This window comes from Meriones unguiculatus, chromosome 3 (assembly GCF_030254825.1).
Source record: "Meriones unguiculatus strain TT.TT164.6M chromosome 3, Bangor_MerUng_6.1, whole genome shotgun sequence".
Lineage (NCBI taxonomy): Eukaryota > Metazoa > Chordata > Mammalia > Rodentia > Muridae > Meriones > Meriones unguiculatus.
Genome location: NC_083351.1, coordinates 134,028,045 through 134,099,540, shown reverse-complemented (window position 1 = coordinate 134,099,540; position 71,496 = coordinate 134,028,045). Strand labels below are relative to the sequence as shown.

General features: G+C 47.2%; 1 protein-coding gene and 1 long non-coding RNA gene across 2 annotated transcripts in view; one reads left to right on the top strand and one right to left on the bottom strand.

The window, feature by feature from the left end:
- LOC132653142 (uncharacterized) overlaps positions 1-2,283 on the top strand; it is an 11,528-nt gene extending 9,245 nt beyond the window's left edge. Inside the window, exon 3 of the long non-coding RNA XR_009590877.1 lies at positions 1-2,283. This exon is cut by the window's left edge and continues 2,854 nt beyond it. This is a non-coding gene — a long non-coding RNA (uncharacterized LOC132653142).
- A 15,956-nt stretch (positions 2,284-18,239) lies between these two features.
- On the bottom strand, positions 18,240-71,239 carry Slc28a3 (solute carrier family 28 member 3). Its single transcript, XM_060380564.1, has 18 exons — positions 71,067-71,239; positions 50,545-50,631; positions 46,514-46,599; positions 44,560-44,651; positions 42,973-43,162; positions 40,867-41,011; positions 38,950-39,063; positions 38,193-38,270; positions 37,392-37,472; positions 36,097-36,177; positions 33,785-33,910; positions 31,827-31,957; positions 30,126-30,294; positions 28,742-28,939; positions 24,448-24,529; positions 23,853-23,951; positions 23,507-23,618; positions 18,240-20,299 (listed from the first exon to the last, which is right to left on the bottom strand). Exons 1-18 carry the CDS (start codon positions 71,175-71,177, stop codon positions 20,173-20,175), a joined length of 2,109 nt encoding a protein of 702 aa, XP_060236547.1. The 5' UTR covers positions 71,178-71,239; the 3' UTR covers positions 18,240-20,172.
- Positions 71,240-71,496: the final 257 nt, after the last annotated feature.

Sequence of the window (71,496 nt, the reverse complement as noted above, 5' to 3'; positions counted from 1 at the left end):
AATACTATAAAGCCCAATACATCATTTTTACTTACCACAACAAAGTTGCAATTATGTCAGTATTAAGACTCACTTGTATGTTTCAGCTGGACATGGTGGTGTAACCTTTAATCCCAGCATTCAGCAGGCAGACACAAGCAGATCTCTGTGAGTTAGAGGCCCAATTTTAGGGTCCAACTTATTCATTGGGAAAATGCAGCAGGGTCACCTAGCAAGGCCTTGTCTTTAAAAAAACCAAACCAAACCAAAACCCAAACAAACAAACAAAATCCCATTTAAAACCAACCAAACGAAAAGGATCATATGCGTATTTTATTTGACAGCTGAAGTATTAGTTGAACTAACTGCACAGTTAACACACGTAGACGTGGGCTCTCTGTGGGAGCACACCACAGTCCATGTTAGCGGCTGCAGCGCAGAGTCTTCCCCGTGCCTGAAGGGTTGGTCCCAGCTGACACGTGAGAAAACTCAGCTTACAGGGCTGGCTCCACAGAGGGGACTTTGGTAACTCACATCACCAGTGTTTCCGTCTACACAGCAGGCCGGAGAGGGGTCTAAAAAGGAATTAACAAAAACCCCGTCAGCTGGGCACACCGGTGAGGAAGTTTTTCCCCATTAAATTATTTGAAGTGGGAAGGCCCATTTTTAACCTGGATCTTTGAGGGAAGGCCCACCTTGACCCTGGGCGATGTCTTCTGCAGCAGCCCAGTGGAGAAGGAAGCCTGCTCTCTGCCTGCTTGTTCTCCCTCTCCCTAGCAAGTCCATCCCTTCACTGGCCTCAGAGCCTACTTCTTCAGGATTCTGCTCATACTGGAAACCAGCTGAGACATCCAGCCTTGTGGCCTGAACAACTACTGGAGTCTTGGGGTTTCTGTTGGCAGACAGCTGTTTTGGGATTTTTTTGTTGGACTAGCTGGACAACAGCCTGTTACCCATTTTAATAAATCCCATAAAAACACATATATATAGATATATGTATGCACATTTTCCTTTCATAAGTTCTGTCCCTCTAGAGAACCCTAACACAGTTGCTTCTATCTGCACTTTGTCACAGCAATCAGAAAGGTCACCATCGTGTGACTCAGCTGGGAAGGGAGAAGGCACCCGCCAGAATGGAGCTCTGTAGGCGCCATGCCCTCGAAGTCCCCAAACTAGAGCGTGTGAACACAGAGGGAACACCGGATGCCCTTGAAGCTCCTCAGCTTTGAGCCAAGCAAACATCCTGAATTTATTATTATTATTATTATTATTATTATTATTGAAGTTGGCGTGTGTGAAGTTTCCATGTTGTGGCCTAGCAACAAGAAGAACCAAGATGGAGATGACTGATGGTCCCAGCAGAAGATGGAGCTGGAAGGTGGAGCGCAGGAAGGTGGCCTTTGAAGAGATGAAGCAGAGGCTGAAGCAGGGGCAGAAGAAGCTCCCGGAGGAGCACCATCAGGAATACCTGAAGATGCTGGCAGAACCGGGAGGCGCTGGAGGAGGCAGATGAGTTGGAGTGGCTGGTGGCCATCCCCATCACCGATACCGTGACTGCCATCAGGGACCTGGGCCTCTCAGGTCTTCCCCTGCCTGAGCAAGGGGACTGTGATGGGTCCCAGGAGGAGGCATCGTCCTTGGAGAAGCCGACAAAAGAAGCCCAGGAAGTCCAGAGATCCCAACAGGGCAGGAGATGGAAGGTGCCCATGTGAGCCTCACGCAGTGCCAGCCAACAGAGAAGGCCAACAGTGGGTGTCTGCCTGTGTGCATCTCCAGAGCCACCCTGAGGCTGGAGACCTCATCCACACAGGAGACCCCCTCTGCACACATACACAGAGGAGACACACACACACACAGAGCACACTGTCTCTCTAAGTTTGGACTCCTTTGTTGGGGTGATGTTTTGTGCATTGTGTAAAGATTATCCCGGTATATTCAAATGTTGATTTCTGTGCAGATCTGATTACAGGCCTGGACTTTGGCTTTGCCATTTAAAAAAGAAAAGAAAATCGGTGTATGCTCAGTGTATGTACTATTGGGTTTCATAAAGATATTTTCATGTAAGCATATACTTTGCTTTGACCTGTCCTCCCTCATCATCCTCTCCTTCCCCTTTCCCCACCCACTTCTGTTTGATCCCTTCATTGCCCTAGACAATTCCAGGTTTATTTTCATGTCATCTATACATATAACTTAACTTTACGTACCTATATAAAATTTAGTATCTTAGAAAAAGTGGAATATTTTCTTTCTGTATCTAGCTTAATTAATATGGTTATATCCAGTTGTATTCAATTTAGCTGCCTTCCTCATGACTGAATAAAATGCTCTCTCTCTCTCTCTCTCTGTGTGTGTGTGTGTGTGTGTGTGTCATTTACTTTATTTATTTCTGTTACTAGACACCTGGCTTGGTTCTATGATGTAGCTCTTGTAAATAGTGCTGGAATGAGCAAGGGTGTACAGGGATCTTTGATTCACGGATCCAGAGTCCTTCAGGTAAACACCCAGGAGCGGTACATCTGAATCACACAGAGGTCTTTTTTAGTTTTTTTTTTTCCCAGGGGGGTGGGCATCTATACTGATTTTCATAGTGGGTGGACTAATTTACAACCACAAACAGCCTATAAGGGTTCCCTTTTTGGACAGGCCGGGTCAGCTTCAGGTTTGGTGTTCAAGCCGCCCTTTTCACTCTTGATCTGCAGCAGGCATTTTGTTACAGTATCAGGTCTCCAGAGGAAATTCTGTTCCTCAGATTTAGAGAGGGCCTCTGTACTGTAGGGCTAGAAAAGGCAAGTTGAGAGGAGCGTTAGTCATGTAAGGGCAAAAATGTACCGTGGAGCAGTTCTGTGCGCCTCTACCAATCTGTGTGGTGTTCAGCACTGGACACCCGGGTAGAAACTTCAAAGACAACTGGTTTGCTGAACAGAACCACCTGCCCACTTATTAATCACAGACTAATTCTAAACGAGTAGAGCAATTAGACCAGGCTGGCTTGATCACTCAGTGAGAGAGGGAAGTTCTGAGGGATAGGAAGGCTAGCACACAGTCCAAGCGAGTATTTAACGCTTACAAAAATAAGCATTAATAGGACATGAAGACGGGTCCCCGAGGACTTTTATTTCTGTGGACAGAGGGTGTCAAAGGAAACTTCTCTTCGGAACTGACCTTTTCAGGTGAGTTTAGCCAGGTGCAAACGCTATCACGACACATGTGAATGGAGCATCTCTAGGCCTCTCTGGTTCCAAAGGAAAGCACCCCTGCTCTTCTTGGAAGAAGCCTTTTCCTGAAGTCCTGAGGCTCAGTGCAGGTGGAAAGGGAATGATGCCTCAGAAACAGCATCAGGGCTGCTGCGTCGGAAGCCGGTGAACAAAAGAAGGTGATCTGCAGAGAAAGCGGCACCAGTTACTCCCAGCTCTCCTGGTCAGAGTCTGCTGAGGAGGGCTGAGGGCGTGGCGTGCACACCCGTCAGCTGTACGGCCTATTTGTGGACCGTTCAGTTGCTGTCAGGTGGAGCAGGGCTGGCCTCATGATGCGCTCTCTCTCCCTTTTCCCATTTGAGTTTTCAATGTAATGTTCATTGGTAGAAAGTTTACCTGGTCGGTAATTAATTCTTTTTAATTTCTTTATGGTGTTGGCGGTGGACCTCAGGGTATTGCATGCTCTAGGCAAACACTATGGCTTGGCTGTGTCTCTTGCACCGAAGCTGTGGAATGCCGTGTGGCTAAGGGCTGTGTGCCTACCAGCTGTGCGGTAAAGTCCCTTCTGTCACTCCATGTTTCCCGAGTGGCCCCGGGAGACTTTGAATCTCCCCTTTACTTGGTAGGGGTGGTGGGAGGCTTTCAGAGGATGGACAGCGTCGCGTTTTCTTCTGCGCCTTTTCTATTCTGAAAAAGCAAACAGCCTAATGTGTGCTGTCACGGCTGATGGGGTCACAGGGTCATACTTGCTGTCTCATCACCTGCATGGAGTCCTCGTCACAGTGACCCACACCCCAGGGTGAGGACGGATTGAGTAGATGGATGGGGCGATGAGATTAAATGTTGGGGTGACATTCCTACCTTGTGACTGCAACTCAAGTAGGTGCTGAGATCAGGCTCCTCCGGGGAGGATCGAGTCAGTTCCTGTTCCTGAAGGATTTGTGTGTGTTAAGCCTGGCGTCACCACGGTGGCTAGGGAGCATTAAAAGAGAAGCCGGAACTCCGGGTCATCTCCCGTGAGGAGCTTTGCAGGATAAAGATATACAAAAGGTTTTACTAGCCCAGACTCCCTGTGTCCTTGACTCATAAGCTTACACTGGGTTCTGTCACATGGCTGTGGGGTGTTAAAGGCCCTTAGATGCTGTACCACTCTGCCTGACCCTGAAAGGAGGCAAGCCTTGCCTTTATTCTTCCCCATGTGCTGTTGTGCCCATGGCTGCTGGGCTCAGACTTGGCCAGGCTGCTCTTTCTTACTTATGCTGTAGGTCTTGAGTCAGGACATGGGCACAGAGATTCAGAATCTAGAAAATAACTTGTCAATTTGAAGCTATTTTCTATCTGTGTAGGCCAGGCTGCCACTCCTAAGACAGTAGGCAGTTTGAGCCTAATGGGAGCAGCTAACTGTTTGGTGTCTCCTGTTGTGGCATGATAGAAATCGTAATACATTTTTTTTCCCCTGATGTGTTGTAGTGAATAAATATTATAATTTAATCCTTTGGGTAGACTTTCCAGATTGCAGATAATATGATAATGGGAGAATAAGCTCAATGGCAGAGCCTAGGGGAGCTGGCAGGTGAAGAAATGCCAAGGGTGGGTCTTCAGCGGGGCTGCTGGCATGGTCTCGTTTAAGCCCTGTTTGTATGATGAAGAACGGCAGGTTGCATTTGTGTACTTGTGTACACTCATAATTACGCACATGTATATATGCATATATAGTATGCATGTTGTGTGTGATATGTGTGTGTATAACATGTGTGTAATAATCAGGGGGAAGAAGTGGCTATTTCCCTGAGGATGGGCACGTGCAATGAGTTGGAGGAAGGTGACTCGAAAGGGGCTGAAGGGAGGAGATAGAAGTGATGTGATTATGTTTTCATTAACGTGGATGAAGAATAAAGTGGGAATAACGTCAAGGAAGGAACAGCGTTACAGAACACATCGTCCTGGGCTGCGTACTGGGCTCAGCCACACTCGAAACTGAGGAATGAGGACAAACGGTCACTTTACAAAGTACAGGATCTGTCACCGGGGACAGGCCCGAAACCCTGAAGCCAGGTGAGCCCTGAGCTCACTCATGCAGGACCCGTGAACGTATCTTAGTTTACACCTCAGGAGGATCCCAGCAGAGACTGTAGTTGTTCAGCCGTGAAGCCCCACTTTTCTCAGTTTGAGCCCAGACGAGCAATTTCGTGTGTGTCGTAACGGAGACGAATGGGCAGTGTCGTCCTGTGATGGCGGGGAGGAGGAGTGAGGAAGGGCTGCTGGGAGGGAGGCCCGGTTTTCCGTCCAGATATGCTGAAGTCTCCAGGAAGAACAGAACGATCTTGATAACACTGCTGCTAGTGGTACACTCTTTGGGCCAAGATTAAGGAATTAGGGATAAATAGACAGTACGCTTGCTTTTTTGGGTATGCCCAAACATCAAACAGCATGTGTGCCTCAGAGTGTAATTGCCAGAAAGTTCTGTGTTGTAACTAGTGACTCCAGTATGGCACATGTACACTCTCTCTCTCTCTCTCTCTCTCTGAAGGAGGAGCATGAGCGTCTGCTCCCTGTCTGGCTGGTTGGCCTCACACACTCTGAGATTCAGTACTGTTGATATTGGCGGATGGTCATGGTGGCGTCAGGGTGAGCTTCGTTTCACCACCACGCCAAGAAGTTCAGCGTGTTAGGCTGAAGCACGGAGTTTGAGCGTCAAGGAAGGCCGGATGCCTCTGTTTCACAGGATCTGAGCTGAGAAGTGGCTTCTTCCTCAGAGAGAGATTCACCCAGTGTGGGTGCTGGGACTTGAACTCAGGTCCTCTGGAAAGGCAGATTGTGCCCCTAACTTCTGAATCAGCTCTCTAGCCCCCTTCGACCGCCCCCTCCTGCCCCGTGAGAGAGTACGCTCCAGGCACCCCTGCCGTTGGCTGGGGGCACACGGGCATCTTCCCACTGGCTGTGTGAGTGCTCTATGAGCACTGAGAACTGCCTCACACAGCCGAGGCCTCCCTTCCCAAGGCTCACATGGAGGCTGCGGGCTCTCTCAGAGCTGGTTGTGCAGACCAGCGGCCTTATTTTACAGTCACGCTTGGGGCAGGGTCCGGAGGCCTGTCATTTCCCTGGGCTGTGAGCTGAGGGTCTTTTCCGAGAAGCTCAAAGCCAGCTTGCCAGGGGCCTTTATTCGGTCCTGTGGGTTTTTCTTGTGCTGTAGCCACGATGCTCCTCACGCAGGGTTGTCCCCACACCACTTTGCAGAGGCGGCTGGCTTGTTTGGCGCTGGTATTTTCTTTCCCTACCCCTGGTTTTCCGGTGACTTCAGGTAAAGAATGGTGACTTTCTGGCATGTTAAACAAAAGACTGAAATTCCCAGGAGACAAGAAAGCGCAAGCCCGCAGTTCTGAACTAACTTGCTATGTCTATCTGCAAGTCTATCTGCTCCCTTGCAACAATTTTTCCTTCAGAAAACAAACAAACAAACAAACAAAAACAACAAAAAAAGGACATTGAATGGATTGGGCTACTATCCAACTACAAAATAGCACAGGTTTCTAGAAGACTATGTAGAAAGCTAGGGTATTGCTTCCATTCTATCACGTTTAAACTATGTACCGCTGCAGAGAAGAGGGATGTGGCTGGTAAGAATTGGAATGTGTTTGGAGATATTTCCCTTTCTTTGAGGAAACCTGATAGGACAGACCTAGGGATTGCAGAGAGCAGTTTGCAACACTCCAAGTTTCTTGGTCCCTTCAGACGTTTGTTAAGTCACCGGGAGACCATAGCTGTATGTGAAGGCTGGTGGTTAGTCTGAGGTCTGCTGTCTAGGGGATGAGCCAGGCACATAGACGAAAGCACGGCTTTTACAGGACTGTGGGTGTTAGCTCGCTTTGGGGCTGCTGTTGGCTGGACGTTATTTCTTTGTCATTTGGGGTGTCAGGTGTCAGTCAGGTCTAAGACGGGAATAAAGGGACGCTCTCCAGTGAAGTCAGAGTGCACGGCCCTCGCTGGGGACAGTCTGCCACCTTGTGGCTGGCTGTGGGCACTGCACACTGTCACTGCAGGCTGATTCTTGTTTGGGGCAGGCTCAGAGCCGGTCGCTGCCTCTTCCTGGCTCTCCAGCTTGAACCTGACCTTTCGGAAGACCACCGAACTCCTATCAGCCGTGAGTCATGTTGTACCACGGTTCTCAGCCTGTGGCAGCTGATCCAGACTTGCAGACATGAAGTAAGTTGCATGAGGCCACTTAGGTGACAGTGGAACTGGGGTGTGACCCTCGGCAAGCTGACTCCTAGGAACCCTTTTACCCCAGTGAATGAAATGATGCAAGAACACGTGCTCCAAGCTCACAGGAGGCAGCATCAGACTCAAGATAATGATATGAGAGCAATTTCATGAGGGCATTTGCCCCCACATAATTAAAATTAAAATCAATATTTCACAAATTGCCGCTGGGGCGCCGTGGCGCACATTTTTAATCCCAACACGCAGGAAGGCAGAAGCAGGTGGATTGCTGTGAGTTCGAGGCCAGCCTGGTCTACAAAGCGAGTCCAGGCCAGCCAAGGCTCCACAGAGAAACCCTGTCTCGAAACAAAACAAAACAAAACAAAATTGAAGAAAAAATTGAAAAACTTGGAGCTGCCACATCTTTCCTCAACCTGCAAAGGATGGCTTGGGGATAGCATTTTGACAAACACTGGGATTGCAGGTGCTATTTGGCCAAAGTCCAATATTTCAAAGTGGAGTAAGCTTGGGGAAGGTGTATTTTAAAAGGCAGTTTCTCTTTTCTAGGTTGCAGAGGAGTTCAGCACCCGCCTTCCTTCCTCACCAATCTCTGTGTCCCCAGGCCCCCAGCCTGATGCACACAGGTGATCATGAGCATCAGTGTAAGTTGATGAGATGCTTTAGCATTGCAGCGGATATGGCCTCCTGACGTGCCAGGAACCAATGCCCATAGAGAAAAGCCCACTCACCATGGCAACTGGTGCAAACTAGTCCCTGTCTATAGGTTTCCAGGCAAGGGACTCTATGCAGAGTCTACCTGTATCCTAGCAACAGGGGGATGCTGCTGTTGACTTTGGTTTTCCAAATGCCCTATTCCAGGGTTTTTCCTCCCCACCCCCTAACTGCTTTCCTTCTGTTGTTTCTCAGGTGCGAGTCTGTTGATTCAGAACCTGAAAGAAACACGGTGTGGAGAGAGAAACCAGCACGTTAGCAATGTTGGCGGCAGGTGTGTGTAAGTCGGGCCAGCAGGAAGTGGGAAGCACAAGTCTTAGGGAAGGCAGTGAACTGTCTTCACAGAGGCGGCTTGGGAAATGGGTCAGCGGTGAATTACAAGTTCCTCACACTATGAAACGTCAGGATTTAGGGAAAGCCAACCACGCCTTGCCTTTGAGTATAGAAGATGAAGAGTCGTTGTTCCTGATCCTGAAATTCACTGAATGAGCTCTTCTGTGAACCTAACAGAACCTTCAGAAGAATTCACTTAGCCCATGCGGCCAACTCTGTGAGACAGACCGAGAGATGACAGACAGATAGATAGATGGTAGATAGGGAGAGGACAGACAAGTAGATAGATTGATAGAGAAGCATCAAATGCTGATTAGAATAGACTGATCAGTGAAATAGAACAGAAAAGCCCACAACATGTAGAACTTGGAGTGTAAAGTAGCATGACTAATAGAAGTATGGCTGAGGGATAAACTTGAATGTCCTGGATGAACTTCAGATGGTTCACAGACACATACAAAGAGAGGTATAGCCTCACCTAAGGAGGGAAATGTAAATTAAAGCCACACTGCAACACCTTTTTTTAATCTTTATTTTTTCTTCACAATTTATTCATTATAGATCCCAATTGAAGCCCCATCCCTCAACTCTCTCAGTCTCACCCTCCCTCCCTTTTCCCTCCCCCCCTTCCCTTAGTCCACTGAAAGGGGGAGTTCTCCACTATTGCCATCTGCGCATAGCTTGGTAAGTCTCATCAGGACTGCCTGGATCCTCTTCCTCCGTGGCCTGACAAGGCCGCATCATCAGGGGCGAATTGACTAGAGAGCAGTCAACTGAGTTCATGACAGAGGCAGGCCCTGCTCCCCTCCCTCAGAGACCCACACGGAGACTGAGCTGCCTCCGCTCTTGGCGTTTGTGACTGGGTGCAGCTGAGCCCTGCTGATGGCTAGTGGGGATGTTTCTGTTCAGTTAGATCTCCATACAGGGTGTCATCTTTTGAGACGACCAGCCATCACGCCCGGAATTTAAATAACTCCGTTCCCACAGTGTCTCCAAGAGGTGTGCTCACGCGTGAGAAGATGATAGAGAGAGGGTGCATCCGGGTTCTCTAGACAGCCACATGAAGGGGTCTTCATGTAAATCCCAGGTAAGACTGTGTGAGCGTGAGGAGCTCATGCCATCAGATCTCACAGCCTCATGGACGGAGAGGCGCCTGAGCCCAGATGTCCAGAGACAGGAAAGAGGCAACAGTGAGGCTTCCGGCATGACAGACTTTGGAGAGCCTGTGGCACCCCAGGTCACCTGACCGGGGGAACAAGCTGTTCTCCTCCCTCTTAGACCTGCTGGCTGAGATGAGGTGGCAAGGCCATCGCTTGCAGGATCGCCGGTCACCGTGGACGATGATGGGCTCTCTGCGTGACTCGGAGAGTCTATCCCGCCTCCACTCTCGACATTTGTGGTGGGATGCGGCTGAGCCCTGGAGATCCGCTTACACGTGACATGGGCAGAGGCTGTTGGCTGCCGCCCTTGGTGCTCATTTTGTGGAAATGAAAAATGGATGAATTATAAATAAATCACTAAAAAGACACATGCTACGCTCCATATAATGAAGAAGGTCATTTTTCATTATTAAAGGGTAATGACCATTGTCTTTCATTTGGCAAGAACGCAGGATGTATTGTTGGGGATGGAGCAGGGCTGAGAGCACGGGGCGTAGCTGGCTGCTGTGGTGGACCAGCGGCTCACCCGCCACACGTGGCCAGCCACCGGGGTGGCACACATTGTTCTGTGCCTGCTGCTTGAGGATGAAGTGGCTAGCCTTGCCTTGGCTGGAGACATAGATACCAGATTACCAAGGACCTGTACACACACACACACACACACACACACACACACACACACACAGCACCCACCCCGCTGTTGCCATCATGGTGGTGGGATCTCCGTGAGCTATGACTTCTTCATGCTGTACCGGGTGAAGAGTCCAACCATTTGAATGTCCGTGTTTCACTCATTGAAGTCATGCTGGCCTTACAGAGGCTGAAGACAGAGGAGCCCGGCTTAGTTCCGATTCTAGAAAATGCCTGGTAGTCAGATGATGGTAACCTGGTTTGTCTTTCCTCCCAGTGGGCTTTTACAGTGAGTTAGTGGAGGAAATCCTTGGTAACGGAGAGCTCAGAGGGTAAAAGGAGCTTGCTGGGGAAGTCTGACAACCTGTTTTTTTTTGCTGAAAGACTCCACATAGTTGTACTCTCACCCCTGTATACAGGCAGTGTTACAACTGTGCACACACCACACACACACACACGTATTAGGTGAAGCTGATTTGTTTTTTGTTTGTTTGTTTGTTTGTTTTTTGTGACAAGGTTTCTCTGTGTAGCCCTGGCTGTCCTAGAACTCAGGCTGACCTTGAACTCACTTATATCCACCTACCTCTGCCTCCCGAGCTGGGATTAAAGGTATGTGCTACCGTGCCTGGTAAGAGAAAGTTACAATGGAGAGAAATCCTTTACAAACCCAGGTTCCATGTAGCATCTCAACCAATTCTTTTTATCTCCGTCAGAGCTTGGTGCCTACCCTTCACATTGAGCAGAAGGATTTGCACAAACCCACAACCCGAGGGGAGTGGCCTTCTGGCACATTCCTGTGTTATTGGTAAGAAGAGGTGTTTTCAAAAAATTCATTTCCAGCTGGTTATGGTGGCACATGCCTTGGATCTAGCATTCCCAAGGCAGAGGCAGGTGGATCACTGTGAGTTCCCAGTCAGCCAGGACTACATGGTGAGACCCTGTCTAAAAAACACTTTAGGGGCTGGAGAGATGGCTCAGGAGTTAAGAGTACTGGCTGCCCTTCCAGAGGTCTAGCATCCACTTTCCAGAGCCCGTCTGTAAGTATAGTCCCTGGGGGCTGATGCTGCCTTCTGACCTCTGTGGGTCCTGCTGAACCATGGTAATGCACACACTGCCCAGACACACGCCAGGAAAAGCACACAAAAGTGTAAGAACACGAGAAAAACTGATTCTGTCTTCCTGTGATCTAGAGGTCCAAAAAGGACCAGAGCAATCTCCCCTCGGTGCCAGTTTTAAAGAGAATTCTGGTTGGGTACTTTCTGGGCACCTCTGCAGCATTTGCGTAAACGAAAACCCGAGTCTAGCTGCACCCTCCCCGAGCCCATCACCTTCTGCACTTCTCTCTAGTTTCAGGACTCCATAGTCTGTTGCTATGGAAACGCTACTCAAGCCACACAGCAACAAAGGACCTCTCCTGGGTCCGAAAGAACAGACTGTTTTCTCCTGTTTGGTTGGATCTCCATGGAAACACGCACCTCCAGGCCGATGCTCTCCATGGCAGACTGATGAATGGATGGAAGGAGAGCGAGCAGCTCTCTACTGTTTGAGATGCTCTTGTCAGGTGGGCTCAGGGCTCTCTCTTTCTCTTCCCCCCTCTGTCTCTCTCCTCCTTTCTCTCTCACTCTTGCTGTCTCTCTCTCCCTTCTCTTCGAGGGGAGTTTCACTGTAGCCCAGGCTGGCTCCCCTGTCATGATCCTTCTGTCTCAGCCTTTCAGTGGGGTCACAGGCTTGTAGGTTGTGTTTGACCGAATGATGAGACATGCATGTTAGAATTTGTTTTCCAGATAAGTAGGAATTGTGTGTGTGTGTGTGTGTGTTTGAGACAGGGTTTCTCTGTGTAGTCTTGGCTGTCCTGGACTCGAGCTGTAGACCAGGCTTGCCTTGAACTCACAGAGATCCACCTGCCTCTGTCTCCCAGAGTGCTGGGATTACAGGTGTGTGCCACCAACCACACCCAGCGAAATTATATACATATATAACAATATATGTAAATATAAAAATATATAACTATATATAAATATATATAACTATATATAAATATATAACTATATATATATAGCAACTGAATAACCCAATTTTCAGCTGGTGGCACTCAGTGACTGACAGGCAGCTGGAGGCCCCATTGAAAGCAGTTTGAGGAAGGGATTTATTTCAGCTTACAGATCACAGTCCATCACAAAGGGAAGCAGGAGCAAAGAGCTCAAGGCAGGCATCTGGCGGCGGAGCCTTTGCAGAGGCTATGGAGGAGTGCTGCTCTCTGGCTTGCTCCCCATGGCTTATTCAGGTTGCTTTTTGCCCACCACTTAGGGGTGGCTTTGCCCACAGTGGGATAGAAAATGTCCCACAAGGCCTGCCCACAGGCCAATCCAAAGGAGCCTTTTCTCAGTAGAGGTGCCTTTTCCCAGGTGATTCTAGTTTGTGATGGAAACTAACCAGCTCACTAGCCTTCTTGCTTTTTGAATTCGGGAATCCTTTAAATCTCCATCGAGGAAACAGATAAGAGGTCCCCAAGTTTGAGCTAACACCAGCCATTGCTTTGTTGCCTCCTGCGGTTATTCTGCTGCCTGTGAAAGGTTGCAGGACCAACCTCCCCCTTATATTTACATGCCATAGCTCATTAGCAAAGGCAGTCAGGGCAGGAACTCAAACAGGGCAGGATCCTGGAGGCAAGAGCAAGATGCAGAGGACAGAGAGGGGTGCTGCTCACTGGCTTGCTCCTCATGACTTGCTCAACCTTCTCTCTTATAGAACCAGGACCGGCAGCCTAGGGGATGACACCTCCCACAATGGGCTGGGTCCTCCCCCACTGGTCATCAATTAAGAAAATGTCACCTTGCCTTGGCCACAGCTGGAGCTCACGGAAGCGTTTTTCTCAGTTGAGGTCCCCTCCTCTCAGATAACTGTAGTCTGTGTCAAGCTGACTTAAAACCAGCTAGCACAAACACTGTCCTTCCATTTTTGCAAAACTCATACTAGTTGAAAAGGGTCGACTTGATGTGAATTGATTTACTTTCCAGAGCAGAAACACGGCACAGGCTATAATGAGCAGGGTGACAGGGACTCACTGCAGATGGCACACAGACACACGGCTTGTGTGATGTCACGGACAATATAACATTTATATTCTTTAAAGCGGGTACTTAAACAGAATGGATGAATGTATTCATTTGCTGCAGACTAGAACAAAATTAGTGACAATCTATACAGTGTCCTGGAGAGACAGACAGTTCCATGGTTAAACTCACTTGCTGTTTTTCCCAAGGACCTGGCTTCAGTTCACAGCACCCACGTCTGCCTGTTCCAGGAGATCCAATGCCTTCTGGCTGCTGTGGGCATCCGACACCCGTGTGGCACATACACATACATGCAGGCAAACACTCACACAACACGTAAAATCAAACTACACAGAGGAGGCCTTTCTCAGGGCCCGTGGTTCATCAAACCACAAAGCTCCCTAGACCTAGGCAACCCTCCTTAGTTCCTGTGCCCTGCCTCCCTGGCAGTGTCTTCCTGGTGAGCTCTGTCTTCGGTGGCTTCAATGCCTCCTTCATACTTGTGTCCTTAGGCCTAATGGAATCACCTGGGACTTGGAAATCAGCCCCACTGGGCAAGGCACATCATTGCTATTTAGAGGGGCCTAGCAGCCTGATTACACTACAGAATTATAAGAGCAATTAAGTGGGAATATTTGCAAAATGAATGAATAGTAGTACTATGCATAGTTGCAGGGACCTATCACTCAGCTATATAGATATGTTGATTTTATCAGTGGGGGGAAAAAATAAATTTATCTGCATCTCAGGATTCTAGTCTATTCTTGGCTGAGATGCTAAGATATCCCCAGGGCCAGAGGGTTTATTTATAAAATTAGGCGATACACTTGGAACCCTAACACCATGTGTGAAAAGGAGTTTTCAGATTAGTGAAAAATAAACCAATACAAAGACAGATTTAGAGAAGCCTTTTGAAAAATACTTTTAAAAATGATACCCTTAAATTACATTTTAACTAATTCTCTGAAAATATTATGCACTCACCTAATTAATTTTTGTTATATCTCCTCTCTGTGAGCCCTTTAATTCTGGGGTTCATTGCTATGGAGGCTGTGCCCTCACCAAGGGCCTCTCACCAGCCAGCCTCCTATCCGTGATGTTCCCTGAGCCTTGGAAAAGGGCATGGTATGAATTTCCCACTTACGGCTGAGCCCTTCACAGACACTTATTTCCTGCACCTTGATTAGTTGTGAGTTTCTGCATTAACCACTATCTGAGGCACAAAGAAACTTCTCTGATGAGGTCTGAGAAATACACTAGTCCATGGACAGAGAAATGTGTACTTTTTGATACTATGTTCATTTAGAAAAATAATGGTGGTAGGTTCACTCTTGGGGCCTATGAACGCCAGAGTCATGGTCTCTTAGCCAATTTACAGTATCAAACAAACATTTCTTCCTGAGGAGCAGACTTTAAAATCTAATCAGGGTGCAGCTGGTGGCCCCCATAAGTCTTTGCTGTAGCTTTCGGGGTTCAGTGAGTTAAACTGCTGATGGCTTTTCTTACCCAGCAGCCCACACGGAGGAGGAAGCTACCCAGTCAGCACCACGACCTGTGACCAGAGAAACAAAGTTCCGGTGGGCAACCAAAGACGATTGGGGGGGGGTTCCCCACGACATACCTAACCAGTAACTCCAGGGCAGGAGTCCCACACCAGATGCTGGACTTTTTATTTGCTATCCTATGGCTTTTGGGAACTTTTAGTTTTCAGAAACAACATCAAGGTGGCCTAACTGAGTCCTCAGACATGTGAGAACACAGCATGGCCAACAGGCCAGTAAAGAATGAACTCCGGGAACAGCAGCCACTGGCTTCTGCCCCCACTGTGGCAAGAGGAAATGAAACGGCACCAAAAATCTTTATCAGAGGTTCTACAAGGAGGCAGCAGCTGGCAAACCCAGTGCCCATGTGTTTGTGATGCTTTGTGCGTGTGCATGTGTGTGTGTGTAAGTGTGTGTGTAACAACATCAGCTGATGTTCCTGTTATTAATCTTCTCGCCCCTTGCCAGTGGCTTGGAATAATGTCCCACCCCCAGCTCAAGATGGACAATCTTAAGAAGCCAGCTTGAGAATTAAGTGAGGGCGTGGCAGGAAGGAGAGTGTATCCTGCCAAGGCAAGTGAAAATTAAGGCCACATATTTCTCCAGAAACTCACCTGACACCAGAAGCATAAACACACTATATTAGAAAAATGCCCAGCAGCTCTGCTTTGCCCATGGGGGCAGCCACTAATGCAGGGATCAACTACACTCTAACGTAAATCTGAAAACTATTAATTTCTGTTACCTGGAAACCAAACATGTTTAGGAGAACCTGGATGTGCTTATTTATGTTTTAGCTTTAAATTTTAAGGGACTGATTAAGCATTATGGTAAAACGTTAGATCTTACTTGCTGGAGATATGCACACGGGCTCTTAAAGACTTTGTTTGCTCAGGAAATATACGGTATCTCCTTGAAACTACTGGGGGAATCTTAAATTATACATGACTTGCACTGTTCCCCCTCTTTCTTAGATTCTCTCACTGTAATTTAGACTGGTCTGGAACTGTGTAGTTCCGGCTGGTCTTGAAATTGGGGCAATCCTCCTGCCTCAGTGCCCCGAATGCTGGGAAGAGAAATCATGAACCACCACAGCTGGATGGTATTTCTGTGAGTCAGCGTAGCTATGGGAACAGAAAAAGCACTGGCTTGCGAAGAAAGCGTACACAGGCCATTCAAAGCAGCAACACTGAATTGTGGTGCTGGGAATGACCAGCCTGGGGGTAGAGGGCGCCCATACATGTTTTCATAAAGAAAATGCACTGAGGTCAGAAACAGAGGGCAAATACTCACACGTGTAACTTCTCCAAAGAACAAATGTGACTTCTTAGAACATGGCGTGGTCATAACCAATTCCGGCACGGAGGAGGAAGGCGGGTATCAGCTCTCACCTTCAGCTGAGGCAAGCGTGAACTCTCCACCCCAGCCCCCCCCCCCCCCCCAGCTGGCCATGGTTGTTAGCTGCTGGGAGAGGAAGGCTCAGTTTTAGTAAGTCTTCGCCCCTGCTAAGATGGCCATGCCCCAGTGGAAAACTACATCTAGGAACATCAGGCAGTACAACTTGATCATGGTGGGTTTAACAAATAACCGCAAGGTTGGGAGGGAAGGACGGGAAGTGGATGTGGGAAGAGTTGGGGAAAGGGAGGTGAATATAATCAAAATGTTAAAATTCTCAAGCAATATACATATGTATGCATGTATGTATTTTTAAAAAATGTGTCTTGAGAGCCAGGTATGGTGGCCACACTGTTAGTCCTAGCACTCAGGGGGAAGAGGCTGGCAGAGCCCTGAATCTGAGGCTAGCCTGGGCTACGTAGTCAGTTCCAGGGCAGGTAGGGCTGCATAGTGACACAGTGGCCCCTTTATAACCACAGTGGTTATGTCCCCGTGGCCTGGGGACAGTGGAAAGGAGGCAAGCAGAGAGAAAACAAAATGTCTGTGGAAAACTGCCTAACACAGTCAACCTTTAAGGAAGAAAGGTTTATTTTGGATCAGTTTCGGAGGTTTGTGCCCATGGCAGCCTGGGCTTACAGGACTGTACAATGTCATGTGTTGTTTATGGCAGGAGCAGGTAGTACAAGTGGCCTGTCCTACTTCCTGGTGGCTTGGGAAGCATAGAAAGAGGAAGAGGAGAGTTTGGGGTCCCAGTGTCCCCCTCAAATGCACACCACTAGTGAGCTCACTTTTTTCCCAGCGGGCTCCACCTCCTAAAAGATCTGTGACCTTCCAAGGCTGCAGAGCAAGCCTACGACACACAGAGCTGTGGGAAATACTCAAGGTCCAAAGCATGGGGACCGTCTAGTGTCTTCCCCTCCTCGGCGTTATGTCACATCATTTGTACAGGGCCAAACACATGTGTGTGCATCCAGACATTTAAAAAAAAAAGGAGAAAAAAGAGGAAAAGCTAAAGCTAGAACTATAAACAAAAAGGTGGAGGAATTCCCAAAGTATCCCACCAGCTGTAAAGAGCGTGCTTGTTTGTGGAAGGGAGCACGAAAATGCTTACTCTTTTTGTGATCACCAATCCCTTACACAATTCTGTGTTATACAAGAAGAAAGCCTCGTGGACTAGCCAATTACCAATGAACTCTTCTCCACTGGTGGGAGAACTCAGGTGAGGAGAGAGAGGGGAGAAAGATGTTTAGTCATGTTTGTATAAAATTATTATGTACGTTAGGTATTTTTATTCCAGTTTTTAACAATCAGTTTTCATTGGAGAGATGGCTCAGAGCTTAAGAGCACTGGCTGTTTTTTCAAAGGTCTTGAGCTCAATTTCCAGCAACCACATGGTGGCTCACAGCCATCTATAATGAGTTCTGGTGCCCTCTTCTGGTCTGCAGGCATACATGCAGGCAGAATACTATATAAATAATCAATAAATAATTTTTTTTAAAAAAGAAATGTCTGTTGTTACAAACTAAAGAGGAAAACCTGTCGACAAACACAGTAGAAACTTTCTTGATTTCCTTGAAGCAATCTGACAGGCTCAGGAGAGGTAAACACTCAAAGGACCATAATGCCCCAAGACAAACTTAAAAACATAGCTTGCCAGACAGGCATGCTCCAAGCAGCAAAGAGGCTTTCTCAGTGACTCTCAGGAAGAAAATATACTAGAAAAAAATCGCTTAGTTAAAAAGCACCAGGGAGAAGATAAAAAAGAACCAAAATATGAATAATTGGTACTTCCGATGCCAGGGCAAATCATAGGCCGAAATGAAACCTTAAGGCCCACAAGGGCATGCAAATGGAAATTCCTAAAGTCTAAAGACAAAACTTAGAAATACCTTGATCTATTCACAGTGATAAAAAGTTCTTCGGACATGTAACACCCCCTTCCCAACTTCCATACCAAACATAAAGCCAAATAACAAATAATCCCAGTTTATACAGATTATTTTTTAATTGGTCTTTGGTTCAGGGGCCATGAGGTTTTCCTCACACAGAGTGGTCTCTGCATGTGATACTGACTTCATCAAAGCATGTTTTGCTGGCATCTCCAGAACACAGACGCCTAGTGAGCCTGTGTGGTGCTGGTGTCTTGCTGATTGATGGGAGAGCCGATGAAAGGCAGTCCCATCTCAGGCAGCATTGATTTCTCTTCGTGGCTGGTGCTCACATGGCTTCTTGACCGAGGACTAATGTTTTACAATCTTATCATCAGGAATACAGCAGCAACGTGGCGTACCAACGGGCCTACAAATACAGTCTACTCAGTGACAGAGCTGTCACTGCCACAGTCCCATGGATGTCAGGCAGCTTGGTGTTGTATTATTTATCCTGCTGTGACAAGACAGTTCACTCCTGGACACAGAACTGGGCCGGTCACAGGACTTACTCTGCTTCGTGGTATAGAGTAGAAATGAAGAGTGTTACTATCCTGTACAAGTTTTGTTGTTGTTGCTTGGAGACACAGTCTTTTTATGTCCACTGTGCTGGTTTTGAGTTCATATTCTTCCTGTCTCAGCTCCCAAGAGATTACAGGAGGATGCACCTCTGTCTGGCTCCTAGCGGGACTTATAAGGGCTGACATGTTTCTCCATGGCTCCCTAAGGCCAGTGAGCCCCACACAGGGGCTGTTCTTTAGCCTGGGTACTGGAGGTGGACACAGCATAGATTAAGCCCAAATACAGCAATGCGGAGACTCAACTAATAAATGTTCTGAGGATATGTGAATGTTGAGTGCTCAGTCCCAAACCAGACATTTTTATCAACGTCCTCGAGGCACAAGGAATATCGCCCAGGAGAGGAGGAAAGAGTGTGAGAGCAGGAGCTGAAGAAGAGGGCTGTGAAATGCTGTTTCCGGACAGGACGTGACGCTGCACTCATGAACTCACTGCAGATACGGTTATTTGCACAGAAACCAAGCCAACACCAGTCAATGTTACAGCAGGCAGCATTAGATTCAGAGAGTTACAAAACACGGAGCGGAGCAGACATGAGTGTGGATGGGGACGAGCTGAGGGATGTCAGGAGGAGTTGGGGGTACGTATGATCAAGACACATTAGATGTATGTGTAAAATTGCCGAAGAACATATATTAGCTTTAAAAAGATGTGGGCTGACTGCTTTTATACCTCTGAAGAAATGAGACTAAAAGTCTTGAAATTAAGCATTTCAAACATATTAGAAAAAGAGATTTTTTAAGATCTGGAAGTTTGGGGGAGTTCCCGCAACACAGGTTTACACAAGCTGACTGCTTACACGCCTTTACAGTTTGTGGATGTAAATACTGGTTTTCCTGTGGCCTGTGTGCCTTTAGGAAGGACTCTCGGTTTGTGCAGAACTTCTGCAGCGAAGTCAGCGAGTGGGTCATTGCGCGTTAGCTCTCCATCACATGAGATTCAAGCCTTTCGGATAACCTGGACTGAAGGCAGAATGGCCTTACCTGAACCGTGTTGACATTGCATTGATCTGGCATCCTTAGAGCACCAAAAGGGGTACAGCTGAGTCAGACCCCAATAGTTGGGAGCTAACACACACACACACACACACACACACACACACACACACACACACATGGTATATGGTATACATATATATATATGGTATATGATATATATGCAAAAACATTTTTTTCTCATGAAATGCCTTGAAAACAGAAAGCCATTGCTGGGACTGAGGTTTGGGACGCGGTTGTAGGAGTTCTCCACAGAGAAAAGGTGAGCTAAGAAGAGAAGAAAAGAAGGCGACACTAGCTCAGAAGGATTTACTCGAGACTTTCTTCCTCCTTTGCCATTAAATCTTAGTCCATGACAGAGTTATCAATCTATGGCAATAGCTTTCTATCCCCTCCAGAGCAGAAAACGCAGCATCTGTGCATAGAATACCACTGGATACGTGGATTAGATCATGGCATATTAGGGATCCAATCACAGTTCAGTGCTGATGGTTTCAGCAGGTTGCAGCATGTCTTCAAAGCATAGAGGCTGAAGTTTCCTCCTGGGATGACCTCATTTGGTCCCTTGGCAACAGTGCTGGTGGAAGTGCAATGAAATCATTAGTTGGGCCTTAGATGGGAACAGACAAGCATACATTGAAAATGATACCAGGCAGAAAGCTGATTTCCTATTCCCAGTATACACAGGGTAGGTTTAAGACAGAGACGCCTAAGGGTTAGCTTTGGTTCTCAAATTCTGGGTGGTCTCATGGACTCCTATTTTTTCCAGAATAGCATTGACAGGATAGAACTAATTCTTACCAAAACTAAAGAAAACATCCCCAAACAATAATGACAGAACCCACTTGTACATGGGCTGAAGAGATGACTAAGCAGTTAAGAGCACTGACTGCTCTTCTGGAGAACCCAGGTTCAATTCCCAGGACCCACACAGCAGCTCACACTTGCCTGTAACGCCAACCCTGGTGCCCGCCTCTGGACCCATGGGCACTACATGCACTCGGGGCACAGACATACAGGCAGCCACTCATACATGTCAAACAGAACCAAGATATTGAAGAGATCGGCAAATTGCTTGTGGAGGGAGGGCACTGGTTCCGGGGACAAAAGCTGTAGCGGGCGGAGGTGGCTGGCCTGGGTCACTGCCACCATTACCCTTCACCATGCTGTCAGGACCACCCTGCTTCTTTTGAAAATGAGGCAGTAAGAGGAAAAACAGTAGGCAACTAGCTAGAAAACAGCAATCTTGAAGTCATAAGGCTGGATCCCATCCCACAGTCAGTGGCCTGCTTCCTTTGCCACTGTTGACTCGCTAATTTTGCAAGGGAAGATTAGTGATGGGTGAAGGAAGGGTGACAGGCCACAACTGCATTGCCTTAAGCTTTAAAATGCAGTGTGCAAGGTGAGCTGCAGATTTGACAGCCTGGGGCAGCTGGGCTCTGCTGCTGTCCACCAGTGAAAGGCCGTTCCTGGGGAAGCATGGCTATGGCTACAGATTAAACTCCGGTCTTTAGTTCTCCATCTGCTCTGTTACAAGTCCTCTGTGGTCTTAGCTGAGAGCTGAGGTGCCTCTCTGCCCCTGGGTAGAGACTGGACATTGTAAACTGCCCTGAAGATCTTGACATCTCTATCCACTAGAGGCTTTCTGTAAAGAGTCAAATGTTGCTCTCCCCTTTAAGAACTAATCTAAAGAAACTCAAGGACACAACAAGGACATTTGCTCAACCATGTTTGTAGCAGCTTTTTCATAAGAGCCAGAACCTGGAAACAACCCAGATGTCCATCAACGGAGGAATGGATACAGAAATTGTGGTACTTTTACACAATGGAATACTACTCAGCAATTAAAAACAAGGAAATCATGAAATTTGCAGGCAAAGGATGGGAACTAGAAAATATCATCCTGAGTGATGTATCCAAGGAGCAGAAAGATACACATGGTATATCCTCACTTATATAGACCTATAAGATAGGATAAACATACTAAAATCTGTACACCTAAAGAAGATAAACAAGAAAGAGGACCTAGAATAAGATAATCAATCCTCACTTAGAAAGACAAATGTAATGGACAGGGGAAATAGGAGAAAACAAGTAACAGGACAGAAGCCTACCACAGAGGGCCTCTGAAAGACTCTACCTAGCAGTGTATCAAAGCAGATGCTGAGACTCATAACAAATCCTTAGGCAGAGTGCAGGGAATCATATGAAAGAAGGGGGAGTTAGTATGACCTAGAGGACAGGAGCTCCACAAGGACAAAATATATCAGGGCACAGGGGCCCTCTATGAGACTGTTTCTCCAACCAAGGACCATATAAGGATATAACCTGAACCCCTGCTTGGATGTAGCCCATGGTCGCTCAGTAACCAAGTGGGTTCCCTAGTAAGGGGAACAGGAACTATTTCTGACATGAACTCAATGACTGGCTCCTTTACCTTCCCATCTCCCCCCCCCCCCCGAGGGAGGAGCAGCCTTGCTAGACCACAGATAAGGACTTGGCAGCCAGTCCTGAAGACACCTGATAAGCTAGGGTTAGATGGAAGGCGAGGAGAACCTCCTCTAGCAGTGGACTTGGAAAGGAGCATGGAGGAAATTAGGAAGGAAGAATGGGATTAGGAGGGAATGAGGGAGGGGGCTACGGCTGGGATACAAAGTAAATAACCTGTGATTAATATAAAAAAATAAACATTAATAAAAAAGTATAAAAACAAAACAAAACAAAAAAAGAACTAATCTAAACAGGCTTGCCAATCACCTGGACAGGAAACCGCTCCCCAGGAAAGGACTTTAAACAATAGCACAAATACAAAGCTCATCTAAAGATGAAGTTTGGCCGCTGTCCACCCTCACCCCTCGAGGGAGCTAACACTCTTATGTAATAAATACTGTACTGTGTATCTCATCCAAATCCTTTCAAGTGAGGTCACTAGGCCTGGGGACCGAGGAGAGGCCAGAGAGAGATTCTAGCAGCAGTAATTAAGGACACTGGCTTTGTGGACAGGCTAGAGTTCCTGTCTTGATCATGCTGGGACTAATATTGCTTGAATAGACACAGCCTCCTTAAGGCTTCATTGTGTCGATGTGAAGGAAAACTAGGATTGTGCCCAGCTTACATGGTGATTGCAAGGTTTAAGTGAGCTCATTCACACCAAGTGTGTAATGCACAGGGGTTATACCAGGCACTTTTTGGCTGTCTAGGGAAGTGTTTCAGCTTCTAGTTTTCTAGTCCTATCTGTGAAGATAAGATGCAAAGTTGCTGGAAACATAGTGAGTTTTCTCACATGACAACTAAACAGTGAAGGAGGTTATGAAGATAAATAGATGTGATCTTTATGCTGGGATTGTAGTATGGCTGCTTGCTCTCAATGTCACATGACCACACTATCTGCCTGTGGCCTCACCATCATGGAACAGAGTGAGGCTTGACCCAGTAGTCATGGCAATATGTGAGGTAATATCTCCGTAGCAAGAGCTCACACCTTCCACTCGCATGTGACCTAGGGAAGGACTAGACGGAAGGTTAATTTGGAGGTGGGACTCCATGACCCAGCAAGTCATCAGCTGTGCTGCATGAGGCTTTTCACTGATGCAACCATTTTGGGGCTACCCACACTCCTACAAGGAAGCCTACCAGTCTCCCTGGCTCACCAAGCAGGGTGTTGAGGAGCTGTTGACGCTCTGTCTGGGGTGAACAGATATTTGCTCACATCTCCCCCAGGTACAGAACACAGCAGTCAGATGCGATCATGACTGAGAGGGCACCGAGGGATAATGAAAGGTACCTTTGCAACAGATTTTGGCAGCAAGACACCACTTGGGTTGTGTTGCTGAGTCCGCTGGTGCTCTCTAGAATGTGATGGCAGTTGATATCCACAGGCGTGCTAGAGAGAATGCCTGGAAAGGAACAGATTGCCATTTATTGTCATAATTTAACCAAATCCCAGAACTTTCCTTCTGTTCTCAGCTTCCCCACCCCATCCCACACACTCCCCTTTACAGGGTGCCTCGCCCAGCTCTGCCTCTCAGCTTCCTGCTGCAGCATATGCCGCGTCTATGCAGCCTAGAAGCCTGCCTCCCCGGGAGCTTCCACGCTGTGAGCACCCAGGACAGGAAGGACGGATGGCATACCCGCGATGCAGGCCGTCATGAAGCAGGCAATGGTCCCGGCGATCAGGGCTCTCAGCGCTCCAGAGGCAATGTCACGCTTTCTTGACGGAGCAATGGATGCTGGGAGAGAAAGACACATTGGAGGGTAGGTTGGCTAGAAACCCAAATCTACAGCTTCTGATAATTCTTTTGTGACCGGACTCCCAAGTCAATTGAAAAGAAACAAGTCAAAAGATTATCCAAAGGGCCCATGGAGCACTGGGAAAGAATATAGCAAAGCCAGTGGTTACTGGAGAGAAGCATCAATCAGATGATAGCTAAGCTGCTGTCACCAAGGTGACAGCATCTTCTACAGTGATCTTCCATGGGCCCCAGCAGTCCCTTCAGATGACTGCTGTGAATCTACACAAATGACTGATATTATCATTGGCTTGGGAGAAGTGTCTGTATGTTTGGACATATTTGTCTTGAATTCTTGAGTGTGCAAAGGAAAACTGTACTCCAGAGCAGGGATAAAACATAGACCCTAGAAGAACCATCTTTCTTTGACATATTCCAAAGCAAGGTAGGCTTGCAAAGGTCACGTGTGTCATTGAAGAACATTCTTTCCACTTACTAAGTCCGCCGATCACTATTCCTAGGGAACCAAAATTGGCAAAACCACAGAGGGCATAGGTCGCAATGGTCTCGGAACGAATCTGCAAGCAAGCAAAAACAGTGATATGTAGATGGTCTGACCGAGCTCCATAAACCTGACGTCCCTGCCGTAGATCGTCAGATAACCTTTGATGGCTTATCTTGTGCTCTTGACTTTTGAGGGAGAGTGAAAAGAGGGGTGTGGATTTAAGGAACACTTGAAAACAGACTAGGAATGAGTGGCCTTGACATCGAGAGAAATGCTACTTCCTGCTCATTGATCACCTCTGATATTACATGTGACTTGGTTACCTGCTCTCTCATACCAGGCACAGCTGATGGAGATAAGAAGCCAGTCTCAGAGAACAGTTACATTATGTTTATCTGACAAAGGGCTTACTCAGAACATATAAAGAGCTGCTGTAATTCAACAATAAGACTCCTGCCCTAGTTTTAGATACATTGCTACCAAAGATATGCAAATGGGCAATAAGCATATGGAAAGATACTCAACATTAGTCACACACGGGAAGCGCCAGCCACTGTACAGAAAGCCAACATAAATCTTTCTTTAGGTTGATTAATTTTAGGCATTTTTGCCAGTTACCCACAACAACAACAACAACAAAAAACCTGACTATAGTACTTTGGGGATGTGGAGCATGTGGGAGGCTTATGCGTGGCCCTGGCGAATGTTTCACCATACAGGCTCCTGGTGAACAAGCAGACATCACTGGGGCAACACGAGCTGCCTCCCTGACCCTTGAAAAGAAACAGATCGTGTGATGTATCTAAAGAGCCCACAGAGCACTGGCAGCAAGGAAGGGCCCATCAGCGAGATGCTGTGTCACTCAGCTGGCACTGCCTGCTTCCACACCCACAGGAGGAATTCAAACACAGGCCGAGGCAGGCTGCTCACCAGTGTTTGTGCAGTTCACTCCCAGGAGCCTCATGTCAGAACACTCAGGTACCCTCAGCCAAGGAACTGACAGACAGATTGAGGATCTCTTTGAACCAGAACATCGCTCTTCCATAAAGGAAGGGCAGCATTTATGACAACATGGGGGCCAATGCAGCCTATTTATTCAACCACACAAAAGCGATACTGTGCTTTGGATCTCGAACGCCCCTCAAGTTAATGGCCTGGCCCTCTTGGCTTGTAAGGGCTCCGACCTTGGTGGACAGTCCCTCTACGCATTCATGGCTTGATGGGTTTCAGAGGCAGGGGCGTGTGGTAACACTGAGCTTTCCCTTTTCATTCCTCCGCTCCTACACTGCACGGCCTGACCACTGGCCTGAAAGCAACCACGGCAGAAACCTCCTCAGCGGGTCCGGGCAAACCTTTTGGTTTATCTTGTGTATTTTGCCACAATAATGAAAGCTGGTTAATACAACTACAGTGAGAAAGAAAAAAGATCATTAGTTGCTTGTAGGTCTTTAGGGCGTGCTGTCTTTTAAGGGCCATGGGGGAAGTTAATTATGTCAATAAACAGGATGCTCTGGTCTGTCACATGTGCTTCCTTACACTCTGGCCACCCTGTGTGCCTTTCTTCTTCAGCTCTGACTCTTGAGAACATAGGGTACCCTGGAAATGTGAGAGGGAGCGTCCTCTCGGGGGGGCAACAGGGAAGACAGACAGTGAGAGGAGCACTTGGCCAGCTGGTTCTGTTCCTCCTCCAGATGGGCTGCGTGGCCTGGTAACTGTCCCCCGGGTTCAGCCCGAGTACAGAAGTTCCTGCAGGTTCATTCGGCCACTGTGGCAAAAGTACGACTGAGGTCAGGCTGAAGACTGCTCTGAGTTACTCTGCCCCCAAATGTAAATGATTCTGCAGTGGAACTTAGGAAGATAAATGGCCTCCTTGCGCGTAAGCCAAGATGTTCAGAATTTTGGAGTTACTTGCTTTTCCCACTTTGATTCAGCAATAGCGGGGGCTGCTGAGCTGAGCTGTTTCCAGTGTGCCTGCCTTCAGCTGGGCCCACTCCCAAATGAAATCATCTCTACAGTGGGGGCTCCGCCTGCCCAGCGAGATTTTCAGAGAACCAATTGGTACTGCCAGAACGGGCAGCTTGCTTCCATCATTAACAAAAGCATTTCCTGGCAACGGGGGAAGTGGAAAACACGTTGGTTAATTTAGCCTATTGTTTACTTTGGGCAGGGAAACAAACTGGTTTAGGTGGCATCCAAACAATGAAGAGAGTTGGCTGAGCCTCATGGTTAGGTCCCCTGAAAAAGGAGCAGTGAGGACAGAAAACCCACGAAGCTCATTTCTATCAGGCTGTGGCCCGAGACCACAGACTCATTCACGTGAGGACTCTCCTGGGGAGGTCTTCACTTATAAAATCCATGTTTGGTCTTTGGGAGGCCAGGAAGGAAGCAGTGATCTCTACAGCCGTCATCTCATTACTGGGCAATCTGTTTTTAATGGGGAGGACGTCAGCTCCAGGGAGCTCTTTCAGAGATGGACAGGGGTGGTTAGTTTCTTTATGAGACAATACTGGTCTTGAGAAGGAAATGAACTGGAGATTCAGCTGCAAGTGTGTTTTCACCCTCCCTACGTCCCTCGCTCCATCGGAGCCTAAGGAGACACGAGTGCCTCTCTGCATGCTTACAGGGTGGCTGCCCCGACGTTCTCCCAATTGTGCCTCATTAGCTTTGGGGGACGATGAGGTCCAGAGCGACCAGTGGTCACTCTCTCAGGACTCATGGGGCTAGAACAGGCCCTTACGACCAGCTGTCAGCTCCAAGAAGATAGGGCCTGCTGCATTTGGTCCCTGAAAATCCTCCAAAGCCCTTGGTACCGGCGGTGGGAGGTGACAGAATCTTCAGGAGGTGTGATGGCTGGACATCCTTACCTGGGAAGAGGGACCCTCAACTGAAGACCTGCTTACAGCAGTAGGCTACAGCCTAAATGATGTAGGAAGGCTCTGCCTACTGTGGGTGGCACCCATCCTAGGCGGATGGGCCTGGGCTGTGTAAAAAGATAGTTGAGTGTGAGCCTAGAAGTGTTGCTCCTTGGGCTGAATCTCAGGGTTCCTTCCCTTGGCCTCTCTCCTGCAAGCGTAAGTGAAATAAACCTTTTCTTGCCCAAGCTGCTTTTGGTCATGGTGTTTTTATCACAGCAACGGGAAAGCAAACTAGGACAGGAAGTCAGGCCACGTGAAGGAAGTTAGGTCACTGGACTGTACTGCAGGCTGCTTTTTTGAGACAAAGCTGCAGCCTTCTCTGTATTTAGCTTCTATTTCGCTTCTAAGGTGAAATTAGGTTCAAAACTTTAAACTTTTCAACTCTGCTTCCTGGAAGAGGTTGTTCACAGCTGGCACTAGCAGCCCCAGCCAGACAGTTGAGCTGAGCTTATATTTTACATGATTCAATAATGCTGTAACTCATGCTTCATTACCTCTTCACTTGGCTACACTCTGGTTGCGCCCTTCTTATCTACACCTGGCTACACTTTGGATGTTCTCTAGAAGACCCTAAGCCCTGCCTCACTTACCTCACTTAGGACCAATCAGCGTAAAGATTAGCTGATAGCACTTTGTCTAGTTAGCCAAAATGTGTTACTGCCCCCCCCATGTCTTTTGCGTTTGGTTCTTTCTATAAAATCCGTGCTGTGAGAACTTGTACCCATCACAGTTAGTCCTTACTGTGGCCCCAATTGATGAGCTTGGAAAAGGTGGTCCAATAAAGTACCCATATCTAAGCGAGACCTCAGTGGTTTGTGTGGCTATGCTTACACTAGAACAGGACCACACCTTGAAGGGGATGTTGGGTCCCTGTCCTCTCCTCTTCCCGTCTTTGCTTTTCAAAAGCTGCTTTGTGATGAACAGTCCTCCTCTGTTTATGTTTCTGCATTGATGAACTGCATTGTCCAAGAAAAGCAAGAAAGCCAGTAGCTCATGAGCTGAAACCTCTGAAATTATGAGCCAGGACGAACCTTCCTTATCTTAAGCTGCTGATCAGCAGAGGGCCTGTCATGCCCTCCAGGCTGTTGCCTTAGGACCTGCCACTCGAGCACAGAAGGTATCCAATACTCTTTGAACCCTGATGTCAGTCCTAGTCCGTGTGACCCTACAGTCCGCAAGTTCCCCCCACTCCCTCCCCACTCTTTCTCTACACAAATATCACATGGTCGAGATAATGTGACTGAGAATTAAGCTGTGTTCATTATGAGCTCTACAAGATCAAGCTTTGGGATTGTTCTGTTCTGCCTTCACTCACATTCCCGGCAGAGGAACAAGCCACAGCGTGTTTGTGTGATAGGAGTTATACATACCGACATATACTGCTGCACACCATTTACAAATCTGGGTCCAGCCGCTTTCCGCAAGTTGATCAGTTTCGAAAGGTGGTCATAAGCCACAAATTCATTGAAGAATGTCTTGTAACCTATGAGTTTGGCGACCATAAAGCTGTCTTGCCAGTCGACTCCCATCATGAAGGCAAAGGGCATGAAGAGGTAGGAACAAAGTAGCTGCAATGGACAGAGGTGTGGACACTAATTAAACAGTGATCTGCCTCAAATTCTGCCACCACCACCCTGCTCAGGGACAGGGTTGTTCCTGCTCTTCTGGGCACAGGGAGCCCCAACATTCAGCTGCCCATCAGGCACAAATGGCTGGTCCTCCACAAACTGGTGTTAGGGCTTGACTCCCCGGTGGTGTCATTAATGATTACAAGGCCCTTAAAATCAACAAGTGTCTCTTGGGATGTTGCATTAGTTCTCTGCAGAATGGACTAATTTGAGAAACTATTATTTGTAAAGACTGTCAACTCTCTGGTGCCCCCCTTCTTTTTTTTTTTTAATTCTTTAAAAAATGTATTTCTTTTTATTTTTACATACATTGGTGTTTGACTGCATGTATATATATGTGAGGGTGTCGAATCCCCTGGAACAGGAATTACACACAGTTGTGAGATGCCATGTAGGGGCTGGGATTTGAACCCGGGTCCTCTGGAAGAGGAGTCAATGCTCTTAAACCACTGAGCCATCTCTCTAGCCTTTACCTTTACCTTCTACCTTTCATTTTGAATGTGCCCTTTCTCTTCTCTGTCATGCATGGGTCTATGTGTGACTCTCACCAAATATAATCCCCTGACTAGATTTTCAACCTTCAGAATGGCAACTTAAATAAACCTTTTTAAAATCTGTCTGTCTGTCTATCTTGTTTTTCAAAACGGGGTTTCTCTATGTAGTCCTCGAACTCACTCTGTAGACCAGGCTGGCCTCGAACTCACAGAGATCCACCTGCCTCTGTTTCCCTAGTGCTGGGACTAAAGGTGTGTGTCATAAGCTTCCCAATCCAGTGTTCTGTTATAGCACAGAAAGCAGAAATTGTGTCATTTGATTCTCAGGAGGAGGTCAGGAGAGAATGGCTGCTTTGGGGAAAGAGGGTAGCAGAGAACAGGACAGCGGAAGGGTGGGGGTGAGTGAGATGTTTCTATGGCGCACAATGCATTTGATTAGGGAAGGCTGCTACACTTTCATGATTTGCTGTCTGGGACTAGATCCTCACTCTGTAGCCTGTGCTGGCCTTGACCTCGTGGCTATCTAGCTCAGCCTCCTAAGTGAGAGGATTAAAGACATGAGCCACCACAGCTGGCTTCTAAACTTACTGTGAAACAAAGGTCGTCAGAAATAAAACATGGCAGAACCATACCTCAAAACTCAGCTGTGGGTAGTCGAACATGCTTCCAAACCAGGACAGGGCTGAGTTCACAAAGGACAGCAAGGCCAGGAAGGCGATCAGATTCGCAGCGATGTTTGCTACCAGTGGGATGGATGAGGATGCTCCCTGTGTCGCAGCCTCCAGGAGATTCCTTGAATCACTTCATCAGAAAATGGGAATTCTAGAGTTACCAAGGAATATCTGTCTCCGGACCTACAGCAATGGCCTAATCATAGGTGCCGGGTAAGAGGCCAACCCTTAGGCAAAGTACTCAGACTCTTATAGCCTCAGACAATGATGGGCTTGTGCTTGTTGGCTCTCAGTGGCATAGATGAGGGACGCTGCTGTGGTACCTTTCTCTTGGCACCAAATCCTGGGCTTTAAGCATGCTAAGCACCCACTCTCATCCCTCATCCAATAATGCTTTCTTAAATTGTGGCACTTATAATAAACAAACAAACAAACAAACAAACAAGAAGTGACAAAATTGCATAACTATCAAATGTAACTACCAGGGACTATTTCTAAAATCTCCTGGCATTGCAGACTAGCAGTTGAAAGAAAGCCCATAGGACCACCACTTTATTAATCATTGAATCCCACTGTGTGCTCCTCTCTGATGAACCCCTCTAATCTGAGAGGTCTGTCCCTCAAATCTATCTACCTCCCACTTACCATTCCCCTACATGGCCGTATCCTTACACCAAGCAAGTGGAGCCTTCAGGATGCTGTCTGCTATACCAATTATTTAGACCAAAGTGTTTCCCATTTTAGTGTTTGGGATAGTTGCCTTATCCATAACTAGGAATCTTTTGGCAGGAGTGGTAAGGCTTAACTGTGATACTGTTATTTTGTATGTACCTAATACACAGATTACTTGAGAGTAATTTCATGCACCATTTATTCGCCACTACTGTGTGTGTGAGCATGGTGATGTATGCACGTGATGGGGTTGAATGTGTCCAGCTCACACACAAGCCTGTGGGGTCACTTCTCTTCTCCACCTTTCTGTGGACGCCCGGGCTCAGACACAGGTCTCCAGGCTTGAATGATGAGGGGTCTTACCCACTGAGCCTTCCTGCCAGCCCTAGACAGTATCTTAATAATCTGTGCACAGAGCTGAATGGCATGGACTCGTGCACCGTGACAGAACTGAAAATGTTTTGGATGTCAGAGAAGTTCTGAATTTATGTTTCTGGGTTACAGACGCCCACCTTTTGTTTCATCCCTTCGACAAGTTGTCCTCACAGTCCCAGCTATGACTATTTACATGTAAGCATGGCATGAAGCCCAGACACATGTTGATTAAATGATGTGATGTATGGTACTTTTATATATCTGATTCCTGCAGTCCCTCTGCCGTTCTTTCTTTTCCACAGAGCGGAAGAAAATGAAGCAGCCCTTTCATTCCATGAGGGACCTTGGAAACAGCTGCTCTGTGACTTCCCAACAATCTTAATGCAGGGCTCAGTGAACACGGAAGCACTTTATAATGAACACTCAAGAAACAGCTGTTTATCCAGGCTACCCTGAGCATTGAAACAGGAGTGGTTTTGTTTCTTGGGTAAGGTCTAAGAAGTCAAATGTAACAGCCCTCTAGTGCCACGGCTGGCTGTGCTTTCTTCCCATCATCAAAGCTTGATTTTGGTATCCCAGCCTGATTGTTAACCGGGTAATAATGTTCCTACTTACCCGTTCTCCATTTTCATGGCATTCTTGAGGGTTACTTTGGGTTTCTCTGTTTCAGGCCAGAAGAGTTTGGACACAGCCAGGGATGCAGGTGCTGACATGACTGAGGCGGTTAGCAAGTGTGTGGATGACACCTGAAGCAGAGAAGGAAGAGGCTGATGCTGTGCTAGAGAAGTGTTTCCTAGGAGGTTTGGAAAGACACCCCTGTGTGCCCAGTCCTATTGCCTTGGGAGTCAGAGGACAAGGTACCTGACTACCTCCTTGAGAAAAGCACAAAGCCTAAGTCTGATTATTGGGGTGAGAATTAATCCTGCACTGTAAGAACTTTCAGAGATCTCTCAATCCCTTGGTTGTCTCTTGGAACATTAAGTTGGTCCCTAAAGTCCATATTTTGTAACATCCTCAGTTTACATTGGGGATGTGGGAGGTTGAAGGAGCTTGGGGAAAGGATGGAAGGAGAAGGGAGAAAGGATAGAACATGGAGAAGGGAAAGGATGGAAGGAACATGACCCATGTGCAGAGATGACTATTTTTGATGGCCTTCTCTTTCTTGGAACCCCTTCTGTCTTTACACAACATTTACACTGTCCCTCTGTCGTGTAAACTATTTCTACTTTCCTCATTGCATGTCTACTCCCTTCTTACCCTCCCCCATATTTAGAGTTTTCTAGATTTTCTTCCCTGCTGTGATGGCTAACTTGACTGCATCTAGGATAAACTAAAACCCAATATTCAGAGCAGTCCTGTGAGGGATTTCCTTGATCAGATCATTAGTCTTCAATACCAGACTGGGACTGCCGAGACAGCCAGCCCCAAGGGCTGAACAACGGCTGCATTTATAGCCTATTCAATGTAGGACAGCCATTGTCGGACTACCTGACCATATCCTGTAAGCCAGTCTAATAATTATATACACACACATGTGCATACACACACACACACACACACTTCATTCTATCAGCTCTGTTCCTTTAGAGATTCCTGGCTGTTTTCAGAGTTCCAGAAACAGTTCCTGCCCCCCCCCCCATTCCTGTTACACCCAGCTCATTGATAAAGGCAGCATTCCTACCTACAGTAGGGGCAGGGTGGACCATTTGTGAACTTCCCAGACTGAGCATTCTCATGACAGCCTTTGTTTCTCTTTTTCCCTTTCTTATTACTAGATTCTAGACCTTGGCGAACATCTGGGATGAGGTTCACGTATCTTGAAAGAACTCACAAGTCACACCTCATTATTAGATTTACTCCTGGGGACTGCATCGATGCTGGGCCACAGTATCCCCGAGCCTCGAGAACTAGCCACCTGCTCTTAGAACTGGCTCTGATTAGAATTTGGGTTTGTAAAAAAATATTGGCAACTATGTCTCATTCCAAGAAATTCTTGTTTAATTACTCATGGGTGTGGGCCAGAAAACTAGGATCTTTAGTAGGTTTCACGTGAACCATAATATCCCTTCCGGGTGAGCCTATGAATTAAGGTTTAAGAACTACTGCTCTGGGACAGAACTACTTTCCCACAGGCCAGGTAAGTATTTTTGGCTTCGTTGGTCAAACTATTCAACCCAGAAAGGACAAAAGAATGGGAGTATCTAGTTTCCAATAAGCCTTCTCAAAAAATCTAGCAGGATCTGGATTTGGCTCCTGGATCATAGTTTGCTGACCCTTGGCTCAGACCATCTTTACTTGTGTAAATAACAGGATTTGTTTTCCACAGACTGAAATTTTTAGGCAAAAGTAGCCTTGTCGTATAAGCCGTTGTGGTTAGAAATAAGTACGGGAAGGTGGCAGGAACGTGGACGCAAAGCCCTCAAACTCCCTGGGGTCACTACGTTCAGAAGCCAAAGCCACCATCGGCTACTTCCATCACACTAAAAAAGGGTGGCATTCTCTTAGTGTCATTTTACAGTAAATAAGAGGTGGGAGATTGAACTTACTTTTAATTATGTTTCAAACATTCTTACCCCAAAAGAGATATAGGCTCCCAAAACGCTTCCAGCAATCGTCGCAAAGCCAGCTGTCATGATGGTGTGGAGTTCTGACCTGGTGACATGTGGCAGATAGGGTTGGACCAGCAGTGGAGACTCTGTCTGGAGACAAATGTTAGATTCACCCTTTAAATGCTTAACATCGTGTTTCCTGACTCTCAGGCTGTCTCCAGAGGTCATCAGGAACTCTGGAAATCCAGATTTCCCTGACTGTAACCACAGAGTCTGAGGGTGGCCTCACAGACCAGGCTTTGACAGCTTTCCAGGCGGTCCTGGTACCTGACTCCTGGGGGTCCCTGCATTCAAATGCCACAGTGACTGGGGCAACTTTTGTAGAATTCAACAAGGAGCAGTCTCCTGCTCTCTCTCTTCATGAGTGATGAGAAAGAGAAAGAAAAGTAACAACAGGAAAGAAGAGACTGAGTTTTGCTTGTTAACTATGTTCCAAACATTCTTACTACAAGAGAAATATGTGCCCAAGATGCTTCCAACATTTGTAGCATAGCCTGCAACATTGATGTCCTGGCCATTTGAACTCTAGAGTGGTGTGCAGCTGTAGGCCTGGGTCAATCTTGTGATGTGTGAGGCTATTCAAACGTCCTCCTCCTACGGGCTGGATGCTATCGGAACTTGGAATGCTTTCCTGAGGGTTGGCCAAAGAACTCCCCTAGCAGTGTGGCCTTATTGACAGGGGCATTTCTGAACAGCTATGACTTTCCATCTTCTGGTTGATCTTGACAGGCTCATACATGTTTTGTGGAAACAGAGACCATTATAGAACAAAGAACAGGCGCAGGTACCAATAGGCACTTTCGTAATTGAAACTCTGACGGGCCAGGGTGTAGTGGACCAGGCTTGAATCTCATTAGGGAGGGCAGGCAGCCCGCAATGTGGGGCTCTTCATCAATAATTGTGGCACTTTGGGCATATTAACTATCAAACTGAGCGCCACAGACACATGCGTGCAATTTTACAATTTTCAGCTCATTATTTCTAATTGTTCTGTGAGATTGGATGTGTTGAAGCCTCAGTTTATAGACTAAATAGGAGCCCAGTGTGTGAGACCTTTTACCCCACAGGTACAAGCAAATCATCTCAAGATGGTGCCTTAATTAGCCCCGAGAGAGTTTATGACTATAATTATTATAATTTCAACTCCTAGGAAAGGAAGCATTAGCACCACACAGAGGAAAGCCTGCTTCACGCTAGTGAGCTGGCCTTACCAAGAAGGCTCAGCCTGCTTGGAGCAGCTTTAAGCCTGGGATTTGGGATCATGTATTTTTATGTAGCATGGTTTTAGCTCCAAGTCCACTTTCTTTGGGCAGAGTTGCTGGCGGCATTGCCTCATGGCCTCATATTTTCCCCAAAGCTGTTTGTTCCTAGAGGTGCAGCTCATTGCTGGTCTGTTCCTTGGGGTTGCTTCAGTGTTGAGGGATTACATTTCTTTGCTTGAATGGGCCTCAGGCAAAAGGGTATTTATTCATCTGATGGGTTAGGGAAGTGAGCTAGTAACCTCTAAGTTTGTGTTAGACGAGGATGGAAAAAGCCTGAAAGTGTTTTCTGCGGCTCAGGGAAGATGGGTGGCTGAACACTGGGAGTGAGGTACGTTCATGTGCAGATAGGATGGCTGGAGGTCAGCTTTAGTGTCTTCTTCATTGTCACAGCCATTGCAGTGAAGAATGTGGGGTTCCCTATGCACTCTCTGAAGCTCAAAGACAGTGAAATCATTTGAAGTGAACAGCTGCTTCCCTCTCTGGAGTTGACCAAAGGCCTCAATAATGTATAGAAACTTTGTGGATAATCTACATGAGAAGCCCCACACGATTTGATAAAAATAGGGTTCTCTCTCTGAGCTTTCAATAACTCAGTTCTGGACAAACACAATCTCCTACCCCCATCCCTTCCCCTTTCTCTACATACATAAACACACATGCATGTACACACAAACACACACATATAGACACCTGTACAAGCATACACAAACACAGGAACCACAAACAAATGTACACACATGCATACACACAGGCACACACACAAACACATGCCTACACATACCTGAAAACACACACACACACACACACACACACACACACACACACACACACACACACACACAGACACTCATGCTTGGATGTATGAACATCCGTACACACATGATGTTTTACACACTCTTCACTCCACCCTAAAGAGAGTGATGCATGCGTGAGCCTGTCTCCATGTCTTTCTGAAAGAGAGCATTCCTGTCAGCAAGTGGTTTTCTTTGCATGGTTTCTGTTATTGCAACTTACTTGCCCAATAAATATGTTTCCAGCAGCAACTACAGACTCGATGGGAGATGACCCCATGGTGACAAGCATCAACCATCCGACCTAAAAGGAAGACATGGACAAAAGTCAGCAAAGAGCTATTTGTAGGCAAAAATTTAAAGACCAGCTGAAAATCTAATCTGTGTTGAGACCCGGAGGTCATTAATGCCTGTTGGCAGGTTGGTGATGGAGCTTATCTAACCACAGAGCTGGGTCTTCCTACTTGAGTATAAGTCTGTATCATTGTATCTGCTTTTGAGTAACATAGTTTCGGTAGATTAAATAAAAGTCATGAATAAACAGTTGCTACTACTGACAGAAAGCTTTTCTGCGGTCCAGGGATGACTATAAGCTACAGACCTGCATGAACCCTCTATTCTTGGCTCTTTGGAGCAGATGCTTTCAGCCTCGGTCCAGGGATGACTATAAGCTACAGACCTGCATGAACCCTCTATTCTTGGCTCTTTGGAGCAGATGCTTTCAGCCCCTATGCTGCAGACGAGGAAGCTGAGGCCTGGAGCTGGTACTGTTAAAGGCCAGCCCACTTGGAGATACTAAGGTAGACGTGGTTGAAGATGTTTTCTGTACTTAATTCAGTGGGCATGACTTGGGGGCTCAGCTTTTGTGATGGCTTTGTGGGGACAGTGTAGATCTAGAGTGGCTCCCAAATGTCTACAAATTAAGGGTCTGGTCCACAGCTACAATGTCATCAGAAGGCCACTGCAGTGGGATGGGGATGGGGCCCATCCCCCGAAGGCTGGAAGGCACCTTTGAGGATCCAGGGACTGGGCTGACCTCTCTCTGTCTTTCTCTCTAGGCATGTATTCCGCCTGACACTCCCACCACATGTATTTTTTTTTTATATGTATATTTTTGTGTGGCTGTAGGTCACAGAGGCCGGAGGAGAGTATCAGTGGGAGCTGATTGTGAGTATCAGTGATTGAGAGTATCAGTGGGAGCTGCTGACACGTGACTGTGGGCCTATGCGGAAACCACAGAAAACAGCAATGCTGCTTTCCCGGGTGGGCACCTGACTTCTGTTCTCTCAAAGCACAAGTAAATTCAACTTGTGGAACTACTTCATGGAACTACCCAAAGATTAGCAAATCAAAGTCTTTGTGAGGGTTCCTGAGGTAAAATTCTTGCTATGGACACACGCAGGATCATGGTTGAGGAGAGTATTTGTAAAAAGATGGGTGTGGTGTAAATGCCTGAATAGAAGCGGTTAGGACTTTGAACAGGAACTAACTCTCAGCAGGCACCTGGGACCCCAGTACCTTTCTGATGATCCATTGCATCAGTCCCAAGTAGTAGAGCATGGACATCACCGTGCTGAAGAAAACCACAATTGGTAGGATCTGTGGGTGGGATAGCACAGGCGTGGTCACTGGTCAGTGCTGGGCAGTGAGTTTCCTATTAAGCTTCCCCTCTGCCTCGTTTTCACCCTGACACACAGCATAACGGAATCAAAGACCATCTTAGCTAACATCTGCTTCCATCAAGCAGTTGCCCTCTGGATGGCCTCCAACTCTGAAGTTCTTTATTGAATTGGTTTGAGTATGTCTCCCAAAAAGTCCACATGGTAGATATTTAAATATCTCTCAGATTCAGTGGTGATGGTGTTTGGGAAGTAATTAAGATTGGAGGAAGTCAGGGGCTGGAAAGATAGCTTATGGGATAAGACTTGCTGCTCTTGCAAATCTGGGTTCAATTCTCAGCACATACATGGTAGCACACAACTGTCTGTAACTCCAGTTCCACTGTGGGCACTGCCTGAATGTGGTGCATTTACATACATGCAAACAAAACACCCATACACACTAAATAAAATAAAACAAGGGAAATGATTATATGAAGTCATTGAAATGGATGCCCACAACAGAAGTAACGGCTCCCTCTTTGGAGCCTGTCCCTGCCCTACCTTCCCCTCTAGTTCCCAGCTAATTGGTCAGAGGCAAGATACCAGGACAACCTGTGCAAGATCTAATTTAGAAAATGTGTGAAAACCCATTTTGTCTCAGCATTAGTGTTCCTTTCATTTTAACAGGCAGGCACAGAAAAGGGGTATCCCGATTTACCTTAAATGCAAAGAAGTGGTCTGTATACTTATCACCGAAGACAAACATAGCTCCAGCATCCGTGAACTCCAGAAAAGTCTGAGAGAGACAGAGATTGAGGTCAGTCATTAGAAACCATGATCCCTGCAGAGGATGGATGAGGGCTAGGAAACTCATTAAGAGGCTTGGACAGTTAATCTTCTCAGCATTGGTCCTTCAGTGAATACCGTAAGTGCCTCTGTTGAATCATGCCTACATGGAGACTGCCTGCCATTTCTGACATTCAGTCTGGCTTGTTCTGACTGTGGCCATCGGCTCCATCCAATAAGCCACAGACACTGTACAAGGATGACCCTAGGTACCACTAGATGCAGAAGAAGGCTCTTTCTCTGTTTTGGGGAACATCTCAAACACGGCACCTTTTGGGCAGGATGATGGGGCAATAGGGATAAGGATGTGGTCCAGGGGATGACACAGGCAGTGCCAAGCTTAATTGGCTACATAGATGGACATGTTTGATACAGGAAGCAAGCCTAATTTGTGCTATGGAACTAAATTTAAGCTACAATATTACAGATAAATCATCTACTTTTGAAATGTCTTGGCTACATCCAAATGCTAAAAGTACAAGAAAAGCAAATGATTTTGTTTTTGTTTTTGTTTTTGCAACAAGGTCTCATGAGGCTCAGGTTGGCGTCAAACTTGCCTTGTAGCCAAGGCTGGTTTTGAACTCCTGACCCTCCTGTTCCAGCTCACCCAGCTCTCTGGAGCTGCTTACCTGAACTTGTTTTCCCATCCAATCAAAAGCAATAAAGCCAGGCTTGGTCCTTAGAATTAAGAGCCCAAGAAGAAACTGTAATCCAATTCCCCAAAACACAGGCCTCCAGTAAACCTGTGGAGAAAAATGGAGACCATTAGATGCTGTGCTAACTTGAACACTGTAATGAGGCATAGACATCTATGGGGCATAGACATGAACATAGGCATCTAAGGGGCAACTGTTTCCTTGAGAGAATTCTCACATGTGCCTGGGGATGCCCAACAGACAGAAGCAGAGGATTTTTTTTCCCAATTAATTAAATGTGTTCTTTGATAATTTATACACATATATAATCATGCTAATCACTCTTGATCCTTACCCTTGCTTATCTCCCTCCCATTCCTGTCTACCCTTCTTTTTTTTTTAAATCCCAAGTGGGCCAATTTGTGTGCTGTGGGCGGCACCATTCCCCACACAGGGGTTCCTGAGCTGTGTAAGAATGGAGAAGGGGAACTGAGCTCAAGCATGAATGCATTAGTTTATTGCTCTATGCCCTGCCTGTGACCAATATGCTGAGCTGCTTCATGCTCCTGCCACTGTCATTTTCCCAGGAAGATGGACTCTAAGGTGGAATCATGAGTCTTGAAGGGATGTTATTAATGTCTGATTTAGGGCTGGGAACTCAGCCACTCGTTCTCAGCACCATGGGCAGCTGCAAGGTTCTGCATCCAGCCACCACTCAATACAAAGAGAGACCTCAGAGAACCTTTAGAGAGAGTCATTCTGTAAAAGGAAAAAAAATCAGGGTTTCATTTACTCTTTATAAACCTTGGTACAAAATCTGAGAAAGTATGTAGCCATGAAGTCCTGATAAATGACTCAGACACAAAGTATCGTCTGCAAAACACATGGTTATATTGCAAATGTTACATCTACAATTACTTCTCCACTTGGAAAACCGAAAGTTGGAGATGGATTTTTCTGTGTTCAAAGCTGGTTTGTCTGACAATTTATAAGTGAATCAGGTGGAATTTGGCCCGGTTGAGAGGCTCTTGTCCCATGACAAAGGGAGCCAGCGACCTCTAATTCAGACCTAGGATGACAGAAGAAATGGACCGCCATCTGCGTCTATTCTCAGAGCAGAAGCCAGTGGGATTGATGGCACAGAGAAGGGAGATGTTATTATCGGACATGTTATCCATATTAGGTCAACTTGATCCCTGATCAGTGCTTTTTCCTCCGGTTGTTCTTCTAGCCAGAAGGACAGTTACAGCTTGCCATTGTGGTTCACAGGTAAAAGCTTTAGTTTCAGAATTCATATCCATCATGGGATGTAGACTAATAAAAATGTGTATATGTGTGTTTGTGTGTTGGGGGGAGAGAATTGGATGCAATGACAGAATAGTGGATAAGGACCAATTTGAGAATAAAAAAAGCACAAATCAAAACAGAATTTTTATAATACACAGGACTGAGGCTGGAGATGTAGCTCGGCTGGTAGAAGACTGGCTCAGTGTGTGCAAGGTCCTGCATCCCCAGCTCCCTATAAACTGGGTACGGTCACACCTGCTTAGGATTCCAGCACTTGAGAAGCAGGAGGACCCTTGAGCAAGTTTGAGGCCAGCCTGGGAGTTACTGCCAGTTACTGTCTCCAAACTGAAAAAGCACAGGATTGAGTATAAGTATCAGTAACTGGCCATCTGGGAAAATGGGTGTAAGGGAATGACTTCTGTGTGCTTAGTAACAGATCCGAGTGGACGTGGGGAATGTTTTACTTGTGTAACTGGAAATTACTAGAAAACAAGAAGCTCCAAATAAGCACCCTCACCCCTTAAGGACTCACACGGGGTGAGGAAAACTTGCCTGGGTAGATTCTCTCAGTGACTATTTTGAAGTCCTGGGCATCCCCTCCTCCCGTGGCCAGTTTGCACTTACTCTGGTTGGATGTTTGGAAAACAGGAACAGCAGGATGATGTACATTATGAGTCCGCCAAACGATACCAGGTGCTGTTTGCCCAGTCTGGCAGTGTCAAGGATCAACCAGAAAATGACGGCCAGGATCAATGAGGTCCATACCACCCTGTGAGAACGGAAGCAAGGAGCAGGGTCCTTTAGCATGCCAACTGGAATACTGTAATGAGGCTTAAACTAACGAGTGGGGAATGGTAATGAGACAACACTACCCAGAACCAGGAAGCTGTGCCTCAGTGGGATATATCCCCCTTTCCCCTCTAGCCCACAAACAAGGATCGGCACACGGGCATCACAGAGTGAATGTTTGTATAGGGATGTGCGGTCTCTGTTTAAAGGATCTCTCTCAGCCTTTCTCTCTGTCCTTTTTGGGATGGTTATCTTTCTCCCTTCATGAGAGAATGTGTTTTCTGTAATTGGGGCTCATCAGCAGAGCTGAATCAGCTTGGCTCCTATCTTCCCTGGACAGAGTCTAGTGGATACGATGGGCTGATTCAGAATGAGGGAGGCTGCTGTGTGGTGAGTTCACGAGCTACACAGGGAGGGTAGGTGAAGTGTCCAGGGTCCCATGTGGTTCTCACTGGAGAGAACCAGTCCTGTGAACTACTCAGGCAGGCCATTTCTAATGAGAGGAGGCCTCACAGCAAGAGGCCAAAGAAAAGCCCTGGGGGTCATTTGTAGCGTGTAGGTTCCTTTAAAGGGAAGTTAGGTCCTCAGGAAGCCAGCCCCATCCCCAGAGCAGGAAGCCCCTCCCCAAGACAGAGCTATCCTTGTCCTCATCTTGCTACTGTCTAGAATCAGGAACTGGGAGAAAGAAGGATGGGGCTTTGGCTGAGTTTTCTCTAGCCAGGAACGGAAGAAACATCCCAGACTGAAAGTACTCTTGGGGTCATTGGTCACTGCAAAGAGCAAGCAGAGAGGCCATTAGATTTTTATATTTTTAGATTTTATACAACATAGAAGTTTAGATATTTCCAATTGAATAAGATTGCATGAGAGAAAGAAAAAAGTCACAATTTTAATACATGGTGTACCCAAAAACATGCAAAACACGCTTTAGCATCAAGGGGATTTTTAGAGATCTGGGTTTTTGTTTGTTTGGTTGGTTTTGGTTTTTGAAGTAGGGTTTCTTTCTGTAGAAAACTAAGCTGTCCTGGAACTCACTTTGTAGATCAGGCTGGCCTTGAACTCAGAGATCTGCTTGCCTCTGTCTACTGGGTGTTAGGATTAAAGGCACTCACCACCACCTGGCAAAATCTACTTTTTAAGGAGCAGAAGGCATAGAAAGAAATGAGAGGAAAGGAAAATCTAATCTAAAAATTATTGAATTCAATAGTGAACCAATAAATGAAAGTAATGGCATACTAGTTGGCCCATCTAAATAAAAAAATGCTCATGTTCATTGTGCATTGAAAATACAGACACACATGCACAAAAATCAAACAAATTCTGAGCTATCATCTCATCTTGGTCTTCATTTCCTGTTTGAAAAATATAAACTAAGATAATAAGTAAAATAACATATTCAAGATTGAATATAGTCCATGATTTCCATTCTGTAAATTTAATGAGATTATATATAACTATATAAAAAAATAGAAAAAAAAGCAAGCTCACACTGTCAGCAATCTTTACTGTTTTGTACTTATAAATCAATCTTTAAGCTAGCACTGAACTGATGGCATCGTGTGCTATAGTCTGACCTGCCCCAGGTCAGACATTACTGATTGATCATGATTTTATTCCACTGAAGTGGAGACAGACCTAAAGCCATCACTGCATGGGTTGTCCTGTGTTCTTGCCTATATGTAGATATTTAGGTGCAGATGAGAAGATTGTCTTTGAATTTCCACCAGCACATGAATTAAAGGGCTCTCGTGAGACAATAATAAATGACCTCATCCTGGTCTTCATGTCTTGTTTGTAAAATGGAGGCAGCTTAATGGATTGCTCTCGAGTTTTTTCCTAGCACCAATATCCCATAAATGAGGGTGGAATTTTAGAGCATGTTTTTGGAACAGTGAGAGAGCCAACCTCCCACCCTACAGTAGGAGCAAAGGTAGTATTTACCATTTCAGCCAAAACCAGTGCCTATCGAGAAGGCTTCTGCCTGGAGACAGGAACTCCTCGATTCGGTGTTCATATCTGGCCATCAGGTGATCCCAGACAACAAAGAAGATGGCGACCACGGTGATCACAAAAAGGGGCAGGGCTCTGTGGAAGTTCAGTGCACAGGCTGCAATCACCAAGGCCAGGAAACCTGTTCGAAAGGCAATTCAGACACTTGATATCACCAAACCAGTGGAGCTGGGCTTCCAGCCTGGAGGTACCTCAGGCAAGAGGAGACCTAGTCAAGCACCCATTGGATGCTAGGGTGCCCGGTGTGGGGACCTAGCTGAGCCTTCTGCTTTTTACCACGATGGAGAAAGGATGTTGGGTTTTGTTTTTCTCATATATACCCTCTCAGTTCTTGAATCCCAGACACTTGGTCACTGTGGCTGAATTTAAAGAATATCAAGAGCTGTGCAGTAAGACCCCATCTCAAAAAAAAAAAAGTTTCTTATTCTAAAAAGTCTTCAATCACTGGCCCACAGGTTACGTCCAGCTTGCTTCCATGGAGTTGGCAGGCCTCGGTAGCATTTGCTCGTGTGCACCTGTACCCCCCAATCACATACACCAGGAATGCAGCCCTGCCTTTCTGCTCACAGAGGATCTACGGTTGTATTTTTGTTCAGTGTTGAAGATCCGATCTGGCCAGACCTGAAAGGCTGCTCTGGCCTGCTACAGGGAAGATGGTCAACCCTCACCCTTGTGCCAAAGCACAACACTTAGCTTTGGCGGTGTGGTCTGTGGGCTTGTGTGGGAAGGGTCACACTTTACAGACGGTGGGTATTTTTCTACAGTGGGCTTTGAAGTCCTTTGCTTTGGGAAGACAGAAATCAGGATGCATTCTCATGGGCCTGTGGGCTAAAGTGTGGGCCAGAAGGTTGTGGGCCTCACCCTGTAGTCACTCTCACAAGTTATGTTTGTTCCTGCTTAACCTTGTGCTCATGGCTGCCACTTGGCGGGTAGTCTGCATTTGCATCAGTCAGCGCGTTTCCTCGAACACACATCACATGAACAAGCGTTCTATGAGTCCCAAGAGTAGGGCAGTGCTGCGGTTTGAATATATCCCCCTGAAATTTGTGTGCTGGAAACTCAACCCCACATCCATAGAGTAATAGTAGCAGAGGTGAGGCTATAAGGATGTAATGGATTGGATGAGGTCCTGAGGGCGGGGCCACCGTAATGAAACGAGAAGTAGAGATGACATGGGTTAGCACGAGCTGCCTGGTGCTACAAAGCCTTCCTCTGTTATAACGGGAGTAGAAAGCCCCCAGCAATGCTGGCATCTTGACTTTGGATCTCCTCTGTTCCAGCACCTGAATAAAATCTATGACTGAGCCTGCAATATTCAGTTATAGCAAAAGAAAATGGACTAAGAGAGCAGGTGACTGAAAAAAAAATCCAATTAGCCTCATAAACAAGGCAGGAAAGCAATGTGTGTAGGCTTTCCCTTCAGGGGCTTCTTGGTCAACTTTAGTTACTTCCCCCAAAGCTAACACTTAGAAGATCCCAGGAAATGACAACAGTATCCCAATTCCCTTCGGTATTTACCAGTCAACAAAATGCCCCTGATGCTGCGCCGAAGGATGGTTCTGTGCTTTCTACAAAACTCGCAAACTGTGTCATACTTCCTCTCCAAACACCTGCAACACAAAAGCAAAAACGGGCACCGAGGTGAACATCCACATCCGAGCACAAAATGCCTGGGCTAGAGAGTGTAAAACAACCACAAACAGGTATCTAACCAATAAAGCAGCGGAAGGGCAGGGCTTCCGGCTAAAAGGGCAGGGCTTCTGGCTACAGCGTGTCCTGCACGCTACCTCCGGGGTTGTCCTTGGTGAGGAGTATGTGTGAAAACGTGTGCTGAGAAACGGAACCACCACTCTAGATATTAGGCGAATCAAAGCGTGGTTAAGACCAAGTTTTTCGGGGTCTAATTCGGGAGAGGCCAATCATACGTTATCCTCCGTGGAGGGGCCAGGGTTGTGTTTTGAAGGCAGCAATGGTGAAGAGCCACTGTTGGCAGACCCTCCCGTTGGCTGCTCCGGACTTTATTAGATTTTTTCTTTCCTAAACCGGAGGCAGGGAAACGGTGTAGTCCATTACAGCAAAGTCGCTGGTCCAGACTTGCTTCCTTTGGTCGTCTAGGCTGAACAATTCGCAGCCACGGGTGACGGCCTTGGCACCGTGACCTGAGTGACGCCTCAAGAGATTTTCTCAGGCCCCTGGATCAGAGCCCATAAAGTAAGTGAAGGACGGAACTTGGCGAATGTTCTTCATGGTGTACACCCGTCAGGACCTCTCAAGCCTCCTTCTAACTGGCCTGAGGGTCATTATTCTGAAGCCTAAGAAGGAAGGTTCTTCAGGGGCTGGAGATGCTCAGTGGTGAGGGAGCACACACGCCTGAGGAAGCCCCGTGTGGGCTTCCTGTCATCCACAAAGTGGCGCCATCATCTACGGTTCCGGCTCCCAGGGACCCCACCTCTTCCGGCCTCTGCCGACACCAGGTACATACACGGCACACAGACAAACACGCAGGCAAAGTCCACATACACTAAAACCATAGATGAATTGCGTAAAAGTTCTTTAGAGATATAGGAAGGTAAATAAAAATTTACATAGGAATTTAGAAAATGGGCACAGGTGTATAATGATACGGACTGGAATTCCACAGTTTGCTCTCAAGCTGACTGACCTTCAAAACTTCATTTTACTAACCCAAAATTGAGCTAATGCTATTGCCTTAACCAGGCGGGAAGGCTCACGCCTATCACCCCAGCATTTGACAGCTGCCAAGAGCCCAGTAAAGGGCAAGTTCTAAGTTACCCTAGGCTGCATAGCAGACCCTGTCAAACCCACAGCTGCTGGCTCTCCTGTCTTAGGTGACTGCAAGTACCTGGAATCATTTAAAAATGATAATAAGAGTAAGAGTAATAAGAGCAGCGACACTTTAAAATTTATTATATTTCTTTCTTTCTGTGTGCACCTGTGTGAATACATGTGCGCCAACAACAAACGGGGTAGCCTGGGGGCAGCCTCCTTGCTGCTCCCTGTCCAGGAGATCAGAGCCAGACCCTCAGACTTGGTGGCGCATGCTTTACAGGCCGAGCCATCTCCCTGACCCAGTTTCCTAAGATTTAATGTAGGTTTTGAGAAATAAATTGCTATTGATTGATATGGAGAAGATAAATTGACTCCTTATGCACGGATCGGAGCCATTAGTTGGTAATTTATACCTTTAATGAGAAGACCGTCCTGGGTGAATGTAAAAATAAATTCTGGGTTCCTAGAGCAACATGGTTGCGAATGGACTACATCTATCATCTTAAAACGGTCATTAATTTTCCTAGTGATGCTGGGTGGGTGGGTGGGTGGGGCTGAGGGTGGCGATGATTTCTAAGGAAACATAGTAAAATTTAAAAGCAGATGAGAATAAAACAAGACAACAAAACATGGACTGCGACACACAGGGGCAGTCCGAGGCCCTGCCTCTTAGGAACCGTACCCTTTGTGGTGCTCTTCCTGGTCATCGTCCTCCATGTCGACCTTGTTTTCCAGAGACTCCTGCTCAATCGTGATTCGCGTGCCACCCTGGGGAGCAAACATTGGAGCAGAGAGAATGAGAATACGGGCATACGGGCTCCAGACTCCTTTGCTCAGCACTCAGGCAAAAAAACCTTCAAGTCTCTTTTAAATCGTTGCACAATAATGTATTATCGCTCCTGTTATCTACTGCACGGACACTTTTTTTTTTTCTTTTATAATCACAAGAAATTCAGGATCACACTAATGGAGTCTCTGGTATTCCCCATCACCACCTTTTTGTTTGTTTGTTTGTTTTTGGAAAGGGGACATGTTTGCATTTCTTATTCTTGTCCCAGTTCCTGCTGTAATCATTCAATACCAGACAGTGGCTCTGGGGCTTTTGGGAAGGGATGAAGTTAACAGCAACAGCCTGAAACCAGAGCCTGAAACCAACCAGGCTTGGCTTGCAGGTATGAGCGTCCGCCTCATCCTGACAGAATCCCCATGGGACCCGTGTTCTCTCAGCTCGAACTCACGGGAGTGCGGCTCTCACGCCGAATACTCATGTGCATGGCTACTTTTCAGGGATTATTTTTTCTGGGTACGGGACAGACTTTCTCCCAAATAGCCATGACCCATTCTGTTTCCAGAATAGCTCCCTCTCTCCATTTGACAATTTTCCAGCTGGTGAAGCTGGCCGTTGTACATGGCTGGGACATGTTCCATATTGGTTTTGAACACACACTGGCAGGTGTACTGCTGGAGCTCAGCTTCTGCTCTGTCATATACACAGCAGCCTTTTATCCTCTGTGCTTAAAACATAGAAATACATCGCTTCTGACCCAGCAAGATACCAAAGGTCACCAAGCACGTCAAAGACAGACTCTGCTCTTTCTGCCTGCGGCCACCTTTGTTTTCTAGAGTGGTCCTCAAGAACTAGAAAGGCTTGTACTATAGGAAATAGCCTGAGTCCAAGTTCCAGGCGCCACAGACAGGGGCAGAGGAGAGTCAGTCATTTATGACTTGTTCTAAAAACAGACTGACTTATTTTTATTTTATGTGTATAAATGCTTTGCCTCTACGTGCATGTACCATGTGCATGCAGTGCCCACAGAGGCCAAAAGAGGATGTGGGATCCTGTGGACCCCAGTTAGAGATGGCTGTGAGCTGCTAGGTGGGCTCTGGGAATGGCGATGATGTCTTTGGCGAGAGCATCCATGATTGGAACTGCTGAGCCTTCTCCCCGGCTCTGGATCCATTTATTTCTACTTGACATGTATAGCTTGGCCAGGAATTTGGTAAATATTTTATTTCAATGACTGTGATGTTCTGTTGTCAATGTATCCCAAGCTACCTGCCACCTATGGGATGCTTAATTCTTTCTTGTCTTTTTTTTTTAATTTTATTTTTCTTTAATAAAGAAATAATAATTACACTTTACTCACTTTGTATCCACCCCGTGGTTCCCTCCCTCTTCCCATCCCAATCCCTCCCTTCCTCCTCCTTCTCCATGCATGCCCCTCCCCAAGTCCACTGACAGGGGAGGGCTTCTTTTCCTTCTGATCCTAGTCTGTTAGGTCTCATCAGGAGTGGCTGCATTGTCCTCTTCTGTGGCCTGGTAATGCTGTTTCCCCCTCAGGGGGAGGTGATCAAAGAGCAGGCCAATCAGTTCCTGTCAGAGACAGTCCCTGTTCCTATCACAATGGAACCCACTTGGATACTGAACTGCCATGGGCTACATCTGTGCAGGGATCCTAGGTTAGCTCTATGCATAGTCCTTGGTTGGAGTACAGTCTCAGGAAAGATCCCTGTGCTCAGATTTTTTGGTTCTGTTGCTCTCCTTGTGGAGTTCCTGTCCTCTCCAGATCTTACTGTTTCCCACTTCTTTCCTAAGATTCCCTGCACTCTGCCCAAAGGTTGCCCATAAGTCTCAGTATCTACATTGATGGTCTGCAGAGCAGAGCTTTTCAGAGGTTCTCTGTGTCAGGCTACTGACTTATTCCCTCTTTTTTCCTTCTTCTGATGTCCAACCTCTTTGCTTTCTGGATAGGAATTGAACATTTTAGCAAGAGTCCTCCCTCTTGATTAGTTTCTTTAGGTGTACAGATTTTAGTAGGTTTATCCTATATTTGTAATAGCCAGAAGCTGGAAACAGCCCAGATGCCCCTCAGTGGAGGAATGGATGCACAAATTGTGGTATCTCTACACAATGGAATATTACTCAGCAATAAAAAACAAGGAAATCATGAAATTTTCAGGTAAATGGTGGGATCTGGAAAAGATCATCCTGAGTGAGCTATCCCAGAAGCAGAGGGATGCACATGGTATATACTCACTCATATAGACATATAATATAGGATAAACCTACTAAAATCTGTACAACTTTCTTGTCTTTTAAAAACGGACACCAGAATTACCCTTCACCTCCATTATCATGGGTTATCTTCCTCTTCCTAGTCACTACCTAACTCCGTGTGCTTCCCTTCTGCCACCATCTGCTCACATCCACTTCCTGCACAACTCAGGCCTGTGCTGTTCACAGAGGCCTCCTTCAACCTCACCCAAAGCCCATCACAGCCAAACCAGCTGCTACTCAGCCTGCATATTGTGGAATATGAAGTTTTGCTTTGTTCTTTTATGAAACAATAAAAAAAGCAGAGTTTTTCTTTTTTTAGAGCAATTGCAGGTTCACAGCAAGCCTAAGCTGTAAATATGTAGATTTCCCACACATCCTCACACAGCCCCACCGGCTGGGTGAGGCTTCCTGCACCGGAGTGCTCCATGCATTATTGCGCTGAGCCAGCTCCACATATTCTATCCTTTACCTTCAGTTTTGTGATGTCTGTTCTTGGTTGTCAACTTATTACATCTGGAAACCCGAGTGGGCACACCTGGGAGGGATTTTTTTTTTTTGAAGTGGGAAGACCCACTTTTAATCCAAATCTTTCAAGGTGGGAAGATCCACCTCATCGTTTCTAGCTCTGAATAATATTGCCTTATCTGGTCCGACTGCTGTTCATCGGTTTTCTGACAGGTACCTGATTAGGAATAGACGGCTTTCTGATTATGGAAACACCTGTGCGGCTGTTTTCATGTGCACTAGTTTGGTGGTGGGAGGGCACTTAGTGACACAAACACTGCACAAGACCTTAAGCAAGGTAAGTGGTGAAGAAGAACCAGTGTGAACCAGCATCAACATGCACAGGTGGGGGTCTGCATAAACACGGGCTGCATTCCGGGGCGCACCTGATTTGCTCCCCTTGGATGAGAGCCAACTTTCACCTTCCAGTTTTTGCTGCAATAATTTCACCAGTCTTGGGTACTCTTTAGAACTATTTTTCAAAGGGTGATCTACGTGAGTAATTACTCACTGTTTTCTTCAGCAGCAGAAGAAATTCTCCCTGAATCTGATATATCAGCGAAGCAATACAGAATTCCTTGCCAGATGTGGTGGCCAGTGCCTGTGATCCCACCACTGCTGAAGCCAGAGGATCAGGAGTTCAAGGCCATCCTCTATTACATATTGAGTTTGAAGTTAGCTTTGGTCACATGAGACCCTGTCTCTCCTAAACAATTAAAACCAAACCCCAAACAACTTCCCCCTCAAAAAAAAAAAAAAAAAAAAAAAAAAAAGGCTCCCAAGACTTGTGCAAGCTCAGGCTCTATGGGACCAAGGATGGGGCATCTCACTTGCCTCCTTCACCTTAGCAGTTCAGGGGCTTTTCTTGTTTGACAGGCAGTCTCACACCAGCTGGCCCTGACTACTGCCTCTGCCCCCGAGTAGCTACATGGGGCTACAATGAACATCCATGCCGGCCTAAGACTAGGCTTTTGGCATCGGGATGGTTTTCTTTCAGGGGAACTGTGAGGCTGCTCCGTCAAAGTGAAAGTTCATGGTCAGGGTGTGCGTGCTTTCTTGTGTGCTCAGCCTTAGGCACGCTAACCACATTCACGGGCAGCCTGGTGTCACCATGGTAACAGGTCCTCAGTCCTCCTCCACACCTGCCCTACCTGTTTGGCATTTCCTTGCTCCCCGCTTTGTACAACTCTGCCCCGGACGGTGCTGTTCCCCGTGTTCTGTTCCCCAAGGTCTTCATCCTATGAACAAAGCAGAGTGAAAAATAAGGTGTCAGAGCCCAAACCCGAATGCCCTTCTGTGAAGATTCCTGGAAGGGTTGCAAAGAGTGCCAGAAGCCGGGACTCCCTGTGCGTCCGATTCGGGGAACTGCCAGGGAAACTCGGGCTCATAAGGAAAAGATGGGTTTTGCTTTTTTTTTTGGCTCTGGTGGGAAAGACCATGTGCTGCACACTGAGGAAGGATATTGGCTTGGTTTCCCACCGTCAGTCCTACAGTACCAGGCAGAGCCAGCACCAGGGGACCTGGCTGGGAAACCTCACGTGTCAGCTGGGCTGGTCAATCACCCCTCAGCAAGGCACAGCCACCTTTAACCTATGCTCAGTCAGTAGAAGAAATAATTATCCCTTTAATGAGACATTGTGCTTTTCCTTCCCAGAATCCCTAGTGGGGACCTGTACAGAGCCCCAAAGCTGTGGCTTCCTAAATCTGAGTCATTCTGAGAAGCCTTTTCTTTCCATCTCGTTTCTGCTTCTGCCCATGACTTCCCTAACACTTCGGGCCTCTTTCCCTGAAGTTTCCTTCTGGCAGAGTGGCTGCTTGTCTGCATGGCTCACCGCCATGCCCACTTAATTGGCACAGCTTCTTCTCTCTTCTGGGTAGACACTGAGATTTACAGCTCACTGCCCTGGGGGTTTGACCTTAAACTCCAATAAAATTGTCCTGTGGATCCGTTCTTAAGTCTCTTCCTTTCTTGTTCTTTCCTTTCTCTTCCTCCACTTCCTCTTTCTCCTCCTCTTTTTGTTCTGTTTGTTTGACCTGTTTTCATTATGTGGCTCTGGTTGGCTTTGAACTCACAGAGCTCTGCCAGCCTCTATCTCTTAATTTTAAGACTCCCATCTTAAAATTCTTATAAAGGAGCCTAAGACCCTCTTTCCTGGTACCTCTGGTGGGCTCTCCACAGCCCCTGGTAGCCCTCTGGGGACTGTACAGTTCCCTGTGTTTGTAGATTCTCACATTTGCCTTAACACTAAGTTGAAAACAAGAATACCCAGGATCCTGAATTAAATGTACAAATAAAATTAGGGTTCCCTGATCCTATTGTCCTGTACTCCAGGCGTCTATTCACAGGGCAGTTTTCTCTCTCTGGCTCTCTGCAGAACCCCGATGTTTTTTTCCTCAGCCTTCTGATGCTGACCATTGCTGCCACCTGCTGGCCTTACCGGAAACCTTTGCTGAATGAGAGAGAATTTTGGTTTTAAGGCAATGGGAGAACGTGTGTGTGTGTGTGTGTGTGTGTGTGTGTGTGTGTGTGTGTTATTGGGGGAGGTGGCATGCCTGCTGCTTTGCATGCTCACAGAGGCAACCGTGAGGCAGGACGAACCATAGAACAGAGGCAGCGGGGGCTCCCTGAACTGCCTAAGAGGTGAGCTGAGCCCAGCATTTAGGTCCTGATGGTGGGTGTCATGTGATCATCTGCTTCAAGACCATGCTGCCTTCATGCCCTGCCACTATGAACCACAGCAAGCCCTTTCTTCCCTAAATTGCCTTCCTTTCTCTCTTTCTCTCTGCCTTTTTTTTCTTTTTCTCTCTTCTCTCTCTCTCTCTCTCTCTCTCTCTCTCTCTCTCTCTCTCTCCCACTCCCAGGGTCTCCGTGTAGCTCTCTGGCTGTCCTAGAACTTGGCCTCCATCTCCTGGTGGGATTAAAGACATGTACCCACTATAAGCTTAAGATGCCTTCGTCAGAGTATTTTATCATAGGGAAAAGGAATTAGTGAAAAGCTATCTGGGGACACCTGCAAGACAGTATCACAAGACAGTACCCCCTCCATGTTGTTGAACGCCCGTGGCGTTGCTTTTGCTGGTGACCTCGGAGGAGTCAGACCCTCTTTGAACCGGAGAGGAACTCCAGCGTGACCAGCGAGGGTAACGTGAGACATGATGGTTGTGGGCATGAACTTGTGTGGGCGATAGTGCGGTTTCCGGTATGTGGAAGCGGTTAATGACCAAGGCTCTCTGTTAGCCAGACTCTGGTCACGGCCCTGTGAGCCTTAGACCTTCCTCTTGACCTACGACAAACTGTAGTCTCTCTGCACAAGCTATTGCACCCACTTTAACACAGTAAGAGACTCGAACAACCACTCACGGGGCTCCTACAAGCTGGCAGACTGAACTGTTTGCGCTGTAGGGAGCTCACTCGAGCAAACCGCAGGGCCGTGGGAGCAGACTTACTCCAGTAAACGCTGCCACTGGCCCCTGGAGGTGGAGAGAAAGCTCTACCCAGAGCTGACTTGGGATGGCAGCCTTCCAGTCGGCCAGAGGAGGGGCCTGACTGAAGTAACCTCCAGTTGGCAAACCTCCTCCCCTTTCCTGCTTTCTGCAACGTCCACACCTCTGATTGGGCCAGATCTTCTCCCTGTTTCCTCATGCTTCCCCAGAAGGCCAGCTCGCCTCTGCAGAAACCAAAGCTAGCTGTGCAGTGCAATCTGCCCTCACTGATTTTACTGATATCGGGTCTTCCTTTTTTGTTTTTTGAACACAGCCTCTCCAACTGACTGCTTCTTAGGTGTTGCTCAGATGCAGCAGCGGGCTCAAGTTGTACAAACGCAGAATCTCCCGTCCACTCACCGCCTACACCACTGCCTTGCCTCACATTTTTTTCCATATGAGACAACTTAACAGTCAAGACACAGACAGTAGAATAGGGTAGGTGTGAATTAAGAAGCATTCTGCTTCGAAAAGCGCTCTGCCACTTTAAAACTGACGAAGGCAAATGTGTAGTAGCCACATTTTTTCAGAAAATTTGTTTTTAGTTTTCAGAAATGAAAGACTTGTCTCACCGCTGGCCAGTTTTGTTGTACGTCTGTAACACCCAGCACAAGATTCTAGTTTGAAACCCAAATCTTCAAAGCACAGGGCTCACACGGGAGTGCTGCATTCATATCCTAAGCAATACAGAATTACACGGGAGGTGCCACAACCTCTTACTAACCCGCTTTGAGCAAAGAGGAGACACACGGGGCGACTGTGCCGCATTTCAGCTCACAGAGCAACCCTTGAGAATTTTATCTGTACCTTAATGTGCCCGTGTTAGCACACTGCTTTAGCTTCAAGAATTCCAGTAAGGGCTGGAGAGATGGCTTAGCACTTCAGAGCACTTACTGCTCTTCTAGAGGATCTGGGTCAGGTCCCAGCACTCACATGGTGGCTCACAAGCGTCTGTAACATCAGTTCCAGGGTATCTGATGTCCTCTTCTGGAGGCATCAGGTACTGCATGTGTGTGGTAGACACACATGCAGGCAAGAAACACTCATGCACATAACATAAAAATAAATTTAAAAAACTTTAAAAATCAAGGGAGGAATTAAGAGTTTCACTTGTAAATAACTGTCTCATATAATCTGTAGAAATCTGTCCCATTGTTGGAACACATTACTGAGATAATATATTACGAATAGAGAACCATAATTCTGCAATAAATCAGTTTATTTTTTTTAAAGCAAACCAGCAAGACTTTCAGTTCACTTGTACATTTATAAATAGAAAATTTATAATGCAAACTTCATGCATTAATAAAACTTGGCTGCTGGGCATGGTGGCACATATCTTGAATCCCAGGACTCAGGAGGGAGAGGCAGGCCAAGGCCAAGGCCAGCTTAATCTACATAGTGAGTTCCAGGACAGACAGAGCTGCACAATAGAGACCTTGTCTCAAAAAGACCAAAACAACCCAACCAAACCACACAGGCAGGCACGCATGCACGCTCGTATGCACATATCCCAAAATAAAACACAAAAAACAGAAAACAAAACAACAACAAACCAAACCAAGCAACTGACTAGCCAAAAACAAAGGGGCTGCAGAGAGGGTCAGTGGTTAAGAGCACTTGCTGAATTTGCAGAAGACCCAACTTCCACTCCAGAAAGTCACACAGTCTCTTACAACCACCTGACATGAGCTAGGTAGTTCACGCTCTAGGGGACCTGACACGGGTCTTCTGGCCCCTGTGGGCACCTGCATGCAAGGCACAGACTCACACAAACACACAGAATACACATGAATAAAACTGTCAAAGCTAGTCATGGTCCACGCATTTTTAAACCCAGCACTCAGGAGGCAGAGACGGGTGAATTTTAGTCCATTCAAATCTACGTAATGAGTTCTAGGCCAATCAGGGCTATATGGTGGGTCCCTGTCTTGAAAAAATAAAAAACAATAACAAAAGAACTAGCAGGCGCCTTAGTTGGAGGTACTATTGTGGTAAACACCACGAGCAAAATCAGTTTATTTGACTCACACTTCCACATCACAGTCATTATTGAAGGAAGTCAGGCAAGAACTCAAACAGGGCAGGAACCTGGAGCCTGCAGCTGACAGAGGCCACGGACGGGTGCTGAGTACTGGCTTGCTCAACCTGCTTTCTTATCGAACCAGAACCACCAGACCAGGTGTGGCTCCACCCACAATGGCCTCGGCTTTCTCTCATCAATCACTGATTAAGAACATGCCCTGCAGCTCAGTCTTAAGGAAGCGCTTTCTCAATTGAGGCTCCCTCCTCTTTGTTGGCTCTAGCTCATATCTGGTCAACATAAACAACCCAGCACAGCCGGGTCACCAAGAAGAGCGTCACATGGCAGAGCGTTGCCATGGAACACCCTAACTGTGGATTCACTGTCATACCATAAAGTCTGACTCAAATGTTAGTCTGTTTCTTGCACGGTATGCACGTGACAGCAATCCCCTGCCTCAACCCCTCAAGTGCTGAGACATTGACAGGCCTGGCTCTCCTATTCTTTTGAAGGAAGGGTGGTTGCCTTTTGTGCCCATAATTTGTGTTGGACTGTATGTATGATGATTTCTGCCTGATTCTAATCTGATACTGTTTCTGATGTAGCTTGGCTTACTTGCTGTGAAGTAAGATATTCCCATGAGATCTTCTGAAGATGCGTTCTGAAGGGAGAGGACCAGAAACGTCTGAAGGCACAGAGACATCTAAAGGCACAAAGCAACTGATTCTGAGTGGCCATGGCTCTTCCTCTCTGTGCAAGCCGAAGTATGACCTGCCTCTCCACGTGTCCTTGCGGAACCTCTGCTGTGGTCTGAATGTGTGCCTCAAAGTTCATGTTAGAGACTTAATCTTCAACGCAGAGGGTTGAGAGCTGGGACCGTTAGGAAATAATCAGGACTCTAGTGATAAAAGGATAATGTCCTTATTGCCAGAGTGAGTTTTTTAATTAACTTATTATTTTTATAGCATTCTGCCTGCATGTATGCCTGCACACCAGAAAAGCGCACCAGATCCCATTATGAATGGTTATGAGCCACCATGTGGTTGCTGGGAATTAAACTTAGGACCTTCTGGAGGAGCAAATAGTGCTCTTAACCTCTGAGCTGCCTTTCCATCCCTAGAGTTGGTTCTTTACCAAGACAGTGGCTTGATCATTATTCTTGTTTGCTCTCTGTTGCTGCGATAAAACACCGGAAGTAATTTTGGGAGGAAAGCCTTTATGTTCTGATCTCAGTCCATCATGGAGGCAAATCAAAGCAGAAACTTGAGTCAGGACCTGACGCAGAGACCCCAGAAGACCAGTGTTTGCTCTCCATGGCTTGCTCAGCCTATTTTCTTTTGTCCCTGGAACCACCTGCCCGGGGGTAGCATCACCCACCATGGTCTGGGTCCTCTGACATTGATCGTTCATCAAGAAAAACATACCACAGACTTGCCTATGGGGCAGTCTAATTCTCACATGACTCTAGTCTGTGTCCAGTTGACAAAAACCATCAAGTGTGGTGCTCACTCCCCTTCCTTAGGTCATGGATGCCCTTGTCAGACTTTCCAGCCTCCAGAGATTTATTTCTTACCTTTTTAGCCCACTCCGTGTTATTTTATTACCTTAACCTGCTCTGTTAGTTTGGTTTACAGTATTCTTCTTGAGCATCTTAAGTATTTGCATTGTTATTAGTTCTTTTTATCCTGAGGCCAAGGATTCATGGGTAGGCCTCTGTTCTCACTGGAGAAGCCAATCTTTTTTCTTTTCCTTTTTTTTCTTTTCTTTCTGCTTCACTTCTAACTTCTACGATTTAGTCATGACACTCCTAAGGTTCAGTGTTTTCTGCGTCTCTAAATGCAGTTTTAATCATACAGGGCCCACTTCCTCTTTAAAATGCCCTCTTCCTGTCCCCCTGTCTACTTGAAGGCTAGCACCATTGAAGTATTTCCTCCTGGCTTAAGATTGCTCTCCTCCCCTTCCTGAGCTTTTATGGCCCTTTCTACCCAGCCCTGAAAGTTACAAATGTTCCCTGAGTTCCCAAGCCTTTATTCCTCCAACAAATGATAATGGGGCAGCCATGGGACAGGCACTTGCTGGTCAAGGAATGGCATATGTGGTTCCTCTGGCCAAGGGCTTCTGTCAGCGTAAACTACATATTTGATTGCAGAATTATAGTTGTGATGACTAAGACAAGGTGCTTGTTCACTCTTCACCCCCCCCTCCTCATAGTGCTGGGGATCAAACCCAAGGCATTGTACATTCCAAGAAGTTATACCCCAACCAAGATACCACTTTACATTCTAGTTGGCATGAACCTTGGCTGTTTCTGTAATTTTAAACACCCAACTTGTTTATCACGTGAAACAGGAAACATTTTTTCACCAGCAAATCATCAGGTGTTGGTGAGAGAGAAAACAAACAAGGATTTCTAAGCAATCACAGAAGAGTTTTCTTGTTTACAAATGTCCATCCAGTCTGCCACACGGGGTCATAGTGAGGTGCCTATTTCCCTTTAAGGTTTCTGATGATGTCTGACATTAGGAATGCTTATATGTGGTCCAATACTCATAGCCATATGACCAAAGATGTGAGATCAGGAAACGTGGCTTCATGTTTTTCTTTCCTTTCTCTTTCTCTCTCTCTGTCTTATACCATAGCCCAGGGCTTTTACCTTCCTAGCAGTAGAGAAGATATTGTAAAGAGAGACAGTTTTGCTATCACACTAACAGAATTTAAAATTCTCCAGGAATCTCATGCTGGGGCGGGGAAAGCTGACGCTAGACAGAGCAGGAAGAGATTTCACACAGTTCTGATAACAGATCACAGTGCTTGACTGACCAGAGCAGACACAAGGGCAGGTCAAGGGTCAGTGATGGGTGGGACCACATCTCGGCCAGGATTGCTTAATCACACCCCCCTTTCCCGTTACTTATGGCTAAGCCTCATACCATCCTTGAGGATGAGCGATGAGGCATTAGTCCCTCTTTCCAATGCACCCGCACACACCAAGTTTCCTCTCTCTGCAGTCTCCATTTATCGTTTTAATTGGCATACTAGGGACAGGTCAATGAATTTAATTTTTTGGGACTGGCAGAGTCCAGGCTAGACCCTCCAAACTCTGGCCATGAACACACCATTGCCTTGTCTCCACCTCCTGGTGCTGGGGCTGCAGGTCTGTATTGCCTGCACAATGGCCTTAGTCATTTGCTCAAGTGAGATGGGAAGATGCCATGTGTGAGGTGGGGAGAAACACAGGTGACGCCAGGAGACAGGGGCAGTCATGACTGATGCTCTCGGTCCGTCACTTTCTCTTGGAATAGGTCCTAAACTATGCAAATTACGGTTGCCTCTGTAAGGAGTGACATAGATTATCACAGTTTGGTTTGAGGGCAGATTTGTCCATATAGTGAGTTCCAGACCAGCTAGGGCAACATAGGAGGGGTCTCAGTCTCTCTGTCTCTCCCTTTTCTCTGCTCTCTCCCACCTTCCTTCCCTCCTTCTTTCTCTTTCAAAAAGAAATAACAAACACACGTCATAAGTTGGGGCCTACCTGCCTGTTCAATGACACTGACCTCAACTTACATCTGGAAAGCAGTTCTTTTGTGGGGATTTCTGAATTACCTTGGCCACCAAATACTTACGCCAACGGGCTGCTAATTAAATAGATACAGGCTAGACAGAAACACACGGAATACTGTGAAAACTCTAAGCAAACCACTTGCCTACATGGGAGGTAGGTAGAAATGACCATGCGGTAGCTTGCTTCAGCTGTTAACTTGATACATCTGAGAAGAGGGAATCCCTATTAAGAAGATGCCTCACATACAGAGCCCACAGCTAATCTGCGGGAGGCACTCCCCTGAGGTCTCCTCTCCCTGGTGTGTCATACTGACAACAGACAGAGAAGCTAACTGAGCCGTACTCCAGGCCTCTGAAAAACGTCTTCTGGAGTTCTCTGAGACTCAGCTGGGAGCCATGCTGGCTCAGCCTGGCCCAAACCACAGGTTCGGGGCTTCACATTGCCTTGATGGAGGAAGCCGAAGCTGGGTATGGACAAAGCATGGTGGCAAAGGCCTACAATCCCAGCTACTCAGGAGGCTGGGGCAGGAGGATTGTAAATTCGAGGCCTGCATTGTTAATTCCTCAAGACCTGGTTTCAAATAAAAAGTGAGGGGGACGAGACTGGCTAGGGACAAATCTCAGTGGTAGAGCATCTGTGAGAGCCTGGATACAAAGCTCGGTGTTGTGGGAGGTGGAGTGGCGGGGGACATCAGGGGACTTCGTATCAGAGGACCCCAGTGTTTGCAACAAGAGAATGACTTCACACTCAGACTTCTGAACCTGAACAGCACCCCAGCTGAGTGGTATGAAATCATTGTTGATAGCTGAGAATTTGCTGAGGCCAGTGCTTGGCACTCATTGCTCAAGAGCCCTGTGGCAAGGGGCAGGGCCTCCATTTCCCCAGGGGCTCTGGCTTTGGGGCTTTCATTTCTCCGCAGCACTGTGATGCAGGGCGGTCGTTCACTTTTTCTTTTAACATTCATTCATTCAAAAGCTTTGCTTCGTGTATGAGTATTTTGCCTGCATGTATGGATGTGTGCCAGGCATGTGCCTGGTGACTGCAGGGGTCAGCAGGGAGCACCACCTACCCTGGTGCTGGATGAGAAGTACAACATGTGTGCTGAAAACTCAGCACACATCGTCTGCAAGAGCAACAGGCGCTCTTAAGCGCCGAGCCGTCTCTCCAGCCCCTGACCTATTATTTAAGAATCTGTTTTTACTTTTAACTGCGTGTGTGGGTAGGTGTGCGTGTGGGGATGTGCGTGTCAGTGTAGGCGCCCACAGAGACATTGGGTATCCTGGAGCTGGATACAGGATAAACCCGGTCCTCCAGGCGTAGGTCCTGCTCTTAACTGCTGAGACAGCTTTTGGGTGAGAATCAAGCAGAGAAGTTAGGAAACTTGCCTGAGTGGTGTGTGTGTGTGTGTGTGGTTGTAGATATGGGGCCACCTGACTCAACCTACCTACACAACCTCTGCTTTTCCTGCCTTACCAGGTGTGTGGTTCTTCTCTTTTCCACCTGTAGTGCCTCCTGGCTCAGAAGTCGGCAAGAGGCCACTTGTCACATCCAGCCAAGGTCTCTGCCACACGGAAAGGACAGACAGTACCAGGAGCACTGGAGGCAGCCCTTCCTGCCCGCTGGGCTGCCCTAGCTGGCTCCCCCGGACCTTTCCTCCTCTCTGACCTGTGTTTGCAGGGGGAATGAGGAAGTGGCTCATGGGCCAAGAGGAAGCCTAGCGTTTGGCAGCCCCTGAGATGCTGGTGGCTTGTGTCGCCATTCATCCTTTCTGGATCTGTTAGGGCTCACCAGGTGGCTGCTGCTTTTGTCCCCTGTGTGTCACCTGTACAGGCCAGAGTCTCTGAAATACTTTTTCCGTTCAAAGCTTCCTGGACTGACAGATTAAGGCCAAGGCTCTCCAACTTCCTCTTTGCAAGTGTTTGATACAGCAGGATCTGATGGGAACTCCAAATTCAGTTATTTTAATTAGAAATGTTCAAGCTGGGTGTGGTGGTGCAAGCCTGTAATTCCAGGGTGAGCGGGGGTAGGAGGGCATGGGTAGGGAGACTTGGGGGCATTCAGAGGGCAGAGGCAGGTGGATCTCTGAGTTTGAGGCCAGCCTGGTCTACAGATAGTTCTAGGACAGCCTGGGCTACACAGAGAGAAACTGTGTAAAATGTAAGGTTCACAAAGGTTTAAGTGAGGTGAGGAGAGTGTGTGACTTAGGGCTCATGGTTAGAGTCACAGATTTGCCCATCCTGGTCCCCTTCTGGGCTGTGGCCAACACTTTCCCATGGCATGAAGAACATCACCTCACGTTAGGAGGTGGCTTTCTGATCATACTTCATGGAGAGTTCATACCATTGCTTTAGCTCTAAGTCCTTATTGTTTGGCTTGCATGTTTATTCTAGAATGTTCTTGCGTACACAGAACACAGAAATTCAGTTTTAAGCCTGTTACTGACTTTAGAATCAGAGGCTAGGATCTTGTAGGCAGCAAGGTTCCTTGAGCTAAGTCTACCCTGTCCATCTCCAGGGCTTCATGCCCCTCCTACCTTCCTGTTCCAGTACTGATTTTCTTCATAAAATGACAGCAGAGAAAATAGCTCAGGCAGTGACACTCCATACGTCCTAGTCAGTGTCTTCCTTCTGTCTAGCACTGGGTAGTTGCTCAGTGAAGTTTGTTGATTGAATGAAAGAATGAAATCGTACAGTAACTGTTCACTCCACACAGGTGGAAACAGTGACTCCCTGATTCTGAGGCCAGGTGAAGGCCTCTCCTGGGCCAGGAACAGATTTTGCACACACACTGAGTGGTAGCCATTTGTCATTGTTTGGGGACAGTCCAATAACAGCTTTTTGTTTGTGGCTCCTATTATAATGCCTGGCACAATGTCAGGGCTCGATAAACTTTGTTGAATGTGTAGGTTACATTTTAACTCAATCAGCTTTGGCTCTCAGGAAGCAAAGCACACAAAAACAAAGGTTTGAGGGCTGGAGAGATGGCTCAGCTGAGAGCAAGAACAGTTCTTGTAGAGGTCTGGCCTCTTCTTCCTAACATCCAAGTGATGGAGCAGCCTGGCCCTGTCTTAAAGGCTCTCTCAAATCCTCCGCCTGGGATCAACACGTGTAGCACGGCTCACCACTGCCCGCAACTCAAGCCTAGGGGGGATCTGGTCTCTGTGGAAACTCGGGTGTTCACACCCCACACAGATACACGCAAAACTAAAAACCAAAGGTCTGTATCCTAAAAGTCAGGGATGGAGGGGAAGCCTGGGGAGTCTCCGTGCGCACTCCCTGCTTCCTGAAACCAGCTGGTCCTGGTGGTCACGAGCTCTGTTCTTGGGTAGGCACACAAAGCTCTAGGCCTGAATGTGACGACCTTCACCATTCCCTCCTGTCTTCCCCACCTGCTTCCTTCACGGTCCTTTCCCAGGATAAGAGCATCAGTCACAGCCAGGCCTAAGCTGCTGAGTCAGTCACCTCGTACACGGAAGGGGTGGATTCAGAGGTCGCCAAAGATCCAGATCTTGACTTTGAGTGACAACTGTTGCTACCTGCCTACATCTGTCATCTAAGTTCCAGACTTTCACGGGACAGTGGAGACTTGAGGTTCCTGCTCACAACAAGCCTTGATATAGAAAATTCCAGATCCTCACACCTTTCTTTTTCTTTTCCAGTCTTGGAATAACCGTTCCGCCAGCTTTCTGAGCCAGCGGCCTCCTTCCACAGGAAGGGTGTCTGGATGAGGTTGGTCAGCAGGGACTGGTTCCCTTATATGAGTGGAAAGAGAAAGCTAACCGGAGCTAGTTTGGGTCCTGTTCTGTGTTCCACAGAGCTCTGCAGCCTGCCCTGTGGTGGCTGTGGACACGTAGCCTCTGAGTGGCTCACAGCTGCAGGCCCTGAGGCATAGCCTCAGAGTGATTGCCATCACGACTGTAAGTCAGCAAGAGGTGGATAACAAACCGGGTCTTATCCCGTGTAGCCTGAATGCATACACCCCCGCCCCCATCTCCCTACTTCCTGGGCACAGGAGAACATCTCTCTCCCTGATGTTCTTTGCTTGTGACTATTTTCATGGCTAAAGTGATGGTTCCAAACCGCAGATGCATCCTCCTCCTGACAGAATGCAGAGGTGTTCGGTACCTCTCACCACGACGACATAGCTAGCCAAACCACCCTTTCAGAAACCTAGGAAAATACGGCAGGTTTTCAGTGGCCCAAAGGGTGGTCATCAAGCAAAACAGCATCTCAGCACAGTCGGCTCTGAGGTGTGTCTGCCTGGTTTCTCTTCAAGACACAGCACAATCTTGTGAAAACACCTCTGCAGTCCCAAAGAAAGCTCACGGTCAGGCAGCCACAGAGGGCTAAAGGACACTCAGTCTCCCCAGAAAATGCCAGGATTTAATCTGTTTATTAATAGATCCTGGGAATGAATTATCTAAAAGGGGCTTTGAAAGGTGTGTGTGTGTGTGTGTGTGACTGAGTCCCCTTCCCCTTCCCACTGTGAACTGAAACCAGGGCTCCAGAGTGCCGGGCCAATGTTCTGCCCCACCCATAGGCTTTGAAGGTCCTCGGAAATCCTGGGACTATCACATGCACACACCACATGACCAAGAAGACTGATTACAAAGAAATAATTTGGTCAAGTCCTGAAACAACTGATGACAACAACCAAATGACAAAACCACAAAATGCACAGGAGGCAGAAAGGGATCATTGCAAGTTCAAGGCCATCCAGGGCCACATACTGAGCTCTAGGCCAGCCAGGGCTACAAGCAAGTCCATGTCTCGAAATCAAAGAACAAAATAAACAAATGATGAGTGAGTAATTAAATTTTGAGAAAACAGCCATATTATATTCCGTAAGTTCAAGTTTAAATGAAAACATTGTAAGACACCGATATGATGGTTCATACTGAGGAAGAAATGTGTTCAGAAAGGTGAAGGAAATAAAATTAAAAAACAAAAACAAAACAAAACAAAAAAACCCCAAACAACCTGCAGTCAGCTAGGCAGTGGTGGTGCACACCTTTAATCCCAGAGCTTGGAAGGCAGAGGCAAGGGGATCTCTGAGTTCAGGGCCAGATTGGCCTATAGAGTGAGTTCCAGGACAGCCAGGGCTACACAGAGAAACCCTGTTTCAAGAAACTGAAAAAGTCTGGAGTCTGTATTAGAGAATATTGATAGAGTCAGAGTGCTGGGGTGTAGCTCAAGTGAAAAGTTTTCTCAGCAGCCTCAAGCCCTGGGTTCCAGCTCCAAAACCTCATAAACTAGGTGTGGCTGCCACACCAATAATTCCAGCACAGAACAAAATTCAGGGAGGGGGCTGAGACCCGAGGATCAGAAGTTCAAGGTCATTGGCAGTTGCACAGTAAATTCAAGCCTTCTTGAGACCTTGTTTGGCCATGATAACACAGGCCCTTAGTCCCAGCATCAGAGGTGGTGGCAGGTGGAGGCCAGTCAGGGCTACACACTGACACCCTGTTGGTTCTGGCTAGATTTATGTTAACTTGACTGTCTAGAGTCACCCCTCAATTGAGAAAACGCCTCCATAAAAATCAGGCTTTCAAAAGCCTGTGGGACAGTTTTTCAATTAGTGATCAATGGAAGAGGGCCAAGCCCAGTGGGTGGGGCCATCCCTGGGCTCCTGGTCCTGGGTTCTATAGGAAAGCTGAGCAAGCCACGAGGAGCAAGCCAGGAGGCAGCACCCTCCGTGGCCTCTGCATCAGCTCCTGCTCCCGGTTCCTGCCCTGACTTCCTCCAATGATGAACTGCGGGAGCCAAATAAGGCCTCTCCTCCCTAAGTAACTTACTGTCATGGTGTTTACAGCAGTGGTTAACCCTAACTAAGACACTGCCTTAAAATAAAAACAGAGACAAAGCTTATGAATTGAAGCTAAAGAAGTGGATAGAGGGAGATTCAGTGTTTGCAGTTGCTTGCATTATATGGAAAAAGATCTTAAATCAAGGGCTGGAGACAGGGCTCGGCAGTTATGGCAGTGTGTGCTCTTCCAGAGGACCAAGGTTGGACTCCAGCACCCACACGGCTGCTCGCAGCCATCTGTAACTCCAGTTTGAGGGGCCCTGACAGGCTCTTCTGACCTCTGAGGACAGCAGGCATGAACCTGCAGGCATACACATAAAAATAAATCATAAAAATATCTTTAATCAATAACCTAACCATTCACAGAAAGAAACTAGAAGAACAGCAAACTGAATTGGAAGGAAGAAGGATAGTTATGAGGATAAGGGCTGGAGTGTGGCTGATGGAGGGCACCTAAGGCCCAGAGTGACACCAAAAACAGAGCAGAACAAAGACACAGGAGACAAACTAGAAAAACGGGTAAAGCATTACAGCCCAAACCCGGTATTTTAAAAAGAACAGAATTGTCAGCTGTTTAAAGCCGGGTGCAGTGGCACATGCCTGTAATCCCAGTGCTCATGGAGGCTCATGGATCTGTGTGTGCAAGGCCAGCCTGGTCTACAAAGCCAGGACAGCCAAGGGTACACAGAGAAACCCTGTCTCTAAAATCCACCACCACCACAACAAAATGCAAGTGAGGGTATTGTTATGACACAGAAATAGAGTGCTACAAGAAATGATGAACAATTGCACAACCTGGTGCTGTGTTCTCTGCCCAGGGCCTAATCACTGAGGAGCAGGAAGTCCTGCTCTGGAGGACTTACTTCAGGAGTGGTTGAACAAAAAAACTAACCCCACATGCTTTTCCTGAGGTCGTCATGGAAGCGATTTTGATTTCAGTCATGTAAGCTCCTTCCCATGCCCATTTTAGAAATCAATAGACATTTTAAAACTCTCTTTACCGAAGCAAACAAACAAACATGAAGATGAGAGGGGACTTGTTGATATGTTATGGGGACAGGAAAGAGGCAGAGAAGGAGGGTGTCAGGTTTGAATATGTGTAGAGGAATTTTAATTCAGAGCATGGCTGCTCTGGCAAAAGATCTCATCCAAAGACCTTCTAGATCTGTGTGATCTGGCTGGTATACAAACATGCCTTTAATCCAGGAGACAGACCCAAGAACTGAGTTCAAGGCTGGCCTAGTATATGGAGCAAGTTTCAGGTAAAGAAAAGCTTAGATCCAGGCATGGTTGTACACGCTTATAATCCCAAATGATTAAGGTAAAGTTAGTTTGTAGCAGGAAGCACCCATGTTTGAAAGTGATGTCTAGTTGAGTGGCAAAAATGAATTGGAGAAAGATTTGACAGAATAGGATACGTGCAACCCTCAGGAGAAGAGAGAGAAAAGGGAAGCTACTTAAGGGGCAATGGAGAGAGAAGTTTTACTGGAACAGTAACAGAAAAACAGGTTACAGAGAGAGAACTTAGGTGAAGACAGAATGAGCCAGAGAATGAGAAGGAGCCAGGAGATTAGAGCAGATTGCTGGAGTTAGTTTGAAGCCATGCAGAGCAATTCAGAGGCCGAAATTAAAAACAGATTGAATAAATTAGCTGGGGGAGGAGTTTGAGTCAGAACAGCTGAGTTGAACCAGCCAGCAATGAGTACAGAAAAAATAAGAAAGGGTGACTCTGATGCTGAAAACATTCTAGGTATGACTAGGTTAGATTGTACAGAGGCTAGAAGCTTCCAGGACTAGGCCTAGGTTAGTAGACAGAGGCAGTAATTCTCCAAAAAACAATTACCTTAGGAGAATAAAAGTGTGTTTTATAGATATGATCAAGAGACATTGAAGTGTGAAGCTGTCAAAGATTAAATAAAAATATTTATTTAAAAAAAAGTCCCTTACTGAAGTCACTGGGCAGAGGCAAGAGGATGCCTGAGTTCCAGGACAGCCAGGCTGTAGAGAAAACAGTATCTTTGGGAAAACAAAACAAACAACAAAAGCAAGTCACTGTCCTGCATTTTAAATTCATGTGTGGAGAGGTAAGGCAGCTCTGGTGTGAGGCTCGCCCTGAGCTCTGAGAAATCTTGGAGCAGCCTGCGCTTGACCGTTAGGATCTCTCTGCTCTCGCCCAACTGTGACTTCACCTACACCTGCTTTTCAGCCTCTCTCATCCCTGACCTCTCCAGTTTGGTCTGTGCTAAGCAGCCTTTCCAAACCTGCCTGGCTGGGTCCCTGCCCGTTGTTGAGTCATTCAGCCGAGCTCTGTGTGTGTGCAGAGTCCGGGCATTTCCAGACTCTGCTCCTGCCCCAAGCCTTGCCTAAGTGGGCCCCACCCAGCTGACTTTTTGTGTTTTGCCATTGTGTGTGGTGCTGGACATGGAACCCAAGCCCTCGTGTGTGCCGGCCAAGCCTTCAACCATTGAACCACAGACTGGCCCCAAACTCAATGATCCTCCAGCCTCAGCCTCCTGAGTGTGGGGATGATGGACAGGCACAACCACACCTGGCTGGGCTGACTTCAGAGTGAGCAAAAAGTCTGAGGGTCACCTGTGGCACAGGAGGAGGGGAGTTAAGTCGGGATGCTAAGAGATCTTGAAACACGCGGTCCTAAATGGGATATCTCCATCAAATCTCAGGGAACCCAGAGAAAGAGGACGTAGAGAGAATATAAGAGCCAGAGGGGATGGAGGACGTGAAAAACAAAACCAAACCAAAAAACAAGGTCCCCTAAATCAACAAGACCGAATCTCATGAATTCAGAGATGGAAGCAGCATGCCACTGAGCCATGGAAGAGCCCGCATTTTCCCCTGCCTCCCTCCCTGCCTCTCTCCATCCTTTTTAGACAGAGTTACACCGTAAAGTCTAGGCAGAGCTCAACCTCATCATCATCCCCCTGCCTGTGATACCATGTTCATTTATAGTGCCTGTCTACCTTGAGACTCACGCACTCCAAAGGTTGCACTGTGTGGCCCAGGCCAGGCTGGACCTTGCTATCAACTCAGGGTGGCCCCAAATTTGTGATGCCCTGTCCTAGACTCCTGAGTGCTGCAACTGTTGACCTGAGTCACCACACACATTTAAAAGAACTTATTTATTTATTCAGAGACTGTGTGCGTGTGCACGTGCATGTTGTGGGTGAGAGAACGAATCGGCTAGAGCCACTTTTCTCCTTCTGTGGATGGAACCCAGCTACCAGGCTTGGCAGCAGCCATCTGTTCCTGCTGCCCTCTTGTGTACTTTCTGCTCTTCAGTCTTTCAACTTACAGAAGCTGTTTACACTGGCAAGCAGCTTTTGCACTTCTTACACACTGCATCTCACTTGTGCGCATGAGTCCAGGGGCCAATCCAGGAGCTGGTCTACACTGTCTAGGTCTGTGTGAAGAGGATATTTGCACAAGGACAAAATTGCCTGACAAACAACCACAAAAACAACATCTGAAAAAAGAACTGGCCAGTGTGCTGAGTTAATTGATAATCGTGTAATTGTATTGCTACACACTAACCAGACTGGATGAACTTACAAAGCCAACTGAAAACTGGTGAAGGAAGCTGCAGAGGAGAAACAAGAACTCACGCCCTTCTGATGGGTCTAAATTGGCCTAATCATAGAAGAAACCAGTTTAGCATTATTAGTGGGAGTTGAAAATATCTGGGCTCAGCTAGTACAGTGCTTGTTCAGCATGCAAAGTCCTCTTTGAACCCTAGGACCTTTTTATTGCGGTGTTTTGGCGTACACATCCTCATCCCAACTCTTGAGAAGTAGAGTTGTGGGAATCATAAGTTCAAGGTTATCCTAAAGTACATGGACAGTTGACTACATGAGACCCTGCCTCAAAACAAAACACCAAGGCAACCACAAACAAAACACAGATATAGTTCAATGCCCAACAGCTCCACTGCCAAAGAGCAAAGTGTTCCTGCTCTTCCAAAAGAGTGTACCAGTGTGCCCAATCCTACAATGACTTTAGAAGCACCAAGAAAATCTCCAAACCGATAACGCACTTGTCTGTTCACAGAAATATTTATGGGATGGGAAACTTATGCCAATGCAACAGCCGGAACTGAGAGCAGTCTACAAAACCACAGTGGAATCTTAGAAAACTCACCACAAAGGCCAGTACAAGGCCTTTTTTGTCACTCTGACTGATTTTGTATACGTTTGAGGACAGGCAAAAGGCATATTTTGTGTGTCTGGCTATAAAGTTTACAAGCAGCACGCATACCATGTGGGATTCATAGCTACAGGTTAAGGCTAGCAGCATTAGCCTGGGATCAGCTGTGTGCAGCTGGGCCCCTGAGGATGGGGGCCTGGTCCTCCTAGCTTCTGCCCCTCAGCTCTCTGCTGGCCTGTGTTCTTCTATTCTCCACTCCCCTCAGTCCTGCCCGAGGCTCTGCTCAGCCCTGCTGTGGCTCTCCCCACTCCCGGCTGCAAATCCTCTAGCTTCCCCATTCTTTAGGCTCGCCTGTGGACCTATACCTCGATGGAGACACTTGGGATCTCAGCCAACAGGCCTTAAGTGGAACTCATCCCTTCCCTGGTACGGACCTTCCTCTTGGATGTCCCCGACATCCTGGGCTAGAAAACTTCACTTCCCCAGCTGTGCACCAAGTGGCTGCTGCTCTTATTATATGTTTATGGTATGTGCCAGCACTGGTTCTCACAAGCACCTGTGTGGTGCACACACTTCCTTACATAGGTAGCATTCTGATCCTATCTAACAGAGCAAAACCGGAAGTTCGGAGGGCACATCCCACACCCTGTCCTCATCCTGACTCCTTGCCCTGAGCAGCTGGTTCCCTGGCAGCCACTGCCTGCGGCCTGGCCTTCTTGCTGGTGTCCCATCCACACAGCCATCCTCCAACATGGTCATAAGAGGCATCTTCAACAATCTGGCAGTGGCTGGGTGTGGTGGTGCGAGCCTTTAATCCCAGCACTGGGGGTGGCAGGGGCAGGAAGATCCCTGTGAGTTCTACAAAGTGAATCCAGGACAGCCAAGGCTACACAGAGAAACCCAAACAAAAAACCAATCTGGCAATAAAGACATCCTCTTAAGCTCATGGAGACATTATGGGTGGGGGGGTGTGACACGCCTCCTCGCCGCCCTGCGCTCCTGCCCCACCTGCATTGCCGACTTGCATTCCTCTCCAATGCCCCTAGGCCTAGGGACAGACAGGCTCTTCGCCCCTCAAGCTCCACTGATCGGCTTTCTGCAGGCCGGATGGTTCCCACCTGATGTGGGTTCAGCATCAACCCCAGGCTGATTTGCAAGCTGTGTTTTGCGTTGCATCTTTGTGTGACTTGCTGCCCCGCTCTGCTTCTCGAGGGCAAATGCTATGGCTCTCTTTGAACTACCTTCCCTCTTAGCGCTGGCAACTATATTTGGAAGCAGCTAACCATCCTGCCTAGTAAATACAGGTCTACAACAAACAAATAAACAAAGCAATCCAAACCCTGGTAAAGAAAGCTCTGGAAAGAGTAGCTGGAACCCTATTTGCCCCTGTTTGTGCTGTGGGTAGACCGCTGGGCTGTGCGTGTCACCTCGGAGTGTTGAGCCGAAGACATTGCAGAGAAGGCAGGCTCTACCCTCCTGCTCTTCCTAATGGAGACCTCAGGTTTCCCTCCCATGGTGCACTCAGGGAGGAGACCAAACCAGCCTGTCAGCAGAGATGGTTCGGAGAGAAGTCTGTACACATGAACCGCAAGGCCGACATCCTATCTGTCAATCTGTCTCTAGTCACTTTGCAGTGATTTATTGGCCCTCAAGCCCCTGCCCCTTGTCTTCTCTGGTCGCTTCTCCACAGTACACAGCCAAAGGGATAAAACAGTATGCATGCTGTGGCATTCAAGCATGTCCTCCGGACGCCTCGCCTCTTTACTGTGAGACGCCAAACATGTGAAACTTAAAACATCACAGACATCACGTTTCCCGCCATCTTCTTGTCCACTTGTGTTTTATCATTTTAACTTTCAGGCCTCCTCATACCTCCAAACTATGGGGTGGCACCCCTGTCACAACCAAACCAGGGCAGGTAGCTTGATGGTGAAAGAGACCAGGCTCACGCCAAGCGCTTTCCCTTCCCTGGCTTGTGTTACCATTTAGAAGCTGTGCTCTGCCCATTAAGTGTCTCCGAAGCCCAGGGGCTACTGAGCCTTCCTGACTTTCAAAGCCCTCGTGTTGCATGCCAAACAAGGAGCAACTCAAACCCAGGCTCCTGGCAGGCTGTCAGGGACCGGCCTCCCTCTCGGGCCACCTGTGGCACCCAGCCCCAAGACTTGGAGAATTAATCACTCAGTAGTCTTGGCTAAGGACACAGTTTTGCATAAGTAGGTTGTCCTGGGCAGGCTCCTGGCTACATTCCACTCAGGCTGAGAACCCATCCAGCTTCTGCTGCCTCCACTGGGGGCTGAGGTCCCTTCTCTTCCCCTGTCTAGATCTTGGGGAAGGGACCTGATGGTAAATCCCGAAACTAACTTACTCTTCGACCAGGGGCAAGAATGGGAGAGGAAGGCAGCTTGTTCCCCTGGTGACGAGGGCAGTCCAGATCAACACTAAACCTTGAAAGAGACTTTTCAGGTTTACCAACCCAGAGAAGTCCAAGTCGGAAAAAAAAAAAAAAAAAAAGAATGGGTTTAAACTGTACCTATTAAAGAATTAACGTTCTTGTCGTGGTTCAGCGAGACCCACGGCTCCTGTTACAAAGCTTGCCAGGTGTGAAGACAGCAGGTTCCCCAGTCCCTGTCAGCCCTGCTCACCTGGAAGGCTTCGTTGCTGCGGCCCTGGTTGCTGGGGGCTGTTGGCCTCAGCTCGATGCTCATCTCGCTCCCACTGGGCTGAGAATCCTTTCCCTGGTCTGCCCTGGACATCTTCTGCCCGACAGCTCGCAGCACCTATTGGCTACGTCAGAGAGCCGCCTGATGCTGCCTCAGTTTGGAAACCTTTCCAATAACCTCTTAAATACTTGGGCTGGAACCTGGTTGGGGTGGGGCAGGCGGGGCTGGCAGGAGGCGGGGTGAAGCCTCTCTTTAAACACGCCCTCCCCCTTCCTCTTTCCAGGGATGCCCAGCATAGGCTTTCTCATCACAAACGGGAACCGCCGTTTTTCTCTGCAGCCCTTTGCAAAATCACCTACTTCCTGTGGATGTGGTTGGGGGCTAGGCAGGTGTTGCTGCGTCTAGGCCAGGC

Bases quoted from the DNA above. Each gene is read 5' to 3' on its own strand.
- Slc28a3 (XM_060380564.1), bottom strand. From the start codon at position 71,177: ATGTCCAGGGCAGACCAGGGAAAGGATTCTCAGCCCAGTGGGAGCGAG. The intron at 37,473-38,192 runs GTAAATCGGGAT...TCCCACCCACAG, and splicing joins ACCACTTCTTTGCATTTAAG to ATCCTACCAATTGTGGTTTT. The intron at 28,940-30,125 runs GTATGGTTCTGC...TGTCCATTGCAG, and splicing joins ACCCACAGCTGAGTTTTGAG to CTACTTTGTTCCTACCTCTT.